Below are 72,089 nucleotides of genomic sequence, written 5' to 3'. Positions count from 1 at the left end.
TGCTTGCATAAAACACAAATGGTTGAAATTAGTATTAAGCCATGAAAACGACAACATCGAGCCTCTAGGACAAATAATGCAAGCAAAGCAGTCCAGATGACCAGCAAAGCTTGTCTACACAGGACACAATCTGAAAGTAAGGGGAGGGGGTTTTGCTACGAATCATTCAAGTAGGGGGTCCCCTGTATGTCACAGTACGTAATTATGACTAGGTCACAGATACAGATTCGTACTTATCTCGATGTTGAATAGGAGGAAAAGAAACATCCTTCTTGCTAAGTCCCAGAGAACACCCAAATTCAGGCGGGAGAGAAAACTAAAGAGGAAAGGTTCACAGAAGTTAGCCCTCATTTGCTTTTGTGTGGACAGCAGATGATGCCCGTTGTGTAGGTCTTGATCTGGAGCGCTATTCTCTTTGTTCTCACAGGAGCTTCAAGGGTGGCTGCCTGAAGTCATCGAGAAAGTCCACCCAGTTGGGTACATGGATAGCCTCTGTGCCCAGCAATTTAAATAGTTTGGGGAGTTGAGCCAGTAAAGAGCAAATGTTCGATCTTCTTTCCTTATGATCACCTAGAAAGGGTATCAGCACTGCAGCCGTAAGTTTCTTTATTTTAAGCACTTACCGACCCCACCCACCGTCGATTTACGTCGGTACTTTGACCGCTAAATACCAGGGTTATTGCAGCAGATAGGTATTTTTCGAAACAGCGGGTGGTCCTCTTTCAGATAAGGGTGGTTCCAGCGGCGGATTCGCTGCGGGATCACCCTTACGTTGTGGCAGAAGAGGTGCCCCCTCCGGACGCTTCCCGGTCGTTTTCCCCGCTAACCGGACCCGTCGGCAGCGGGGAAAACGATCAGATCCGCGCTCCTCACAGACAGGAAGTCATGTGAGGGCAAGATGGTCCCATTCGACTCTATGGTCTTGGAGGACCGGAGTGATGTCAAACGCTGTCTCCTAGCAACCGATTTAAAGAGCCAATTTTTTTTCAGCATTTTTTTTTTCTTTTTTAGTGTAGTTGTGAGGTCTGAGGTCTTTTTTGACCCCAGATCTCACAATAAAGAGGTCCTGTCATCCTTATTTCTATTACAAGGGATGTTTACATTCCTTGTAATAGGAATAAAAATTATAATTTTTTTTTTAAAACTGTGTAAAAATAAAAAATAAGAAAAATAAAAGAAATAGAAAAAAAAAATTAAAGCGCCCTGTCCCCGTTAGCTCGTACGCAGAAGCTAACGCATACGCAAGTCCCGCCCACAAATGTAAACGGTGTTAAAACCACACATGAGGTATAGCCGCAACTGTTCGAGCGAGAGCAATAATTTGAGCCCTAGACCTCCTCTGTAACTCTAAGCTGGTAACCTGTAGAATTTTTCAAAATGTCACCTATGGGGATTTTTAAGTACCAAGGTTTGTCGCCATTCCACGAGCATGCTCAATTTTGAAGCATGACATGGTGGGTATCTATTTACTCGGCGTAACATTATCTTTCAAATTATAGAAAGAAAATTGGGTTATCTTTACTGTTTTCTTATTTTTTAATTAAAAAAAAAAAGTGATTTTTTTCCCCAAAAAAATTGCATTTGGAAGACTGCTGCGCAAATACAGTGTGATAAAAAATATTGCAACGATCTCCATGTTATTCTCTAGGGTCTCTGCTAAAAAAATATATAAATGTTTGGGGGTTCCAAGTAGTTTTCTAGCAAAAAAGACTGATTTTAGCTTGTAAACAAGTGTCAGAAATAGGACCGGTCCTTAAGTGGTTAAATTAATTTAATCTATTTTATTCTATTTAACTTTATTTTAGTTCAGTGAAAGATCTATTAGCTATGATCTATGTACAATAATTGTTATTGGTTTTCACAGCAGTACATTATGGCAGTTTAAGTTATAGGTGCCCGCACACACTTGCATTGGAATAGTACATCAAGGTGCCAAGAGAAAAAAAGCATTATAGTGGCCATAACAACACAATATTGAAGCTGCAGCATCCTCTGCCCAACTAATCAGTGCAGGACAGGATTATAGGGTGATCGACATAGGTATTAGCCAGTGAGGAATGCATCACATGACCAGAACTGGAAATGACGCACCGAGTGGAATGCATCTGCGAGATGCTCTTCTGGTCCAGCTTGCCAGTGTGTGTTCCAGGAGAGGTTGCATCCATTTTGGACAAGGGGGGCCCTTTCCTTGTACAGCAGTTACCCACCAATCGTCCCCAAGGATGCCAGTAGTGGGCATGTTTAAAGTACTAAATACCCTATATCCACAGAGAGCCTATGAAGGTTACTCTATACAATTTCGATTGTGCTGGGCTGATGCTGGTTTAATGCATTGTGGACATTTTAATATTGTGGTCCGGTACACTTCTGAACCATTTATATTTTTTTGTTTATTTGTGAAAAAAGAGAAGTATAGGAATGCAGCATTGGTCTGATCAAACACTGCCGATCGCTCGGTTCTCAGAGCTCCCTGAGCAGAGAGCTGGTGACTGTCAATCATCGGCTCTCTGTTCTGACCCCCGCAATCACTGGAGCACTGGGCTGTGAAGGGGGTTTGTGAACCATTCCATTGTAGATTTTGCTTTATGTTTTGGATCATTGTCTTGTTGGAAGACAAATCTCCGTCCCAGTCTCAGGTCTTTTGCAGACTCCATCAGGTTTTCTTCCAGAATGGTCCTGTATTTGGCTCCATCCATCTTCCCATCAATTTTAACCATCTTCCCTGTCCCTGCTGAAGAAAAGCACGCCCAAACCATGATGCTGCCACCACCATGTTTGACAGTGGGGATGGTGTGTTCAGGGTGATGAGCGGTGTTGCTTTTACGCCAAAGTTTTGCATTGTTGCCAAAAAGTTCGATTTTGGTTTCATCCGACCAGAGCACCTTCTTCCACATGTTTGGTGTCTCCCAGGTGGCTTGTGCCAAACTTTAAACGACACTTTTTAAGGATATCTTAAGAAATGATTCTTCTTTCCACTCTTCCATAAAGGCCAGATTTGTGTATTATACGACTGATTGTTATCCTATGGACAGAGTCTCCCACCTCAGCTGTAGATCTCTGCAGTTCATCCAGAGTGATCATGGGCCTCTTGGCTGCATCTCTGATCAGTCTTCTCCTTGTATGAGCTGAAAGTTTAGAGGGACGGCCAGGTCTTCGTAGATTTGCAGTGGTCTGATACTCCTTCCATTTCAATATTATCGCTTGCACAGTGCTCCTTGGGATGTTTAAAGCTTGGGAAATCTTTTTGTATCCAAATCCGGCTTTAAACTTCTCCACAACAGTATCTCGGACCTGCCTGGTGTGTTCCTTGTTCTTCATGATGCTCTCTGCGCTTTAAACAGACCTCTGAGACTATCACAGTGCAGGTGCATTTATACAGAGACTTGATTACACACAGGTGGATTCTATTTATCATCATTAGTCATTTAGGTCAACATTGGATCATTCAGAGATCCTCACTGAACTTCTGGAGAGAGTTTGCTGCACTGAAAGTAAAAGGGGCTGAATAATTTTGCAAGCCCAATTTTTCAGTTTTTTTATTTGTTAAAAAAGTTTGAAATATCCAATAAATTTCATTCCACTTCATGATTGCGTCCCACTTGTCGATTCTTCAAAAAAAAAAAAAAAAAAAATACAGTTTTATATCTTCATGTTTGAAGCCTGAAATGTGGCAAAAGGTCGAAAAGTTCAAGGGGGCCGAATACTTTCGCAATGCACTGTATGTGGCTCGTGCCTGCGATTGGGATTCTATGCAGTTGTTCTGGCATTTTTGGTCCTATATTTTACTGATGAGCTTGTATATACAGTACAGATTGTGAGTATATCATTTGCTCTATTTTTATTATTAAATGGTGTATAAAGATAATTATACTTTAGGCTAGTGCACTCTTTTTTTTTTTTTTTTAGTTCATTGTATAAGCAGTTCCCCCCTCTCAGATTCTGTCCAACAGTGGACACAACAGCTGTCATCCTCATGTTGAGAAGTCAGGCAAGAGGTGTATCTGGGCCCCACCAGAATATAGCCAACCCTTCCAATATGCTTGTCTCAAGATTTCTTCTTTTATAGAAAAGAGGTAGATGTGACAGAGCACATCCCTGGGATAGGTGGATCTCGAGCTAGGTATGGGGACCCGGTGAACCCTGTCCTATTCTAGCTCAGTCAGGTGGTTTTTCATGGTAAAGTATTGCAAATAGCCTCCACCGTGGTTTTTAAATTAGACCCGAGTGCCTATTGGAATGCCACTATTACACAGATTATTGTGCTGACTGGGATTTTCCAAGTTCTCTCATGACAAACAGAGTGTAGTGTAGCACCGGTCAGAGTTGGTTTGGAAATGGGATAAATCATCCAGATGGGAACTCATCACTTCAGACTGTTCAATTGCTGAAAGCCTGGCTTCCAAGCGTTTTTAGAGTGGATATTTCCTTGTGCAACATCAATTCAATCATTCTGGCCATGGTGTCCAGGCGAGATGAAAGATTGCTGTATGTCTCTACGCTCACGGTCATCTGCCTACGTGAGGGATGGAAACATGAGATGATTCTGAGGAAAAGGGAATTCTGTCCCAGGAATAAAGGGGGAGAGATCAGGGAGCAACCTCCGTCCTACTGCCGGTCTGCATTGTCAGAGGGGCGAGATGTAGTAGAGGCACCCTTTTGTGTGTTTTTCACAGCTCAGGCTTGTCTGAGCACCAGTTTGGACAAGAAGTGGCTTTTTGAAAGTACCACCAAATTTTGGATGTCCCCTCCAGTCGGTTAGGCCTTGATTGTCTCCTGCCCTTGGGCATTTTTCAGTAACGCCCCCCCTGTCCCATGAAGGACTCAATTGGCCCCGCTATGGCGCAGAATTGTGTCTTAGTGTCTGCCTCACGTCATCTTTGGACCAGGGTTCTTTATTTTTAATATAGTACCATAACAAAGCAAGTCAGGTATATGGTAGAGTGTGATAGCAAGTAATGATATACGGTATCTACAGGCTGAAACACTAGTCATAACCCTGCACATAACATGTGCTGCTGGGTAAGTATCAGGCATACCTTCCAACCATCCCATATTTGCCTGGACCGTCTGAGAAATTCAAGCCAATCCCGTTATTCCCTCAAATCTGGGCTGAATCCCACAGCACAGCCCAGTGCCAGCATTTGACACGTTTACTGGGCAGGTGCAAGCTGCATGTCAGTTGTCAAGGCTGAGGCTTGCTCAGCACCTACTCAGCCTACAGAATGGGAGAGGCGATAGGCTAGGTCTACTCCACCTCCTCCCCATATCTCCCCCCCCCCCCCACAACCCCTGGCATGCAGCCAATGGTGTGCCTGTGAGGGGTTGTGTGGATGGGGAATTTCCAAGCACTGCACGTCACTGCCTGGAGTCTCTGGGTGGAAAAACTGAACTCTCTTCCCCCCTCTTTCCATCTAATCCTGCCTTCACATAAAATAGTGATCCTTTCTCCCTTCCATGTATCCTCTCACTATCAGGTCACTACCTAAAATGTCCCTCATTTTCAAGTTCAAAAGTTGGGAGGTAGGAGTATTAGGTAATAACCTAGCTGCCTCTGCAGAAACCTGGCCTGCTTTACAGTTGTGCACATAAGTTTACATACCCTGGCAGAATTTATGATTTCTTGGCAATTTTTCAGAGAATATGAAAAACACAAAACATTTTACACTCATGGTTGGTGTTTGGCTGAAACCATTTATTATTATCAGTCAACTGTTTACTTAAATCATGAGGACAACAGAAACTACCCAAATGACCCTGAGCAAAAGCTTACATATCCCAGGTCTTAACAGTGTATTGCCCACTTTAACATCAATGACAGCTTGAAGTATTTGTGGATGAGGCTCTTTATCTTCTCAGATGGTAAAGCTGCCCATTCTTCCTAGAAAAAAAATCCTTCAGTTCCTATAAATTCTTAGGCTGTCTTGCATGAACTGCACATTTGAGATTCCCCAGAGTGGCTCAATGATATTGAGGTCAGGAGAGGGAGATGGCCACTCCAGAACCTTCACTTTATTCTGAAATGTCCAAGTACATCCCATGCGCAGCTTCCGGGCTGATAAAATACAAATTTTCCTCAAGTATTTTTTTGATAACCTTCTGCATACATCTTGCCATCAATTCTGACCAAACTTCATGTGCGTTTGTAGCTCACACATCCCTAAAACATCAGCGATCCACCATGTGTCACAGTAAGAATGTTGTACCTTTCATTATAAGCCTTGTTGACTCCTCTCCAAATGTAGCATTTATGGTGATGGCCAAAAATCTGGCTTGATTTTACGGTAAGTTCTTAAAAAAAACTTCTCTGAAGTCTATTGACAGACACAGCTGTTATACCATTGGGTTATGCTGCCCCCTACAGAAGTAGTATGAGGCAGGAAAGTTTACCATGCCTACAGGGCCTGTCCCTATAGGCAAAACCCCACACACCCTGCTCCAGTATCATTGCAAGCAGTGAGAAGACACAAACCATCCCCATATCAAAAGGGCAGGTGCTGCATCTGTCAATGGACTTCAGAGAAAAGATTTCACGGTAAGTTCTTACAAAAATCCAGTTCATCATCCATTACCAGACGCTTATACCATTGGGACATGCCGAATCGGTGAAGGCATGAGTGGCGAGAAATCACAAACCATAGTCAACGTAAACTCCAAAGACTAAAAAAAAATAAAAAAAAATAAAAAAAAACTTAGCCAACTGGGGAACATGAAACTCAACCAGGAACAGGAGCTCACCCATGAAAGAAAAATAAAACCCCTAAAGAGAACAGCAGCCTGCAAAACCTTGCGGCCAAAGGATGCATCCGAAGATGCCAAACGCACCTTCAAAGAATATGCCTGAACAACTGTCTGCCTAATCCATCTGGCTATAGTCACAGCCAAACCTTTACAAGATCCCTCTGTAAGGACAAAGCACCGCACAAAAAAAAAAAAAGCACCGGATTTCCTAAAAGACTGACCATCGGTTAAACCCTAATCACCCGAACCACATCCAGAGTGTCCAAAGCACTTTCCTTGGAAAGCTTTGGCTTAGGACAGAATGAAGGCAACACGGTGTCCTAATTTAGATGGAAATCAGACACCACCTTCGTGGCGAAAAAATGGATTAGGTCAGAGTACCACCACTTCACCTAATTTGGTGATCCACAGAGATTGACAGGACAGGGCCACCTATTCAGACAGACACTCTGCGGACAGAAGTAAATGCCACCAGAAAAGCAACCTTCTAGGATAAAGAAAGCAGAGAAATCTCCCCAACATTCTCAAAAAGGAGGCTTTTGAAGAACAGACAAAACCATATTAAGATTCCACAGAGGCAACGGGGATCTCCTCAGGGAGCCAGGGATGACACACCCCTTAAAAGTGCAAATCAAGGCATTAGCATAGCAGCCAACGGACGTTGGAAGTAAATAGCCAAGGCAAACACTTGACCCTTAATAGTGCCCAAGGCCAACCCCCAATCCTCAACCCTTTTTGTAAAAAAAGGGCCCAAAACCCTAGCTATAGAAAACAAACGAGGGTGGCGCTTCAACGATCACACCATGAAACGTACAATTTCCACAGACAAAATCTTCCTAGAAGTCGCCTTCCTGGCCTTCAGCAGGGTAGGAATCACAGCTTCAGAGACTCCCATCTCTCAACACCCACCCTTCAACAGCCAAGCCGTTAAAGCCAGCGACCGTAAGCAGGATGGAAGATCGATCCCTGGGACAGCAGATCGTCCCGCCTCTCAGATGAAGTCTCCACGGAGGATCGGCAACCAAATTTTACTAGGTCTGCGTACCCAAGACTGACAAAGCCAGTCTGGGGCCACCAGAACGACCCGATACTGGCTCCAAGGAGCCAACAAGACACGTCGGCCAGAGGATCCTGAGACCTGGCCACAAACCTCTGGACTTTTTTTTGTTGAGGCGAGCCACAAACAGGTCTACCTCAGGAGTTCCCCACCAGACACACAAGAGATGAAACACCTCCGGGTGAAGGGACCATTCCTTTTAATCCAGCACCTGACTCCTCAGGTAATCCGCTTGTCAATTCTCCACACCCGGAATGTGGACTGCGGAAAGAGCTGGAACATGGTCTTCTGCCCATACCAGAATCTCAGCGACCTACTTGGCCGCCAGGACACTCTTGGTGCACCCTTGATTGATGCAAGCCACAGCCGTGGCATTGTCCGATTGGATCCGTACCAGAGAACCACGTAGCCAATTACGACGTCTGTGGTGACCACCGTCCAAAATAGTGGTAGGAAGGACTTGCCCTGACACAATCGAAGGTTGATACCATCAAACCCAGTGTTCTAATGCCAGTCCGTAATGACAGATCGGTTTACAACAGCAACCGGATTGCTCCCTGCAACTATCGAAGTTTCCAGGGGGGGAAGAAGACTTGCCAAGGCAGAATCTAGAGTCAGCCCCAGATAATTCAACCTCACTGAAGGCGTGAGAGCAGATTTTTTTTTTTTAAAAAATAGCCCACCCGAATTCCTGAAGGGTCTGAACTGTAATTGACAGGTCGCCCAACAGAGCTGAGCGAGAGTCCACTCAAGAGATCATCCAGATATCCCAGGATCGCAATCCCTTTTTGGCACAACGAGGTCAACACCAGGGCCAGTACCTTGGTAAAGACTCTGGGAGTGGAGGCGAGACCAAAGGGTAATGCCACAAATGGAAAATGCTCCTCTGCCATCCCAGAGCGGAGAAATCGTTGGTGTCACCCGTAGATATGGGGGGGGGGGGGGGGATGTGTAGATACACATATGATATCGATGGAAGCCAGAAAATCCCCCTACCACCAACCAAATGGATTCCATTCAACACTTCTGCAACCGCACAAAACAGTTCAGAGCCTTGAAGTCCAGGATTGGACACACCTTGCCATCTCTTGGGCACCGTGAACAGGTTTGAATACTGTACGCTGCGACTCAGGGCGTTCCAGGTAGTCGCGTCCCAGCGAGACATCCACTCGCAGGCTTGTCCCCATCCACAAAGGGGCTCTGTCGTGGCGAGGCCTAGTGCGGGACTATAACCAGTTCACGCTCGTAGGCCAGGCTGGGAGACCTTAAGGATCTAGATTGTCAAGTGCGAAACCTCAGCCAGCTATCGCTTGTAATTCACCAGGAGGATCCCCCTGAAGACTAACTAGCCGAAGTGAGTAAATACAAAATATTCTTTAAGAATAAAAAAAACTTGAGACCAAAGTCCCAGCAGGAAACCTAGGTCCTACTCCTTCACTAGGCAGAAACAAACTGGTATGCTGGAGCAGGGTGTGTGGGGTTATGCCTATAGGGATTGTAAACCTTTTTCCTGCCTAGTAATACTCCTGTAGGGGGGGCAGCATAATCCAATGGTATAAGAGCTGCGTCTGTCAATGGACAATAGAGAAAGCTCAATTTTGGTCTCAAACCTTCTGGCGCAGTCATTTGAAGTTATGAGGCTTGTCTCTGCTGTTTGGCGCATTGTAAACAGGATACTTTGTGGCATTTGCTTAGTAATGGCTTTCTTCTGGCAACTAGATCATGCAGCCCATCTTTCTTCAAGTGACTCCTTATTGTGCATCTTGAAACAGCCACACCACGTTTTCAGAGAGTCCTGTATTTCACTTGAAGATATTTGTAGGTTTTCCTGGCAGTTGTAGCTGACATTTTAGTTGGTCTACCGACCGTGGTTTGGTTTCAACAGAACCCCTCATTTTCTACTTCATTAGAGTTTGAACATTTCTGATTGGCATTCTCAATTCATTGGATATCTTTTTATATCCCTTTCCTGTTTTATACAGTTCAACTACCTTTTCCTGCAGATCCTTTGACAATTCTTTTGCTTTCCCCATGACTAAGAATCCAGAAACATAGAATGTGTTGGCAGATTAAGAACCATTTGGCCCATCTAGTCTGCCCAATATATCTGAATCAATATATCTGAATCCTATGAATAGTCCCTGGCCCTATCTTATATGAAGCATAGCCTTATGCCTATCCCATGCATGCGTAAACTCCTTCACTGTATTTGCAGCTACCACTTCTGCAGGAAGGTTATTCCATGCATCCACTACTCTCTCAGTAAAGTAATACTTCCTCATATTACTTTTAAACCTTTGCCCCTCTAGTTTAAAACTGTGTCCTCTTGTGGTAGTTTTTCTTCTTTTAAATATGCTCTCCTCCTTTACCGAGTTGATTCCCTTTATGTATTTAAAAGTTTCTATCATATCCCCTCTGTCTCTTTCTTCCAAGCTATACATGTTAAGGTCCTTTAACCTTTCCTGGTAAGTTTTTTCCTGCAATCCATGTACTAGTTTAGTAGCTCTTCTCTGAACTCTCTCTAGAGTATCTATATCCTTCTGGAGATATGGCCTCCAGTACTGCGCACAATACTCCAAGTGAGGTCTCACCAGTGTTCTGTACAGCGGCATAAGCACTTCTCTCTTTCTACTGCTTATACCTCTCCCTATACATCCAAGCATTCTGCTGGCATTTCGTGCTGCTCTATTACATTGTCCTCCCACCTTTAAGTCTTCTGAAATAATTACTCCTAAATCCCTTTCCTCAGATACTGAGGTCAGGACTGTGTCAAATATTCTATATTCTGCCCTTGGGTTTTTACGCCCCAGGTGCATTATCTTGCACTTATCCACATTAAATTTCAGTTGCCAGAGTTCTGACCATTCTTCTAGTTTTCCTAAATCCTTTTCCATTTGGCGTTTCCCTCCAGGAACATAAACCCTGTTACATATCTTTGCGTCATCAGCAAAAAGACAAACCTTACCATCGAGGCCCTTTGCAATATCACTTATGAAGATATTAAACAAAATTGGTCCCAGTACAGATCCCTGAGGTACCCCACTGGTAACATGACCTTGTTCTGAATGTTCTCCATTGACTACAACCCTCTTGTCTGTCACTCAGCCACTGCCTAATCCACTCAATATGGGAGTCCATGCTCAATGACTGCAGTTTATTGACAAGTCTTCTATGTGGGACAGTGTTAAAAGCCTTACTAAAATCTAGATATGCAATGTCTACTGCACCTTCACCGTCTATTATTTTAGTCACCCAGTCAAAAAAATCTATAAGATTGGTTTGACATGATCTCCCTGAAGTAAACCCATGTTTTTCATCTTGCAATCCATGGGATTTAAGATGTTCCGCAATCCTATCCTTTAATAGGGTTTCCATTAATTTGCCTACTATTGATGTCAGACTCACTGGTCTATAGTTGCTTGATTCCTCCCTACTACCTTTCTTGTGAATTGGCACGACCTTTGCCAATTTCCAATCTTCCGGGACGACTCCTGTTACTAATGATTGGTTAAATAAATCTGTTAATTGTTTTGCCAGCGCACCACTAAGCTCTTTTAATAATTTTGGGTGTATCTCATCAGGACCCTGTGACTTATTTGTCTTCACTTTAGACAGCAATCTTAGAACGTCTTCCTCTGTAAAGACACATGCATCAAATGATTCATTAGTCATCCTTTCGAGTGGAGGTCCTTTTTCTTCTGTAAAAACTGAACAGAAGTATTCATTAAGGCAGTCGGCTAGCCCTTTATTCTCTTCTACATACCTTCCGTCCTTTGTTTTAATTTAGTTATTCCTTGTTTTAATTTCCTTTTTTCATTTATATATCTGAAGAATGTCTTATCCCCCTTTTTCATAGACTGAGCTAGTTTTTCTTCTGCCTGCGCTTTAGAAGTTCTTATAACTTGCTTGGCCTCTTTCTGCCTAATCTTGTAGATTTCCTTATCTTCATTGCGCTGGGTTTTTTTATAATTACAAAATGCTAGCTTTTTATTTTTAATGATTTGGGCCACTTATGCCGAGTACCACAGTGGTCTCTTCCTTTTACTGACAAGTTTAATGCAATTTTCTGTTGCCTTCAATAATGCACCTTTTTAGTCCCATTTCTCCTGGACTCCATGTAATCCGTTCCAGTCTGATAAGGACTCATTTAGGACTAATTTCATTTTTGAAAAGTCCGTTTTTCTAAAATCCTAAAAAAAACTTTTGTTTTTGTGTGGTGTGACCCTTTCACAGTTCTTATATTAAACCACACTGACTGGTGATCACTAGATCCCAAGGTTTCGCCTACAAGGACATACCGAATCCCCATTTGTGAATACCAAATCCAAAATGGCCTCCCTCCGGGTTGGCTCCTCAACCACTTGTTGCAGAGACAACCCCAGTAGGGAATTTAGAATATCTGTACTCCTAGTAGAACTTGCTATTTTGGTTTTCCAGTTTATATCTGGAAAATTGAAATCTCCCATAATGATAACTTCTCCTTTCATTGTCATTTTAGCCATTTCTTCAACTAGTAGATCTAGCTGATTAACTTGACCAGGTGGTCTATATATCACACCTACACGAGTTACTGCATGATTAGCAGACCGCAACATAACCCAAACTGACTATGTTGGCCTCACCAACTTGTATTAGGTTAGGTTTAATGCCATCTTTCACATACAGGGCCACTCCTCCTTTCTGCCTTCATAAAGAGTACCCTGGTATGGTTATGTCCCAGTCATTTCTTTCATTAAACCATGTCTCCGTAACAGCCACTAAATCTACATTCTCAGATGCCATTATTGACCCAAGTTCATTGATTTTTTTACCTAAACTGCGAGCATTTGTAGACAGGACTCTGAGCTTATCATTTCTTAACCTCTGTGCTTCTGACCTGTTCTGGCATTGTTTCGGGGGGCAATTGGACTCTTGTAATTCCACTCTTTTGCCCCCCCTCTTCCTAGTTTAAATACTCTTATTTCGCAAATTCTTGGAGTTGTTCACTAAGTACATTTGTTCCTTTGAGAGAAAGATGCAAACCATCTTTTTTGTACAGTTCCTTTCTATTCCAAGTAGAGCTATCATGAGAAACAAAGCCAAAATCCTTGCTCTTGACACCATTTACTAAGCCATATGTTGAACTCCTTTATGCGCCTCTGCCTATCATTCTGAACATTATGCACAGGCAGAACTTCAGAAAATGAAATGGTGGATGCAAAATCCTGTACGTCATTACCAAGTGTGATAAAAGATTTTTTCACCTCTGACACTTCATTGCAAGCCAGGTCATTTGTCCCTAGATGGACAAGAACATCCACGTCCCCTTCCTGCTTTGCTTGCTTAACAATATTAATAATAGGTCTTCTATCTCATCTAGCAGTAGCACCAGGGAGACATCTCACAAAACCATTTTCTTTAAGCCCCACACTTATGATTGAATCACCCAGCAACAGCTGCTTCCTTTGAGACTTCACTTTATCTTTTTTGTCCTTGGCTGCAGTCTTGCATACATTAGACCTAGGAGTCGATGGTTTCTCACCCTCTGTGCTTGAGTCCATATCCATGTTGTCCTTACATTCTGAGAGTGATGCAAATGAATTTTGGAGAACCACCGACTGTGGGACATGTCTTCTATCCACCACTCTAAGTCTTCCAGAACCTACAGTAACCCATCTGCCATTTCTGGGGGTCCTCTGTGGCAGTGGCATTGCAGCAGTCCCAGCTGTAGTTTAACAGATAATTTAAATATCTCTGATTTCAAAAATGCAATTTCCTTCTGCAGTAAGGAGAATTGTCTACAGATCTGACAGCATCCGAATCTCCAAAGAGTGGAACATGAAATAAATGCACAACAATTCCTGCACTGATCCAAGTCTGCCATTTTAAAGAGGAAAAAAAAAAAAAAAAAAAAAAAAAAGAAAATTTGTAAATTTAAGTCAAACAAATCTTACCTTTTTTTTTTTCTTTTTTCCACCTTCCAGCCTACCTCCTGACTATCTCCTGCAATATCTCTTCACTGTACTTAAAAATGTTGTACTTGCAGCTAATGAATTAGGCCAACTAATGAGCATGAGCACTGGATGAAAGATGCAAAGGTCTGTCAGCAGTCCAGAAACTCATTGACCTTCTATATACACACTAATTACAAGCAAACAGATCACAGGTGAGGATGGTCACCTTTCATTAGCCATTCAAACCCTTTGTGTCAAACTTGTGTGTGCATGTTATCAGGCCAAAATAACAGGGGTATGTAAACTTTTGATCAGGGTAATTTGGGCAGTCTGTTGTCATTAGGACTTAAAAAAAAGCATAAACAGTTCATTGATAAGGTCTTCAGCCAAACCCTAACCACGAGTGAACGATATTCTTGGAAAAGTGAGGCATTGTCATGTACCAGGAGAAACCCAGAACCCACGGGACCAGTGTAGTGTTTGCCAATTAGGTATTGGGATGAAATCCTTGGACTCATTGTCAGTCAGCCTGTAGATTTGGATTTAACCACTTGCCGAACAGCATATTGTAATATGGTGGGCCCTCTGTAATTCCTGGGTGGACATATGACAATTCTCCCATTTGCACATCTCATGCATGCCTTGTGAACAATGGCTTGTCATCCATAGCCACGATGTACCATTTTATCTGATTAGTCTGTGATCACATGGTACAGGGCCAATTACAGCTACTTACTGGCATCAGTGTCCCTGACCACCACTACACCAGTCACATTATATTGCTCCATTGACAGTTATATGGGGGGGGTTTCTTCCATACAGAGGCTTTCGTCTAGCCATGCTGCCATAAGGCTTAGAGATTGGAAGAGGGCTGTAGTGATGGTTGTTCTTCTGGCACTATGTCCCATCTCCACACGTGAGATCTGAAGTGCAGTCAGAGTGACCATCGAGTTCTGTCACCTCTTACTCCAACTGCTCAGTTTGGCCGGTAGACCTGCTTTTGGAATAGTTTTAATTTGCCTCTCCTGCCCATAGCCAGTGAGGGGAAATGCATACCTCCTCCCCTCTAAATTCACATACTGTTTAGTGGCAGTTCAGCACAGCTCAAATTTTTAGTGTGGGACATCCTTCATGCTGTGCCACATCACCATCCGGTGCAGCATAACGTGAAGGAGTATTCATGCAGTGCACCTGTCAGTAGCCAATGAGGGAAGTGGGAAATTGAGCCAGCAGTTGCATGTAATGAGGGGCAGGGATATCAGAGTCACTTTACCAATTGCTATGCACCTGTCCTGGCTGCTAAAGCAGTGCTTCGTGCCACAGATTTTCTTCATGTTAAAAAAGTAAATGAATGAAACTTCAATGAATGACTACTGTCAGTGAATATGGGGGGTGCATTATGAAGGGGAAGGGTTTGTCGGGAGGACGCTGGTGCAGGAAATGCACCTTTGCCTGTGTAGACAGATGCTGACCCACCATGGGAGGAAGGGGGTCAGCATCAAAAGGCTGCAACTAACCAACAGACCTCCCCCAATTAGCATTATAAAAAAAAAAAAAAAAAAAAAAAAAAAAAAAAAAACTTACATCTGCTGCACATGTACCAAAAGTGTTACCAGTTTGTCTAACTGAACTCTAATAAGCACAAAGAGTGTTAAGGTCTGCAGCTGTTTTATTTACAAGTTTACACTGAACAAAGAAAGAAAACTGACGTTCAAGCCTGGTTAAAGTAAAGAATATTGTAACAATATGTATCATTTGAGTGATTACATTATAAACAAACTACACTGAAAAATTAATGCCTGTAAAAGTATTGGCCATAATATTAGGAAATATGGATATACAAATTGAAAGTGTGTGATTGAAGAGCTGAAGAATTAGTCAGATTCCTGAATAATCTGAATGGATAATAAAAAAAAAAAAAAAATGCGGCTGTGACCATCCCTATCCTGAAAATCAGTGTAACCCTTCCGAACCCAGAAGAGGACAAAAAGGCGCTGCTAGCATTACCAAACCTCCTGGGAGAGAAATCGTTACATGAAAAGCCTAGTTTTTAAGTAGAACAGGCAGTTTGCTTATTCAAGTAGAATATATTCCCAGTGTCCGCAGCTTGTGTAGTGGAATTACATTACGGAGCAGGAAGACTTCCCTTGTGAACATCCACCATCAATTTTTTCTGCTTCTAAAATTATTCTTTTAAAAACATCAACAGCAGTCTGGAGGAGAAAAAAGAAAAAAATACATTTATGAACAAGTCAGCCATGCCATAAAAAAAAAAAAAAAATAAAAAAAGACACAATGTTTTGGACATTCCTAGACATTTACAAAAACTGGTGTGCAAAATCTGGTGCAGTTCTGCATAGAAACCAATCAGCTTGAGACCCACTCCCCCTACTTTAGGGCTTTGGATTAAGGAAATTAATAATGTCATCCCCTTTCATAAACGTCTATATAAACACAGGGGGTGCCCTCAAAAGTTTAATAAGATTTGGGACAAATGGGTGCACTGTCCTGATACGGTTCAGTAGTGTTATGAGTAACTGCCCCTTGCTGACCGTCTTCAATAATCAAAATTGCCTGCTTGAGTGTTGGGCCGAATGAGTAACTGACTGTTACCCCTTCTTACTGTGTCTGTACTGTTCCTAAGCGTTAATCACTGAGTATTTTTATTTTTGGATTTCTGTATATTATGAACATGGTCAAAGTTTCAATGCAGGGTTTATTTTTGTATTGTACCAAATGTTTCAATAAACCTCACTGTTTAAAAAAAAAAAAAAAAAAAAAAAAAGAAACCAATCAGCTTTCAGCTTTTTTTGTCAACGCTTATCTGAACAAGCTGAAGTTAGAAGCAGATTTGCTACCATGCACAGCTGCACTAGAATTGCATTCTCCAGGTTTAGTAAATCAACCCCATGGCCAGCAGTAATAGAGTTTTCTCCTTGTCCAACCTGGTTTATTTATTTTTAGGTTTAAATCAAATGAATTGAACATACATGTTACACAGCAATAATCTACATGTCCTGCAGTGTAGCAGTTTGCGAAAGGATAAACCACGTACATACAAGTATCTGACATGTGGTATTCGCGGTATACAAGACATATTACAATTTTAAAAAAAAGTGGAAGAAAACCCTCCCAATTGGTTTTACCATGTGACCCATATTTTTTTCCCCATAGATCAGTTTGTTTGGGGATTTTGCTGTTAAAATGTGGTAGGAGGGCTGGACAGTAGGTCTTCCACTGGACCCACATGTAGGTTACAGCCCAGAATAGTAACTAGTATAAACTCAAACCCATAGCCTGCAAGCTTTAGGGCATGTCCACATGCCTTCCAGCCTACAAGTACAGAACCAAAAAAAAGGTACCCATAGCGATGCCTGTCATATTTGGGAAAGCACAAGTTACCAATGGAAAAGGACTTTTACAGGTTCAGTCTTAAGGTCAGCTTTTAACCAATCTTATACAAAAAACTAACCTGATTCTCTTTAGCAGAAGATTCCAAGAAAGCAGCATTCCATGATTCTGCTAAGGCTTTGCCTTCTTCATAACTGATCACCCTGCAAAACAAGTCATGTTTGACAGACTTAATCTTTACTGAAAATATGGGTTTCATAAACACCAATATTAGGACATTACAAATTAAAAAAACTACCATTGTTTCATGCTCCATGGCCTCAGCTTTCAGCAGAAAAAAAAAAAAAATATGGGGGGGGGGGGGGGGGTGCTTAATCTGAAGCTATTCATTTTAAGGTCAAATTTTTTGTTTAACCTTCAAGTCCTTGTCTAGAACCCTAGAGAACTATATTAATCAATGCGGCCAAGGCTGGGTTTTCCAAGCTAATCGGTCTTACTCCCATTAGATGATCCCCTACTGCTCTCCCACAATGTTGCACGGGACCTGAAAAGAGTCACATCCTTTAGATATCTTGGGGTGACAGTCACCGCTGACCCCATGGATAACAAATGATTAACTACCCTACATCATAAGGACCGGGGGGGGGGGGGGGGGGCGAACACAGGCATAGCATTTCTTTTAACTTTATCACCAGAATGTATTAAAAGTATTTTCTGGAATTGCAGGAAGAGTTCACCCTAACCAGGACTAATTTCCATTAATATCTTCAGCTGAGACAAGCTCAGGCTTGCTTCCCTTCCTTAATACTAGTAAGACATGTAATGATTGAAGGGGATGTCAAGTGTTAACAGAAAGGGAATGATTTCTACAGTGTACTCAGCATTGACCTCTTGTATCCATGAACCTGACAAATTACTCTCTAGAAAGTGGGAACAGGACTTGGGCAATATTGGACACACACGTAATCTGTTTGCAGTCCATTCCTTCCAGTTTGGTCTCACCCCCCTCAAATGTTCACAACTGTTTATATTGCACAGATCTTATATCCCAGTGCTGTTATTTAACTGAGGGGGGGGGGGGGGGGAAGTCGGACAAGTTTTACAAATGCGAACATTTTTTTAAGACCTTACCGTAAAAAAAAAAAAAAAAAAAAAAAAAAAAAAAAAAAAAAAAAAATTTCCTAGTCCTGACACAGACACTTCATAATTTCCTCACAAATGGGTAATGTGCCCTATACAGGAGTAAGACTAGGCAGTGAAACACCTAGGGAAAAAAAAAAAAAAAAAAAACTTCGATACACTTTTAGGGGCTGTCCCTTCAGGCATTACCCCAGACCCATCATGCTTTCTAATCAAATTCGTAGCAAGCAGTGGAAAAAAAAAAAAAACACTAAACCCCAAAATAGAGGGGCAGGGGCTGCATCGGTCAGAGGACTCAGAAAATGATTTTACGGTAAGTTCTTACAAAAATTCTATTTTCTCTTACATCCTCTTACAGTCGCAGCCCCTTCATAGTTTCCTCACAAATGGGATGTCCCAAAGCAGTGTAGGCATGAGGGGTGGGAAGAAAAAAACGCAACCAAAACAGTAACAATCCATCCAAGGCCAGAAAAAAATAAAAAAATAAAAAACTTTTCACCCCACGAAAAGAACACCATGTCTCTTCAGCAAACCGTAGCCTGCAAAACTCTGTGGCCAAAGGAAGCATTCGAGGATGCCATAACATCTTGTAGAATTTTTTTAAAAGTGTGCACAGACGACCAGGTCGCCGCTTAACACACCTGAGCCACCGAAGCCTGATGGCGAAAAGCCCAAGAGGCACTCATAGCTCTAGTAGAAAGTGCCCTCACAGGGAAACGAGGCACCTGACCCTTTAGTGAAGAGGTCTGAATAGTCTGTCTGATCCATGTGGAAATTGTTGCAGCAGATGCAGCTGAACCCTTACAAGGTCCCTCAGAAGGGCAAACAGGGAATCAGACGTCCGAAATAAACCCCGATTGCCCGAACCACACCCAGTGAATGCAGAGCAAATTCCTTGGGATGCTTGGGCTTCGTACAAAGCGAAGGCAAAACAATGTCTTCATTAAGGTGGAAGGGAAGAAAAGTTTAGTTGGGTCTTATGCCTCGTACACACGTACCAATCGTCGGCCGAACGATCGGCAGTCTTTTGTCCGCGGGCTGTCTTGTCTGTTGAAAAGTGCAAAAGACTGCACACGAATTTTGTCGGCCAACAACAGCCGACTGCAGAAGTGATGTCATGTGATGGTTAACTTTCCTTGTCTTTCTTTTCTGAGCATGCCCAGTCTTGCAAATCTGCTGTCTGTCGGCCGAAATCTGTACTGACTGGCGAACAATCGGCCGTTCTGGTGTCTGCATACAAAAATTTTAATGCTTGCACGACAGATTCTGTTCGGCCGAAAGTGCGCTGTCGGCAGCATCATACTAACAAGCCTACAATCAGCCGATCGGTCGTCGGCCGAATCTTTTCGGCCGACAATCTGCACGTGTGTACGGGGCATTAGAACAACCTTGTCCCTATGAATGACCAGATAAGACGAACAGCAAGACAGACCTGCTGACACCATGCGAGCAGAGGTGATAGCCACCAGAAAGGCAACCTTCTGGGACAGTAAAGGCGAGAGATTTCTCTAATATTCTCAAAGAGGTCATTGCAGAACGGGCAAAACCATATTCAGATCCCACGGCGGCGAAGGGGATTTCCTTGGAGGAGCCAGATGACGGACCCCCTGAATAAAGATGCGAATCAGGGAATTAGTCACCACGGGATGTTGAAAGTAAATGGCCAAGGCAGACACCAGACCTTTAAAATCGAACCCAAAGCCAAACGTTGCTCCACCCCTTTCTGCAAGACCCTTGCCACCGAAAAGGAGCGAGGATGCAACCCTTGCGACTCACCAGGCAATGTACGCCTTCCAGGTACGATGGTAAAGCTTCCTGAAGGTAGCCTTCCAAGCCCTCAGCAAGGTAGGAATCACAGCATTATAGAGACCTATCGCAACACCTGGCCTTCAACAGCCATGCCGTTAAAGCCAGAGGGGGGGGGCAGAAAATCTCCTTGATTTAAAGACGCCACCACTGACCGGACAGATTCTATCCAAAACTTCTGCACCCGTACAAAGCAGTTCAGTGACTTGGGGTCCAGAAATGGATGCACCTTGCCCTCCTTCTTGGGCACCGTGAACAGATTTGAGTAAAAACCTTGAAACCTGTCCCGCTGAGGAACCGGGACAATAACTCCCTGTGCAAGAAGATCTTGCACTGCCCCCTCGAGATCCGTTAAACGATCCAGAGACGGAGATTTGATGGAAAGAACTTGTCTGCTGGGAGAGACCGAAATTCGATCTTGTACTCTGTATGAATCAGTTTGTGAACCCATTTGTCTTGAATCAGACATCCAGGGTTCCCGAAAGTAACGCAGACAACCTCCCACCCCTGAACCTGGTGAGGGTGTCCCTTCATGCGGAGGAAGACTTGGCTGCAGCACCAGACTGACCGGCTTTGGGCTTACCAGACAAAGCCTTCTTGTTTCAGCGGTAGGCTTTAAACGGTTTACCTTTTTCTTGCGCCCCTGGGGTATGAAAAGGCCCCCGTTGAGCCAAAGAGGGGCCCCACTTACCGCAGGGTGCCTTACCCTTTGCAGACTGGGGTAGAAGAGTACTCTTAACCCCTGTGAGACCCTTGATCAGTTCATCCAAGGAGTCACCAAAAAGGCATTTCCCCCAAAAGGGGAGATCAGACACGGTCTTAGAAGCTTGGTCCGCCGAACAGCTATTCCGCCATACCATGTGGTGAAAGGCAAACCCCCACTGCAACCAGGGGAGCCTTGTCCAGAACCACATCACACAGACACACCATGACCTGGGCCATTTGATCCGTGAGCTTAATGAGAGTTGGAAGAACCGACTCAGCCAGCAAGTTGCTCTTAAGCACCGTAATCCATTCCGCAACCGTCTGAGAAACCATCACAGAGGTACACAGGCTTGAGGAGCGAGCCCCCCACCAAGTGCAAGTGGCAGGAAAGAGATTCCATGCGCCTATCCACCAGGTCCTTAAACACTGGAGAGTCTTCCACAGAAAGCACCGTGGATTTATTCAACCGGGAAACAGTGTGGTCCACCTTAGGGGGACACTGCCCAGCGATTGGAAACCGAGTCTGCAAATGGGTAACAGCACTAAAAACGCTTAGGCACCGCCAGCACGCGTTTAATGCGCTGCCATTGCTCATTCACACTCATGAAACTCCTCGTGGTAAGGAAAATAACACGACTTCTGGGCTTTGCGGGAGCCGAAGACAAATGATTTCCTGACTGTGGGCTCATCATCAATATTTAACCACTTGCACCCTGCTCACCGTACATTTACTGCAGCACTCTGCCGCTGCTGGGCAAAGCGACGTAGCCCTAAGTCGCTCGCTCAGGAGACTGTAGGGGGCGAGCGCTTGCTGCCAGCGCGCTCCAGCTTGTTCCCTGGGGAGCCAGCGCGTGTGACCGGTGGCTCCGATGGCCGCTGGCCACTCGCGATCTCCTGCAGCAGAGAGAGAAGGACAGACTGCTGATGTAAACACAGCCGTCTGTCATTCTCCCTGAAGTGATCACAGAGGCTATGTGATCCTGCTATATAGGATTGCATGCCTTTTTAATTCACAAGCCATGCCCCCTGACAGAATCACGCCCCTAGGGACACATTTAACCCCTTGATCATGAGTATAGTTAACCTTCCCTGCCAGTGTCATTTTTACAGAGCATATTTTTAGCACCGATTACTTCAAGGTCACTGGTACCCCCAAAATGGTCTAAAATTTCAGTTAGGGGTCTGATCTGTCCGCTGCAATGTTGCAGTAACACAAAAAAAAAAAAAAAAAACCCCACAATAAAAATGACAAATCTTTCCCGTAGTTAGTAAAGTAAAAAAAAAAACAACTTTTGCGCAAACCAATCTAAATATGCTTATTGCGATTTTTTTTACTAAAAATATGCAGCAGAAAATAAATTGGGCCTAAAATGTTAAAAAAATTTTGTTTTACTTTTTTGAGAATTTCATACAAGTGAAAAATATTGTATGTTTTTCCAAAATGGTCACTCTGGTTTATACCGCAAAAACTAAAAAGCGCACAGGTGATCAAATGCCAACAAAAGAAAGCTCTGTTTGTGGGAAAAAAAAGCACGTCAATTTTGTTTGGGTACAGCATCGCACAACCACGCAATTGTTCGTTAAGTCACACAGTGCCGAATCGCAAACTACAGCCTGGTCATTGAGCAGCCGAATCCTCAAATCCTAAAATGGTTAAAGTGTCCCTGACAGAGCGAACTAGTGCTTGCACCAAAGTGCGGTCCCGCGCTGCAGCGGAGGACTCCTTCTCACCGTCCGACTGAGGACAGAGATCCCTCAGGGAGAGCAGCGTCCGTGGCAATTACATCGGGCTCTGAATTAGAAGACAGAGGGCATCAGCCGTTTTTGAACAGTAACTTGTGACATGACAAGATCTACTTTGGATGCCATAGTTTCAATGGCTGCAGACAGACGCTAGGGGAGGCGATCCAGAAGTCCCAGATGCACACACAAGATCAGTGGGGAAAACTATCACTCTGGGACCATGTTGGTAATTAGACAAAAATAGGTATACAGGCCCTTTAAATCCGCACCGCTAAACCGCGCTACCGCTGGAGTCCCCTTTAGCTAGCAGATAAACTGATAGGAGCTAAATGGGTCTGAAGAATGCCCAAAAGGACTGAAGACTCTCCCCCCCCTCCCCCCCCACTGTGCCAGAACCGGATCAGCAACCGCTCTCCACGCTGTCTGCAGCAAGTGAAAACTTCTGGGAGGAAGTGACCAAATATCACTAGAGGCGGAACTCCCCTGAGCCACAATAAAATGGTGCCATAGGAAAGTATACACAGGGGGGCGTTGAATCACTCACCATACCATAGGGCTCTGCCCCGAGACAGCTTGCCTCCCACCCGGAGTGGGGGTGCTGCCAGCCAAGAGGGGTACACTGCAACTCAGGGCATTCCAGGTTAATGCATCCTGGCGAAAGTGCTGTTTGAAGGCTTGTTTCCATCCTTCAGGGCACAGTCGTGGCGAGGCCTGGGCAGACCCCAACCTGCTCACGCTCATTGGCCAGGCTGGGAGACCATAAGGATCTAGATTATCCAGTGTGAAACCCCAGCTCGGCTGTCGCTTGTAGTGCGCCAGGAAGATTCCCCTGACACTAGCTAGCAATAGTAAGAAAATTAAACAAACATTTCTCAAAGAAAATACAAAATGAGACCCGAGTCCCAGCAGGGAAACCAAGGTCTTACTCCTAACACTAGGCAGCAAGAAACTGATTAAGTAAGCACGATGTGTCTGGGGTAATGTCTAAAGGGACAGCCCCTAAGGGTGAGTCTAGTGAAAAGTTTTTCTATGATTTTCACTGCCTAGTCTTACTCATGTAGAGGGCGCATTACCCATTTGAGGAAACTGAAGTGGCTGCGTCTGTCAGAGGACGCAAGAGAAAGCAGGAGAGCAATCTTATTCACCTACTGTGATGTCCAAAACTTTATTATAGGTATTGGAAGGGGTTTACAGATACTCTCTACGGTAGGAACACTTAAGATATGGATGGATCCGCTTATTTGTATTCTGGGAGCAATCAAAGAATACCCAGTGCCATCTTATACTACAGTTGTCAGGCTACTGTATATAGCAAAACTAAACTGTGGCCATCTTCTAATGCTCCCACAGTTCAGTGGAGCGATCAGAATTACACCCTTTTAGTGCGAGAAAAAGTAGCGTATTAACAGACGTGCATTTAAATTTTTTATATGGCAAGCCTGGCTTAAATTTCCAGGACTCGCACCTCCTAAATGGTGCTAGACTGACTACTACAGATGTAGACTATAACACCGTTTAATTACTCTACGAGCTCACTGGAAGATTCCTAAAATGTATTACTTAATTTAATTGAGTTGTCTCAAATTTAGAGAATTTGGGTATGCAAACTTGGGATTAGAGCTTAGAGACTGGGACCGTTTTCCCCTTTAGTTTAAGTCCCCTCCCCCCTTTCTTTACCGTCTATGGTTTGCAAAGAAAAAAAAAAGAAGGATACAGCCCTGGGACTTTTAATGAGGTGTACACGAATGGTCAATTATAATGGTGTAGATATAGTAGCAAATGAAGTAGTATTAAGTAGATAAACACATGTGCAAATGCATGTGCCAATACAGATATTACAGTACATGATAAAGGACATGATGGTTGGTATACATGCTTGTGTATAGCAGTAATAACATCTTTCTAAATGCATCTTTCTAACTTGACGAGTTTCATGAGTCAATAGCTCACTCTTCAGGAGTAGATGCATACAAGTATATCTAAAAAATACATATCAGTTTTTAATTGTATGAAACATAATGGCCAATAAAGAATGGAAACTAGTGGAGAGCCCTATGTGGGGAAAACCTATACTTACAAATTGGCTGAGCCAGTGTACAAGAGGACAATACAAACATCTGGTGGCGACCAAGTAGTCTAGTTTCCATTCTTTATTGGCCATTATTTTTCATACAATTAAAAACCGATATGTATTTTTTAGAAATCCTTGTACGCATCTACTCCTGAAGAGTGAGTGATTGACTCACGAAACACGTCAAGTTAGAAAGATGCATCCAGTTCACCACTGAAGGTTATTACTGCTATGTGCAAGCATGTATACCAACCATCATGTCCTTTATCATGTACTGCAATTAGGTCTGTATTCGCACATGCATTTGCATACATGTTGATATCTTTTATACAAAATTTGCTACTATATCTACCCTATTATAATTGACCATTTGGGTACACCTCATTTTAAGTCCCAGGGCTATATCCTTTTTTCTTTGCATGTTTAGGGATGGAGGGGTTTGTTCTTTGAAATTCTGCCGAATGACATTAAGCCACTATACAGATTGTTATTGTTTTATAGCACTAAGTGCACTTTATTGAATGTTGATTATCCAATTATTTTGTGACCACTATAGCATATCTTTTGTAGTCTCCTGTTGGTACACCTGTATCTTTGTCATAAGATATTACTTTGTATAATATGGTGTAAAAAAATCTTGATAAAAAATAAAATATATATATATTTTTTTTTAAAGGTTAAAGTATTTTTGTTCTATGCTTCCTAAAGATCTAGAACCAAAAATCCAAGTTCAATACAATCCAAAAAAAGTATACGCGATTAAGAACTTTGAAAGGCAAAGCAATAGTCCTATTTACACCAGCTCTGGCCCCATGATCGCTTATAACCTAGAGCCAAGAGAAAGATCCACTACTTCTATAGAGGCGCATGCAACACTTCTACCCACATGACAGGACTGGTGCTTGGCAATCTTTAGCTTTGAATAAGCTATGACCAAGAATGTAAAGGATCATAGAAAGGGCTTCTTCCCTTACTTGCAGGGAACTCAGAAGAAAAAGCATTGGCCATTCAGAAGTATAAAAAGCTGTGTTGAACATAACCAAATGCATTTGATGTTGTATTTTGCTACTTTTCAGTGTAAATAAAGACAGCACATGTATCAACGAACAAAATGTTCAGATGGCCATCTTGCATTTCTAAATAAGTATACATGAAGGCTGCCTTCTTTAAAATTATGAAATAAGATGTCTTGATGGGTGGTTGTCAAGTCCGTAGGAATAAATGCTCCTAGCTTGCCAAATTTGTGCAGAACCCTCTAGTTAAACTCTGCGTTACATGTGGGGGTTAACTAAAAAAAAAATCCAAAAGGGGCAGGGCAATGTCAGCACAGAAAAACAGCGAGTACAACTGCAGAAGTTAAAACTCTGTACAAGCTCCTTCAAGGGGAGGGGGGTATGATCCCACACCTATTTGACCACAAGAAATTGCAAGGACACTGTGGCCAGCAGTACTCCGTAGTAATTTGACAGCTGTACTAGAGGTTACCTCTATGATTAACAACTCTCCAAAAGGTCAAGTTAAATCTGAAAAAGGAAAGCTGTGCTGGTAGACAGACGGTAGATTTCCATACACATTATCCCAAGAACCACACAAGGACCCAAGTGATTAGCAGACAAAAGCTGTAACATACCTTTCCATGTGCAAATCTTTCTTATTTCCAACCAACATTATTGGTACCCTGCAAGAGAAAGGTCTGTCAGTAATCTACAGAGGTTCACCAAAAATGCAGAAGAGAACAAGAAACTGCACTTACTGGACTTTCCCAACCATGTCCAACAACTTCTCATGGATTACTTTAATCACTTCAAAACTATTAAAAAAAAAAAAGAAAAAAAAAATACATTAGACTGCAAAAAGTTATTTTCTTGACAAACCACAAACCCAACTGCAACCCTTTCCCCTTAACTTTCTAACATCAAAACTTGTAGTACAACAAAGCCCCAGTTGGCAATTCTTCATGGAGGCCAACATTCTGTGAATGCTAGTTGCCCAGCTGTTCTGTTGGCCCACTGGCTTTGGGGATGGTAGGCAAACCTAAGTCAATTGACATCTTTAAGACAGGTTTCTGTTTCTCTTACTACAATGCAGAGTCAAGGTTCCACTTCCATTCGTTTGGGAAAGGCAATTATTCTAGGCAACGCCAATAGAAACCCAAGGGACTTCTGATGTTGCCATTAAGCTGGCATATTTGATAGTAAAAAAAAAAAAAAAAAAAAAAGCTTTGTGTTAAATGCGTCAATAACTTATTGGTAGCAGTGTGATCTACATAGTCTTCGATCACAAATTTTGGATATTATTTCTATGCAATAGGGGCTAGTATAGTGACAGCTTCCTTTCCCCATATACTGTACATCATAGTTCAGCAGTGGGTTATATGTATGGTATGCAGTATGCACAAGTGCAATCTTTAAATGGTTTTTGTTTTACATCTACTGAAAACTGATAGTATCCACAATGTTGATTTGTTGTCAGCTTAGTTGCAAGTATCTTCGGCTCGGTTACATCTAGGCGTCCTGGATCGCGGTTGAAATCTGCGCAATTCTGCCTGCGATCCCAAGTCTATGCAAATCGCGAGACACGCTTGTGATCCCAGTTACTTCCAATGGGTGACAATCGCAGCAAAAAAAATCACGCAGCGATTGGGGTGCCGACAATGCTCAACTGTAAACACCCAACTTTTCAGGCTCCCATTTCACCCACCTCCGCAGCACTGATTATGTAGAGGGTGTTTATTCCATCAGTACAATTTTTAGTACAAAGTTTAACTATGCATGTATCAGGTATAAGCTCCCTTGCTGAGCTATAATGTTCTGTAACCCCTTCACTGCACAGAAATGGAAAACAAAAATATGGAGCGTTAATGGTTCTAAAATGTAAAATAGTTGCACCTAGGGAAAAAACATTGGGGTAAAGTGTTGGCCAGCACTACAGAGGATTTGGGGGTACTCATTTCAGATGACTGCAAAAATGAGCACACTGTGACCAGACAGTGGAAAAATTGAATAGAATTCTAGGATGCATCACTAGAGGTATCAGCAGGAGGAAGGAGGTTCTGATTCCCCTATAAGGATCTTTAGCAAGACCCTATTCGGAATACTGTGTCCCAATTCTGGAGATCTCATTACAAAAAGATAAGACAGAACGAGTTCAGAGACTGGTAATAAAAATAGTGAAAGGACTGGGGGATAAGACATATTGAGAGCAAACTATATACAGTCTTGAGGAAAGAATGGAAAAGGGGGGTTGAAACCTTAAGTACATCAAGGGAATGGTATAAGGTATAGGAGGGCAGTTTCTCAATATGAAACCAAAATCAAGAACACAGGGACATGACGTCAAACTGGAGGAAACTTCCAAACTAAAAACTTAGAAAGTATTTTACTGAAAGGGTAGTTGATGCTTGGAATAAACTTCCAGCAGAGGGAGTGTCAACAGTAAGTCGCTTCAAACATGACTATAGCACGGTTTGTCCCAAGCAAGTTTTTTTTTTGAGTTTTTTTTTTTTTTTTTTAAACACCCCTCACACCACCAGGCAGACTCGATGGACTACTCAGTCTTTTGGCTGTCATTTTGACATTTCTAGAATTACCCAGTTAACCTTTTTTGCCTAAAGGGAAGGTTAAAAAAAAAAAAAAAAAAAATCTAAATGCCCAAGAACAAATTTTGCAAGTTTGACGTTAGTATACCATCTTAGTGTATACAGGTGGATTATACCTTGTTTTTTTTCCAGGAAAATGTGTGCTCTTAGTGGTAAAATGGTAACAAACCCTTCTGATTTTGTTTTTAATATTAAAGAAAAACTGGCCCAAAATAGTAAAAATTAACAATCTAGCTGCATTATTCTTGCCATCATAATTTACCACCAAAGAACCCAAAATAAATTCTCTTGCTCCTGACAAACACAGCGGTACCACATGTGTGCATGTTAGCTTGTATTCATAGTACAGCCTAGAAACAATGGTGGTGTGCATTTTACTTTAAATTGCCTAAAACAGACAAAAAAAAAAAAACCTGGATTTGGGTCTTACCACAAATCCTTTTCTCCAATGTTTGTTGACAGACAGCTCCTCATCTTCTTGAATATGTGGGTTATGCTGCCCCCTACAGAAGTAGGACATAAGGCAGGAAAGAACTTTACTCTGCCTATGGGGCAGTCCCAGGGGGTGCACACCCACTCTGCTATAGGTACTCCGTTTTGTTACAGTGTCAAGAAAAACCCAACTCCATAGAGGGGTGGATGCTGTGTCTGTCAATGAACATCAGAGAAATTTTACGGTAAGTCAAAAATCCCATTCTCATTGACGGACACAGCTCCTCATCTTCTTGACTACGTGCGACGTCCCAAAGCAGTGTCAAAACATGAGGGATGGAACAAAAAATACTTTCCAAGGCTAAACCTAGCCAACCAGGTAACATGGAGCACAGCCATAAAACTGGAGCTCATCTGAAAAAAAAAAAAAAAAAAAAAAAAGTAACACTCTCAAAGAGGACCAAGTTCTCTAAACAGCAGCCTGCAAAATCTTGCGACCGTAGGAAGCACTAGCAATTGCAAACACATCCACCTTCTAAAACTTTGTGAACGTGTGCACAGACGACCAGGTGGCCGCCTTGCAAACCTGCATTACTGATGCCTGACAGAAGGCCCAGGAAGCACTAACCACCCTAACAGGGAGAGGAGGAACCTGATCCTTAAATGGAATAAGCCTGAATCTCTGTCTGATCCATCTGGAAGCAGAAGCAGCCAACCTTTCAGCCAACCTTTTGAGGTCAATCCTTGACAAATAGCAAGTCTGACTTCTAAAAGACTCTGTAGCTGCCAGGTACACCCCAATTGCCTGAACCACATCCAGGGAATGCAAGGCAATTTCCTTAGGATGCTGAGGCCTGGGATACAGGGAAGGCAACATGATGTCTTCAAATGAAAAATCAGAGGCGACCTTTGGAAGGAATGACCGACACGGACGAAGAATCATCCCTGTGAACCACCAGGTAAGGCAGACAGGACAGCACCACCAGCTCCAGACACCCTGCGTGCAGAATAGCCCCCAAAAAGGCCACCTTCTGAATCATAAGAAGGGGAACTTCCCGAATTTTCTCAAAAAGGAGACTTCGGGAGAACCAAAGAAATTGTGATCCTACGGCAGCACTGGAGGAGCCAAGTGTCGAACTCCCTGTATGAAAGGTACGTACCAAGGTATGTGTGGCCAATGGAAGTTGAAAGAAAACCGCCAAGACCGAAAACCTGGCCCTTGATGGTACTCAAGGCCAGGTGCTGCTCAATCCCCTGTTGGAGGGGAGCCAAGATCCAAGCCACCGGAACAAAGGCGAACCCCAAGAGACTCACAACAAGCAATGCAAGTCTTCCAAGTGCAATGGTAAATCTTCCTAAAGGTAGGATTCTAACCTGTAAGAGCGTAGGAATCAGATTCAGACAACCCTCTATCCATCAGCACCTGGCTTTCATTAGCCAAGCCTTTAAAGCCAGGATGGAAGATTGGCCCATGGGACAGAAGATCTTCCCTGAGAGAAGTCTCCAAGGAGCATCGGCGACCAGCCATACTAGATCGGCATACAAGACCGGCTAGGCCAGTCTGGAGCCACTAGAATGTCTGGAAGCTCTTCTGCCTCAATCCTGCGCAGGTGTCTCGGTAGAAGTTTGAGGGGAAAGGAGTTAATCAGACCATACTGACTCCAAGGAGTCACTAAGGTATCTGTGGCATCGGCAAGAGGATCCCAAGTCCGTGCCACAGACCTCTGTACTTTTCTGTTGACAAGAAGCCAACAGATCCATCTTGGGAGTATACCACTGGAGACAACTGATGAAACCCCTCCTTATGAAGTGACCATTCCCCCTGGTCCAACACCTGTCGACTGAGGTAATCCGCTTGCCAATTTTCCACTACTGGAATGTGCACAGCAGAGGGCTGGAACAAAATGTTCTGCCCACCTCAGAATACTGGCTACTTCCCGAACCACTTCTTGTGCCCCCTTGGTGATTGACATAAGCCACATCCATGGCATTGTACGATTGAATGCGTACCAGACACCCCTGAAGACGAATAGTCAAATGATCCAGGAGCTCAAAAAATGATCATAACAGGAAGGGGGCCCTGGCAGACGCCCCCACCTGGCCCAGCCCCCTCCCAAAGTTTAAACGTCCGGTCGCCGGAAGCACACTCCTCACCCACTGTCATCACCAGCTCAACACCTAGACAGACCTGAAAAAGGTATGTCGAACCCTATTGGGGGGGGGGGGGGGGGGGGTGAAATGCCTGTAGAAGATCACCGAGAAAGGGGGGGCACTGTCAGGGAAGGAGGGGAGCCCAGGGGTCCAACCATGCCAGGGAGAGGCCCATTTCCCACCCCAAAAGCCTCCAGGGGTAGAGGGGGGACAGGCACTCACCACACCAGGATGGGCACCGCTCCAGATAGACCACCGCTCCATCGTAATGTGGGTGCCGTCGGCCAGGAGTAACGCTGTGACTCTGGCTGAAGCCAGGTCATATGCGCCCTCGCGAGACGTTTAACCCAGCAGGCCGGCCCCCTGTTCAGAGGAGCTATGTTGCGGCTGACATAGCGCAGAGCTGCGGTTTGCACGCACTCACTGGCCAGACTGGGGGGACCCTCTGGATCTAGATCTAGTCCAGCAATTGATTGCAGATTCAACAGGAACAAAATGAGGGGGGGGGGGGGGGGGGGGGAAGAAAAAAAAAAAAAAAAAAAGAAAAAACACACCCCAGGATCGGAGGTCCCAGCAAGGAACTAGGTCCTTCAGGGCTTGACAAATTGGCTTTGAATCTAGGAGCCAGGTTCCCCCCCCCTTTTCTGGCTGTTAGGCTTCAAACTTCCCACCCACACATCCAGGGCCATCTTGGCAGCATCATGGGACCCTGAGCAAAGTAATGCACTGGAGCCCCCCTATAAGCCTGCCATAATGTATGCACCTTCTCCCAAGAATTACAACCCACTACTACTGAACGCAATGCAACCCATTCAAATAAAGGGTCAGAGCTGTAGCATTTCCAGTAACCTATATAGCCTGCACACTGCCTCTTAATTGTCACTGAAAATAAATCTGTGTGGATTGCTTTTCAGAGGAGTGGCAGTCTTTAACCAGAGGGGGCATTAATGCAATTGTCAAGGGGAGAGGTGGTGTTTAAACTCACCAATTTTCCAGCCTCTAGTGTGCATGTACTCCAATTTGTCACCTATCCTGCACACCTTAACACATACAGAAAGCACGTGTATGTGCACATGTGTCTGCATGCATCAGTGGGTGGAGTATAGAAGGGGGCTGATGGAGGAGGCACAGCAGAGATTGGATAGATCATAAGGAGGCAGGGCAAAATAAATGGCCACCTCAACAAACTACACTGTCACTCTGGATAGAGGCGTGTACTTTATAATTTGTCAGTCTAAATGTAGTCAGGATGGACAATAAAATCCAGACTGATCTATAATCAGAAATTACACTTTTCTTTATAGGTTAGAAGGCAGCATAAGCCATACAGTCCTAGGTAGCTATGAAGGGTTAACCAGATATACAAGCAGGCACAAATGCCATTCAGACCAGAAGCAAAAGCCTGCAGATGTTAAGCTATAAAGAGTTAATCGTTTAACCATTTAGGTAAGCAGCACTTAATGGAGCAGGGTAGATAAGCACAGTCCTCCCCTAGCATCCAAGGAGAGGGTTAATTGCCAAAGAGTCTGTTGCAGATAACAGCAGTGTAGGAGAAACAAAACTGTAGCACAGATAAGCTGCATGAGGTTTGCAAGGAGAGACAGATTGTAAGGATCTGCATCTTACCCTCACCTCCTCCAGGATATATGTAGCTACTGCATTTCTGTCTGTGCTCTCTGCTGAAGCCCCAAGCCGGTCCTGGTGGCTCCATGTGCACCTGGGATCACAACACAGGAGAGGGTAGGAGGAGAAGCTGACCAGCTCTGTCTCCTCTACCGTCTGTGTAGAGGGGGAAGGGAACCATTAGCGCATGCTCTGGGCTGCATAAAAGTCTCTACAGCCTGCAACCCCCGGCAGTGAATGGGCTGACAAGCCCATGCACCAGAACGCAATTTCTAATCGCCATAGCGCCTGGGGGTCGAGGTCCTTACACCCGACTAGGCAGAAAAAAAAAAAAACCTGAATACCTATAGCAGAGTGGGAGTATACACCCCCCCGGGACTGCCCCATAGGCATAGTCAAGTTCTTTCCTGCCTACTGTCCAAATCCTGTAGGGGGCAGCATAACCCAGATGAGGAGCTGTGTTGTCAATGAACGAAAGGAAAAAAAAAAAAAAAAAAAAAATTTAATTCTAACCAAAATATGCTGACCATGAAATTCAACCCCAACACTAACCCTGGCAAACCTTGATTGCCTGACACCCCCCCCCCCCCCCGTTTACATTTCACCCTCTGCAAGAAGATACTATGCAGCTCTTCATTCAGGAGAGGAAATAAACATGGGAGCAGGCTTAGTGACTGATCACTATAAAAACAAGAGGCGATCAGGTGACCCAGAAGCACAGTACTGGGTCCTGATCGTTAATGAGACTCGGGCGCTCGTCGAGCCTGCTCCCAGCACGAAGAGAGATACACATACGCCACTCCTTTGCAATTTTGAATACGTGCAAAAAAAAAAAAAAAACGCAAGTCAATTCATGCAATATTGGGAAACAAACTCACCTTTTAATAGAGGTGACTGAATATACAAGTATATATCCATTAATATCTATGGAGTAAGTCTGAGGAAATATTGAAAATTCATCCTATAAAAGAAAATTAGTCACAAATTAGACAAGACAACGTTCTTCTGTTGCCATTGGAATTTTATCATAGTAGGCACAGTTAAAATTCTTTGAACTGGACAGATATTGGCTACTGCAGATACCTCCACGCAAACAAATAATCTCAACTTGCTTACTGGGCAGCTTACGTGTACACATAGTACTGTATCCCATGCATGCTCAATATTAAGTACATTTCCAGCCTTAACCAACTAGTCTTAAATCCTAATCTGCCAAGACCTGTAAAAATAAATAAAGCGCTAAACAAAAGCCTATGGGTTATGTCTCAGCTCACAGGTATTCTAGGCCATTTTATAGCACTTCCTCCCTGCTACTACCATAACCTACCACCAAAGAAACAAGCCAAAATAAAATCTGTTCCCGATGATCGCAGCGATACCGTGTGTGTGTGTGTGTGTGTGTGTGTGTGTGTGTGTGTGTACACATAGCAAGGCTAAGGAAAAAAAAAAAAATCCTGCCCAGGATCATGACCTTTGACCCCGATACCAAGCTACAGCTAACATTGAGCTAAGCATTTTCCTGTTACGACACTTTTGGTGAGTGGAAGAGCCAATGTTTCTCTCACCCATTCAGAAGGGGAAAAAAAAAAAAAAAAAAAAAAAACACCAAACAGGTGGGTTACATAGGGACTGATCACCGATAGCCAATCAAAAGGTTTCCTGGCAACCAGGTGACCCAGAACCAGGCGTCCCAGTAGTATAGGACCGAGGCATCCTGGCATCTGTGCTGAGTGCACTCTGTGGAACACTTCCAGCACAGATACACATATGCAGCCCCACAAAGAAAAGCCCAGTTCTGTAGGGACAGCATAAAATGGGTTCAGTACCAGACTGCCTAAAAACCGTTTATATAAAATAAGCCACTACAGCCATAGTGGTGGAACTACATGATCAGAAACGTGCATAGAAATATCGAAAAATCTAGTACTCACTTGTCCAGCAGTATCGACTAGCTGAAGGTGATACTCTTGTCCATTTATAGATATCAGTTTTGTAAATGCTAAAAAAAAAAAAAAAGTTAATAACCGTGAAAACAGATACTTTCCTTAAAAGATGAATTTGTGCTATGGTTACTGTATAAAAAGCAAACAGCTATGCTGTATTACTGCCGCCAAATATGTTAGGTTTAATATAGGAGAAAGTCAAAAATCACCACAAATAATCAATAGACACATGACTACAGTGGTTACAACTTACAAGATAGTCATTCCGCATCTGAGGGAAACGGATCAAACGTTATGGAAGGACCTCCTACAACCTGCAATATGGTGCTAGGAACTGACCCTTGCAAATCTGATGCAGTTCAAAACTCCTCCACTTCGTATGTCATGTGTATGACATGCAGATCAAACCGGCTTTATGGAGTCGGTTCACATATATGCAGTGCATCGCTTATTTCGCTGCAAATTTAAAGAGCCCTGTGCCGTTTTATAAGCACTGCGGTTTTTCAGGCTCATTGCCTGCCTTCACATCCAAATCAGATTTTAAACAAATTAAAAAAAAAAAAAAACCCACAGTCACTGTCCTGACACTGGCAGGGAAGGTGTTACCGTGGGGAGGCTTTGACTTGAAGACGACCAGTCCCTGTTTCTGCCAAGCATCTCCATCTTCCAACTCACAGAATGGCGGTCTGCCTTGTTTATATAGGCAGACCGCCATTCTGCCTCTGAGTGATCGGCGGTCCCGGCAGACATCACATCCACCAGCCCCGCCCATGACAGCAGAAGGGAGTCGCCGTTAGTGCGCGCACCCCAGACCCACTGCAGAAAAAATCACATACAGGTACGTAGTTTTGTGCAGGAGGACCGCCCTGCTGTAGTAGGTCTGCGCGGGGTGATCGTTAAAGGTAAGTTCCAGACAACAGGTGAAGTCAGTTATTGAGCTACTAATGGCATCAAGACTGCAGCTACATTAAAATAAACTTCACTTAACTACCTGGCACTGAGCCAGATTTCATAACCACCGACAAGCGATCAACGGTCATGTGATCTCTCAATTCCTGGTCTCACCAGCAGATGTGGGACAGCTGCAGCATCACATCGATGCTGCAATAAAGAGGCAATGGATTTCCCTTTATAAATCCATACTTTTAACATTATAAATGTACTTACTGTTTTCTATAGTCGGGTCATAGGAATCCACAAACTGACCTTCGACAAATTGAATTGTTAATGAAGATTTACCTGAGGAAGAAAAAAAAAAAAAAAAAAAAAAAAAAATAAGAAATCGCAGTGCAGAGGGCAATCCATAGGGCAATCCATAAGACCATCACACATCACAAGCTAGCGACCACTATTTGTAACTATGCACAATTATTGACGATCAATATCAAACTGCTGAGAGAACTCCTACTAAACACATAACTGAAGAGATGTAAATATTCACACAAGAGTAAAAAGGAATGAGCTTTAAGACAGGGAGAGGTGCCATATGCTGAACTGTGCATATGCAGAATTTGACACTGCCCAAAAGGTTAGAGGAGGCTCTGCAGCATTAATGCCACTAGATCAGTCAGATAATTAATGCTAGGTCAAGAAACTTCATAACAGCAGACAGCTTTATTAAGCAGATGTCACCACTTAACACTGTAGAATACATACAAGTGCACTGAAGGGGGGGGGGGGGGGGGGAGTGAAAACGTAAATGCATGGCCTGACACACAAGGTGTATGTAGTGTAGTTACTCCCACAAAATGCCAAAAATGGTCAGTTCACACCACATGCAGTCCAGTGTGTTTTTTCCTGCATCAAAAACACATGGAAAGTAGGTTAGAGGTTTCAAATGGCATAGTTCACACTAGGGATAGACCGATATGGTTTTTTCAGGGCCGATACCGATTTTTTTTATGTACAAAATAAGTATGAAAAAAATTAGACAAATTTTGACACAAATCTGGCACTGAATGTAAATTTTTGTTTAATGCTTAATGGCTGGCACAGGGCCTGTGGCTGTGCGTGGCTGGCACCGGGCTGCTGTGTATGGCTGTGATACACTCCCGCGAGACTAGTCCTGACTCCAGACGATGCTGTCCAAGGCGAGGGAGGCAGCCTAAGAAGGCAGAATGACATCACAAAAATAACCGGCCAGTTCCAGGGCCGATACCGATATAGCAGGGTCTATATCCAGTTCACACCAGTGATTGCAGTTCCAGAAAAACATGCTGGATTTTTTTCCTGGACTGTACTGGAACGCTGTGACACGCATTAAAAAAAAAAAAAAAAAAATGCGTGCAATGGACTGCAGCAAGAGACGCGCATCAGACTGCGTTTCTATGGTGTAAACTGGCCCTGATGAAATATCCCATCTCCAACACAGGCAAGGACTAGTACAATGATGGAAAGCCTTGGCACCACAGATGTTTTGGACTTACATTTCCCCTGATGCTCACCTCTGCAGTATAGTTAAGCATCATGGGAAATTTCGTTCCAAAACATCTGGGGTGCTAAGGTTGGCCATCACTGGACTAGTAGCTCAACACCACGGCAGGTTTTCCAATTAGGCCTCCAAGTGGACTATTTAGATTGAACGAATTCAATTCAATAGTGAACATTTTACCTAAATCCGTTAGTGCAGACCTCCAAAGAGGGTAGATTGGCTTGGATCCACCAACCAGGTACCCAGTACCCCCCTTTGAACACAGATCAGGATAAAAAGGGGCCAAAGAGATTAGCTATGCCCACTCACAGAGGATTACATGTAAACAGGTGCTGTCATGACATGAGAAAGGAAAGCTGGTAAACGGCAAGTCTGACAGGACACATTTACACTGACAATTAGAGCACAGATCAATCCGACCCCTTCAGAGAAGAAAAATTACTGGTTTGCAAAATTTGAGGGGGGGGGGGGGGGGGGAGGGGGAAGAGATTGAGACTGAAGATCTTCTGAGAGGACATTTCCAAGGGACATCTGCTACCAGCCTTACCAGGCGAGGCCGGTTTGGTGCCTCTAGAATGACTGGAATCCCTTCTACCTCAATACTACATAGCAGTCTCAACAGAAGTTGTATTGGACAGAAAATTGGATTCTTGTCTTAGCGTAAAATTTCCGAGTTCAGTGACAGACGCAGTCTCTGATCTTCATATCAGTAGGGTTAAACTGTCGCCTACAGGAGTAGGACACTGCAGAAAAAAAAAAAAAAAAAAAAAAATGTATACCCTCTCTCCCAGCTATAGGATGGTCAGTTTTTTTTTTTTTGATACAAAAAACACCCCAACTCCATTATAGGGGTGGGTACTGCATCAGTCAGTAAATTGACTCAGAAAATGATTTTACGGTAAGGCAAAAAAAAATGGTTTTTTGTAAGATCTTACCGTAAAATCCTTTTCTCTTAGCTCATTGACAGACGTAGTCCTCTTTGATTCATATTAATTGGGTTATACTGCCCTCTACAGGAGTAGGACTAGGCAGAAGGAAAAACGTTCTGGCTCCACCTTAGGGGCAGTCCCAGAGGGTATATCCCCTCTCTCTCTGCTACAGGATGTCAGTTATGTCACAAAGCAGTGTCAGAATTTAACCCAACTCAACAGTAGAGGGGCGGGTACTACGTCTGTCAATGAGCTAAGAGAAAAGGATTTTACGGTAAGATCTTACAAAAATCCATTTTTCTCTGTCGCTCATTGACAGACGTAGTCCTCTTTGATTCATATCAATTGGGACGTCCAAAAGCAGTGCCACAAATGAGGGGTGGGATTGACGAAAATCAAATCCAATCTAGAAGGCCCAACCGGTGCCAACTAGAAGTTCAAAGGCTCATCAGACTAAAGGGATGAGACTCAAATAAAAATCCAACTGAAAAAAACCCTCGAGGTAGACCGCCGGTCTCCTCAAATTGCGGCCTGCAAAACCTTGCGGCCAAAAGAGGCATCCGACGATGCCATCACATCAATTTTATAGAACTTTGCAAAGGTATGCACTGACGACCAAGTAGCCGCCTTGCAAACCTGAAGGACTGACGCCTGATGGCGAAAGGCCCATGACGCACTAAGCGCCCGAGTGGAGTGCGCTGTAACAGGGAACGGGGGCTCCCGACCCTTAATAGAATAAGCCTGTACCACCGTCTGTCTGATCCATTTGGAAATAGTCGCGGCAGATGCAGGCAACCCCTTTTTGGGGCCATCCGGGATCACAAAAAGTGAATCCGTCTTGCGAAACGAGTGTCGTTTTCAAGTATACCCTGATCGCCCGCACAACATCCAAGGAGTGTAAAGCAAACTCCCGATGATGGCTGGGCTTAGGACACAGGGAAGGTAATACAATATCCTCAGATGAAATTCTGAAACCTCTTTTGGTAGGAAGGATGGATTCCTCCTGACTAGACAGAAAAAAAATGACATCCTGTAGCAGAGAGAGAGGGGATATACCCTCTGGGACTGCCCCTAAGGTGGAGCCAGAACGTTTTTCCTTCTGCCTAGTCCTACTCCTGTAGGAGGGCAGCATAACCCAATTGATATGAATCAAAGAGGACTACGTCTGTCAATGAGCGACAGAAATCCAATTTTCTCTATCGTTCACTGACGAACACCATCTTTAATCTTCATATCAGTAGGGATGTCCCAAAGCAGTGCCATTAAAAAAAATAAAAAAAATAAAAATGAGGGGTGGGAACACAGCAGAAAAAAATTCCAAGGCTAAACCATAGCCAACCAGGCATCAGAACAAGAGGAGACCCACCTGAAAAAAAAAAAAAAAAAAAAAAAAAAAAAAAAAAACACACATTAACCACCCATGAGGGAAACTGAAAAATCCCTTAAAAAACAGCCTGCAAAATTTTGCAGCCTAGAGGCATCAGCACATGCCAGCACATCCACCTTGTAAAGCTTTTAAAAATATGAACAGACGACCAAGTAGCCAGCCGCCTTGCAAACCTGAAGCAGATGCCTGATGGCGAAAAGCCCAGGAAGCACTAAGCGCCCGAGCAGAATGCACCTTAACAGGGAAAGGTGGAACCTGACCCTTAACTGAATAAGCCTGCAAAACTGTCTGATCCACTTGGAAATGTTGCAGCAGATGCAGGCAGCCCTTCTAGGACCATCCGTGAGAGCAAAGCGCAAATCTACCTTTCGAAAAGACTCAGTCGCCAAGTACATTCTGAGCGCCCGAAATACATCCAAAGTATGTAATGCAATTTCCTTAGGATGTTTAGGCTTAGGACAGAGGGTAAGCGAAGTGAAAACCACCTCCGGAAGGACGGATCCAGACGAAGCACCACTTTATCCCCTGTGAACCACCAGATAGGGAGGACAGGACAAAGCTGCCAGTTCCGAAACACTGCGCACAGAAGTAGTACTAGCCACCAAGAAGGCCACCTTCTGGGATAGGTTAAGCAGAGGAATCTCCCAAACATTTTCAAAGGGAGGATTCTGGAAAACAGACAGCACCAAATAAGGTCCCAAGGTGCCAGTAGAGGTCACACCAAAAGGCGCTAAGTGTCGCACCCCCTGGATAAAGCTACGCACCAGGGAATGGGCGGCCAGTGGCCTTTGGAAGAAAATTGCAAAGGCCGAAACCTGACCCTTGATAGTACTCAAGGCTAACTATTGATCAACTCCCAGTTGAAGGAAAGCCAGGATCCAAGCCACCAAGTGCAAGGGGGAACCCCAAGAGACTCACACCACGCATTATACGACTTCCATGTACGATGATAGATCTTCCTAGAAGTCGCTTTAGGCAGGGTAGGAATCACTGAAGCAGACAAACCCATGTCCTTCAACAGCCAAGCTGGCAAAGCCAGTGACTAAACCAGGATTGAAGATTGGCCTTTGAGACAGATCCTCCCGAGAGGAAGTCTCCAAGGAGCGTCAGCGACTAGCCTGACCAGGTCAGCGTACCAAGCTCGGCGAGGCCAGTCCAGAGCCACAAGACGACTGGAATTTAGGGCTGCAACTAACGATTATTCTCATAATCGAAACAAAAATCGGCCAACTAATCGGATAATAACCTTACAAAAAAATTGTGGTGTGCAATTTAGTTAATATGTAAAGTTTAAATGATCAACTATACAAGTTAAAGCAGAGTTCCAGCCATTTACTCACCTGTCCAACGGTCCAGCGATGCGGCCGCCGGAAGCCTCGATCCTCTCCCTCGGCATCACTGCTGTGGGCACCCGGCTGTTACAGTTTGCGGCTTCACAGCCGGGTACCCACTGCGCATGCGCGAGTCGCGCTGCGCGCCGTGATTGGCCGGCAATCTTCTGGGACCTCTGACATGTCCCAGAAGATTGCAGGGAGGGAGGGGGAGAGGAGAACTTCCGCTCAGGGCGCCGCGGCGCTCCGAGCGGAAGTGGGAGCGGGTACCTGTTAAAACTAGGTACCCGCTCCCCCCCCCAAAAAATGACATGCCAAATGTGGCATGTCGGGGGGTCAGGACTCCCTAAAGCGGAAGTTCCACTTTTGGGTGGAACTCCGCTTTAAGGAGCAAAATCTCTAATCCACTCTGAGAACAAACAGAAGAATTTTCAGTACAGACAGTGACTGGTTTTGGTTCAGAAATTAACGTATATACTCGAGTATAAGCCGAGTTTTTCAGCATGCTGAAAAAGCCCCCCTCTGCTTATACTCGAGTCACGGTCTCACTTACTTACCTTTTCCCCGGTCAGTGCACATGCGCGGCCGCTGCTCGGGAAAGCCCATACACGTGTGGCTATTCCCGGCCCGACAGCGCATGCGTAGTGACTTGTTGGAGCCAGGCGGCACCATTTTTAAATGTAAAGCGGAAAGGTGAGATTCCTGTACCATGCCCGCAGCAATGCATCTCTTGTACCATCAGTGCCATGCCTTTACCATCTCCTGTACCATGCCTACAGCCCCTGTTTTGGGTCTCGTGGTGGTCCAGTAGCTGCTGCATTTCCCACCCTAGGCTTATACTCATCAATATATTTTCCCATATTTTTTTGTGGTAAAATTAGGTGCCTCGGCTTATCGGGTTGGCTTATACGGTACATTCATTTTAAAACAGAATGAAAAAAGCAATTGAAATTTATAAATGACATCCTTTCAGCGAATGTACAAAGATTTTTCGTATGACTATTCTGTGAAAATCTATCCATGTATGGCCAGCATGAGGCTCGGTTCACCCCTGTGCAGTTTGCTTTTTGCAGTGCTTTATGCTGTGCGTTTTGCACACGCAATTTTGCATTATTTTTTTATTGCATAATTCTTATTTTTTGCATTATTTATTTTTATTTTTTTTTGGCCAATTTGCTGTTAGGCAGATTAACAAAAAACATAAAAAACAAATGTTATAGTTACCAGCTCTGTGCAATAGTTTTGCACAGAGCGGCTCTGATTCTCCTCCTCTGGGGTCCCCCACTCCTTCAGAATGCCCCAATAGCAAGCTGCAAAGTATAGTATAGCATGGTAAAGAAACTTCTGCCTTTAGGGCCACTCACTTCCTGCCCAGAACTAAAATGTCCCATGAGGCATTGCTCCTCACACATTCACAAGTTCTCAGGCACTTAGTGACATGTATGGAGGGTGTACTAAGCTATGTGTGCTACACTGCATTTCTAGATATGTAAACAAATAATGCATTTTGTATGCAGGCCAACTAATTGGCTGACCAACTAATTGATTATAAAAATAGTTGTCAAAACATTTTCATAATCGATTAGTTGTTTCGGCCCTACTGGAATCCCTTCCGCCGTGATCCTGCAAAGAAGTATTGGCAGCAATTTGAGAGGAGGAAAGTCAGACATCAGCTGATACTGATCCCACAGGGCAACCAGCACGTCTGACGTCTGCCAGAGGGTCCTGAGAGCGGGCCACAAGCCTTTGCACTTTCCTGTTGATCCAAGATGCCAACAGAACTACATCTGGAGTGCCCCAACGAAAGGCATTACAACTGCTGGAACACCTCCGGCTGGAGAGACCATTCCCCTCGATCCAAGGCCTGTCGACGAGGAAATCCGCCTGCCAATTTTCCACTCCTAGAATGTAAACAGCAGAGAGCTGAAACAAAGCGTTCCGCCCATCGGAGGATGCTGGCCACTTCCAAGGCCGCAAGGACACAAGCCACGGCTGTAGCATTGTCCGACTGAATATGCACTGGACAGCCCCGAAGGTACTCGGTCCAGTAGACTAGGCAAAGCCTGATTGCCCTCAGCTCCAGTAGGGAAAAAAAAAAAAAAAAAAAAAGACTAACCCGGATTCTTCCAGGGACCAGACTCCTTAAGCAGAAAACCTGCCGAGAACCCCTCTCCACCCAGACTGGTCAATTGTCACCACGGATGCCAATCTATAGGAGGGAAGGATTTCCCTTGTTTGAGCATCAGGGACCAAAGCCACCAGATCAGGAACTCCCTGGTCATCTGGCTCAACTGGATCTGATTGTCCAGGGAATTTGGATAGTTCCATTTGAGAAGGATTTCCTTCTGGAGGATTCTCATGTGGAATTGAGCGAAGGGGACAGCCTCGAAGCATGACACCATCAGTCTCAGAACTCTCATACCAGGTCAGAAGGGACGACCAATTGCTGGACAGCAACAGCTGAATCGCAGTCTGTAGTTTTTCCGTAGGAAGAAACACCCTGGCTGTGGACAAGTCTACTCCAAAGTCAGGCACAGGTAGTACATCTCAGCAATTAGGAGAAATGTGGTGGAGGAGGAAAGTGGTTATTTAAACATATATTTTGTTGGCACCTCCCCTCAAAAGCAAAAATTGTATGTAGGGGGTATGGGCCTATGCTGGTCTGCACACCAAAGGAGTACAGTCCAAAGCATTAACCCTAGGGGTTTAAGTGTGCCACGAATACCAATATGAAAGAAAAATATTTCCACACTTCCAGAAGGTATAAAAATGAAAAAGATATATAAGTTTATTCAAAGTTCATTTACATAGTTTAGGGATATATGGAATTGGGTAGACAATACAAAAATTACATATGACAATATTATATTTCAAAGGACCAAGAAAAAAAAAAAAAAAAAAAAAAAAAAAAAAAAACAAAAACAAAGAGAGTGGTACAAAAAGATCATTAATTTTTAGGAGCTTTACAAAGTGGAGAAGAAAGCTGGAACTACGCGAGGCATCAAAAAAATAATCATTAATATGGGAGCCTCTCTCTTTCTATCCAGGCCATATTAATGATTATTTTTTTGATGCCTCTTTTATGCTGAGAGACATAAATAACAAATCAAAAGACTCCATTCCATCCAATTAGGGTAAGTGTTTTTCTTAAACAATCTTATCCCTTATCTATAACATTGGCATCTATCTTTATTAGCACTACACACACTCCCACTTATATTCCCTTTTCCTTCCCTTCTTATCACATGTGGTTCCTATGCTAATTATTAAGTTATTTACAAATACTAATTATCGTTCTCTGGCTCTTGTTACTTTATTCACTATTTATAACATTTATATTTTCACCTTATAACTCGATTGGGAAAACAATCAAAATCACATTATTTTTCAAGGCACAATCCTCTTTATAATTACACTTTGTGTTAATCACTGAATTTTTTATAACCCTGGCAACATTATCTCCTTATTTATAGGTCCCAATATATACAAAATCTTTTTCCATCCCTATTCTTTCCAATCTCCCCCTTCCCTTCTTCCTATTATGTGACCATACGGAAAAGACATATACTCAGTCAATTGACCAGATATATATATCCAGTAAAAAACAACGTTAAAACAAGATCCTAGGTAAGCTTTTTTTGCCATTTGTATAATACTGGTTTTCCTTATATATTTGCCAATCACTTCCCTTCATGTCTGGCCCTTTCCCAAACATACCCTGGACTTCCTATCCAGGGATTGCTTGGGGTGTTGGCCTAAACGCCCCCCCTCAAGCTTCTCTGATGGATTACTTGATATACCCCCCCTCCCCTCCTTTTTTTTTTTTTTTTTTTTTTTTCCTTCCTTGTCTTGTTTTTTCATTTTATATAATTGAATATCAGATAAGATAATATCCGCTAAGTCATTCCTAGTTTTAAAATCTAAGGAATATACAATAAATATATATTCATCTAATACTGGCTAAAATGAATTAATTTGTGTTTTTAAATGAACATTCAATACCTGAATATTTATGAATATCTAATATTAAACAATATTGGTAAATAACCAAACCCTTTTTAAATTTTGGGTAATCATGTATGTCTTGATTAGATGTGTTGTATATGAGTATGTATTTCTATTATAAAATGATATATATATTATTTATTTCATAGAAGTACCTATATCCTTAACCTGCTGGAGCCTGAAGAAGCATATTTTGCGAAACGCGTAGTTCCAGCTTTCTTCTCCACTTTGTAAAGCTCCTAAAAATTAATGATCTTTTTGTACCACTCTCTTTGTTTTTGTTTTTTTTTTTTTGTTTTTTCTTGGTCCTTTGAAATATAATATTGTCATATGTAATTTTTGTATTGTCTACCCAATTCCATATATCCCTAAACTATGTAAATGAACTTTGAATAAACTTATATATCTTTTTCATTTTTATACCTTCTGGAAGTGTGGAAATATTTTTATCTTTCATATTGGTATTCGTGGCACACTTAAACCCCTAGGGTTAATGCTTTGGACTGTACTCCTTTGGTGTGCAGACCAGCATAGGCCCATACCCCCTACATACAATTTTTACATCTCAGCAATTACTACATTTAGCACTTTACAGCATTTGTATAGCCCGTTTAACCTCTTGCATTCAATTGTTCAACATGAATTGTGAAGTTTGCGTAAGCGCTGTTAATATTTATTTTCCGACTAGTGTCCTAATCCTGTAGCAGCATTTACATACATATTAGTTTTGGAAAGCGTTAAGAAATCCCAAAGCACTATGCCTGCTCTTTACAAGCATTCAGCAATAATTACTGAGAATATAAACAAATGAAAGCGCTCCTTGTACTGTTCTGCAACCACATCACAACATGAGATGTTAGAGCACCTGTGTGTACCCTTAGGAAGAGATATTGCATTGGTGTGTTATGACAGCTGCAATCAAGCATACCGTCATTGCTGCTTAACAAGTTTAGACATTTGTAAACACCTTGGGTACTTTATGAAGAGCTTTTCTGACAGACAATGAGTTAAGCAGTGTAGTGCTTAGTAGGCCAAATTTAAGTAACTAAAAAAAGTCAAATGTATTTTTTTTAGTTTTGAAATAAATGGCAAGGGATGGTAGTAAATGGATCTGTACAGCCCAAACATTGGATGCAACTTGACATGAACCTGGAGAAACCGTCACATCATTCAGGGCAAAGCACCAGTCTGCATATAGCTCCTATTCCCCCAAAATCATCCGTTATTCCAATCCACTACAATCTTTTCTGAGAAATCCAGCCTTTTATCCGGCTTGGGAATTGCCAAATTCATTTCGGGCATGGTCTAGGTCAGGCCTGTCAAGGCTATTTAATCTGGTCTCTAGCTCTTCCATCTTAAGTTTTCCTGAACTTTGTGAATCACATCATTCACCACATTCAGAACTTTTTCGATATCTCCAAATTAAAAATTTTCTACCCCATTTATAACAAATGGTACCATTCTGAATCAGCTCTCTTAATTTGAGCGTATCTGTATCAACAACCCACACTCCAGAGGTCTAATTTCTAGCCTATATTCTCAATTGCTTAACAATCCAGACGTAGATACACCAAACTATGTCAGGAAATGGGAAACAGACCTTGGCCGTACACTTAACCAATCAGAATGGTCTGGAATCTGGTCTGTAACGAAATCTTCAAATTATATTATCGCAATTGAATCATAAAAGGTTCTTTCACGATGGTACCAGCTAGAATCGCCAAGTTCACACCAAACTATCCAGGCTCTTGTTTTAGATGTTGTACGGAAATAGGTACACATGTTCATATATGGTGGAATTGCTCAATTGCTACAGTTTTTTGGAAAGAAATATTCTCTCTAGCATCTAAAATGTTTGAAATAGATATTACTCCAGATCCGGTGATTGCCATTTTAAATTTAAAACCTGCATGCCTGACACGAAAACAATTCAAATTATTCCTTCAGCTTCTTAATGCCGCTAAACAAACCATAGCCAAAGCTTGGAAGACTACAACTTGTAATCTTGTAGAAGTTAAACATAGGATGAATAATGCATTATTACATGCAAAAATGGAAGCCATGGATTGCGATAAATTTAGTAACCTTGGATTAAACATGGCCTATCACCGGGTTTTGAGGAACAGGTTCTGAATGCTTGGTAGTTAAGACTTATATTTACTTTGCATTAACTTTTGTGGTACAAGTTCCATTCACGATGCCCTCTCCTTTACCCTACTGACTTCATCCTTTTCCCTTTTTTTTTTCTTTTTCCCCCACAGCCATGTTCTGAATACCTTCTCAAAATCCTAATATCTCAGAATATCATATTATTAATTCTACCTTTTTCTTTTGTTCCTTCCTTTTGTGCAAACTTTACAGTATACAGTATAACATTGATAATACTTCTGTAACAATAACAGTATTTCTACTTCTGTTTTGTAACTTGCTTTATGGCTGTTTTATAAAACTCAATAAAAGTATTGAACAAGAAAATCATCCGTTATCCAGCCTGTTCCTCTGCCATCTCACCACACTGCCTTGAAGGAGTTTGTGACCTTCCCCATGTGATAGCAGCTAAGCACCAGTCTCTAACGATTCCATGTGGGAGTGGGTACAATGACATACCCCTGTGTATAAGTTTTGATACAAGTCATCGCGAGAGGCTAAAACAGAGGGATGTTACAATGGGAACGTAGTTGGGCAAGTTAAGGCTCCATGCACACAGGGCGTCATAAAAACGTGCTCCAAAAGCTGTTTACATAACGCCGGGAAACAGCAGCTGTAAAAACGTGCTCTTAGTAGCTTTTTCTACTAGCGTTATTGCACGTTTGGCCACAGTAGCTGTTAGCGTTTTTTCTGCCTCCATTCAAAATCAATGGTTCCCTACGGGAGCCTATTGATTTGAATGGAAGTCACACCGCAGGTCGAATCAGGGTGATCCGACTTGCGGTGCGACCTGCGCTGTGAGAATCTTAAGGGGGAACTCCACGCCAAAATGGGGAAAAAACGGCGTGGGGTTCCCCCCCAGGTTCCAAAGCAGGCCCTTTGGGTCTGGTATGGAATTTGAGGGTAGCCCCGCGCCGAAAAAACGGCGTGGGGTCCCCCCCAAAATCCATACCAAACCCTTATCCGAGCATGCAGTCCGGCATGCCAGGAAAGGGGAGGGGACGAGCGAGCGGCCCCACCCCCCCCGGATCATACCAGGCCACGCGCCCTCAACATGGGGGTGTGTGGGTGCTTTGGGGCAGGGGGGGCTCTGCACCCCGCACCTCAAAGCACCTTGCCCCCATGTTGATGAGGACAAGGGCCTCATCCCCACAACCCTGGCCGGTGGTTGTGGGGTCTGCGGGCAGGGGGCTCATCAGAATCTGGAAGCCCCCTTTAACAAGGGGGCCCCCCCAGATCCCGGACCCCCTCCCTATGTGAATGGGTATGGGGTACACTGTAACCCTACTCATTCACCCCATAAAATGCAGTGTATGGAAATAACGACAGGAGACGTTTTGGAAAATTTATTAAAAATCTTCATCCGGCTCTTGTCCTCTCCGAGGGTCTTCTGCTCTTTTGCTGTCCGCCCTTCTGGTCTTCTCCTCTCCGGGGGTCTTCTGCTGTCTTCTGCTCTTTTGCTGTCCGCCCTTCTTGTCTTCTCCTCTCCGGGGGTCTTCTGCTGTCTTCTCTCCGAGGGTCTTCTGCTGTCTTCTCCTCTCCGAGGGTCTTCTGCTGTCCGCCCTTCTGCTGTCCAATCTTCTTGTCTTCTCCTCTCCGGTCTTCTGCTCTTTTGCTGTCGGCTGTCCTTCCTCCGGTCCTCCTCTGACGTCTCCAGCGATTATGCCGGCCTCTGGTCTCTGCAGCTTATTATATAGCCATTAGGGGCGTGGCCGCCAGATGACGTCATCGGGAGACCACGCCCCTAATGGCTATATAATAAGCTGCAGAGACCAGCATAATCGCTGGAGACGTCGTCGGAGGAGGACCGGAGGAAGAAGGACAGCCGACAGCAAAAGAGCAGAAGACCGGAGAGGAGAAGACAAGAAGATTGGACAGCAGAAGGGCAGACAGCAGAAGACCCTCGGAGAGGAGAAGACAGCAGAAGACCCCCGGAGAGGAGAAGACAAGAAGGGCGGACAGCAAAAGAGCAGAAGACCCTTGGAGAGAAGATAGCTGAAGACCCCCGGAGAGGAGAAGACCAGAAGGGCGGACAGCAAAAGAGCAGAAGACCCTTGGAGAGGACAAGAGCCGGATGAAGATTTTTAATAAATTTTCCAAAACGTCTCCTGTCGTTATTTCCATACTAGGGATGCACCGAAATTTCGGCCACCGAAATTATCGGCCGAAAATGAGCCTCTCTCATTTCGGCCGATAATGGGTTAACAGTGCCGAAAATAAAAATGGCCGCCGTGGGGAAGGAGGAGGGCGCAGCGCAGGGCAGGTTTCAAAAGTCCCGCCTCTGGCCGGCCGTCCGCCTCTTAATAATGTCCCTACTACTCTGTGCATTATGAATGGACATACTAGGCGGGGGGCGGGGCGAGCGGCCGCTATAGAGAGAACTATTGAGATCCTTTACTGTCAGCTCCTCACGTCTATGTATGAATGAGAACTGAACTGAGCTGACACCGGGCGGGGGGGCGGGCGGAGCGGCCGCTATTAGCTGTGACTATGTGAGAGTTTCACTTCCCTGACAGGCACGTATCTCCGCTGACAAGGAAGAGAAGCTCTCACATAGTCACAGCTAATAGCGGCCGCTCCGCCCGCCCCCCCGCCCGGTGTCAGCTCAGTTCAGTTCTCATTCATACATAGACGTGAGGAGCTGACAGTGAAGGATCACAATAGTTCTCTCTATAGCGGCCGCTCGCCCCGCCCCCCGCCTAGTATGTCCATTCATAATGCACAGAGTAGTAGGGACATCATTGAGAGGCGGTGCCGCCGGCCAGAGGCGGGACTTTTGAATGCAGGAGAGGACACCCGAGGAGGAGGACGCTGAGGCAGTGGGGGAGGGGGGAGGGGAGCTGAGGCAGCTTACCAATGCTATTAGTATTATGAGGCATGAGGGGTTAATGTATTGTCACTGCTGGTCACTCATCTATTAGTGACTGACCAGTGGCAGTTAATTAACCCCTTTTGTGCTGCATTAGTGCAACCAGTGTCAGTGTTAATTAACACTGGTTGCACTAATGCAGCACAAAGGGGTTAATTACCTGCCACTGGTCAGTCACTAATAGATGAGTGACCAGCAGTGACTATACATTAACCCCTCATGCCTCATAATACAAATACCATTGGTAATTAAATTAACCTCTTGCCAACCCATCACAGTACATATACTGTGACAGGGTGGCAGCGACAGGTGTAGGTGTACGTCGCTGCCTGTTTTTGGTTTATGTCCCTGTTCTATCCATTTCAAATTTTTTTTGGGGAAAAAGTCATTTTCGGTTTCGGTTTCGGTTTTCGGCCAAGGGCATCCTGCATTTTCGGTTTCGGTTTCGGCCCAAAATTTTCATTTCGGTGCATCCCTATTCCATACACTGCATTTTATGGGGTGAATGAGTAGAAGAGCAGAAGACCGGAGAGGAGAAGACAAGAAGATTGGACAGCAGAAGACCCTCGGAGAGGAGAAGACAGCAGAAGACCCCCGGAGAGGAGAAGACAGCAGAAGACCCCCGGAGAGGAGAAGACAGCAGAAGACCCCCGGAGAGGAGAAGACAGCAGAAGACCCCCGGAGAGGAGAAGACAGCAGAAGACCCCCGGAGAGGAGAAGACAAGAAGACCCCCGGAGAGGAGAAGACAAGAAGACCCCCGGAGAGGAGAAGACAAGAAGGGCGGACAGCAAAAGAGCAGAAGACCCTCGGAGAGGAAAAGAGCCGGATGAAGATTAATAAATTTTCCAAAACGTCTCCTGTCGTTATTTCCATACACTGCATTTTATGGGGTGAATGAGTAGGGTTACAGTGTACCCCATACCCATTCACATAGGGAGGGGGTCCGGGATCTGGGGGAGCCCCCTTGTTAAAGGGGGCTTCCAGATTCCGATGAGCCCCCTGCCCGCAGACCCCCACAACCACCGGCCAGGGTTGTGGGGATGAGGCCCTTGTCCTCATCAACATGGGGGCAAGGTGCTTTGAGGTGCGGGGTGCAGAGCCCCCCCTGCCCCAAAGCACCCACACACCCCCATGTTGAGGGCGTGTGGCCTGGTATGATCCAGGGGGGGTGGGGCCGCTCGCTCGTCCCCTCCCCTTTCCTGGCATGCCGGATTGCATGCTCGGATAAGGGTTTGGTATGGATTTTGGGGGGGACCCCACGCCGTTTTTTCGGCGCGGGGCTACCCTCAAATTCCATACCAGACCCGAAGGGCCTGGATTGGAACCTGGGGGGGAACCCCACGCCGTTTTTTTCCCCCATTTTGGCGTGGAGTTCCCCCTCAAGATTCTCACAGTGCAGGTCGCACCGCAAGTCGGATCACCCTGATCCGACCTGCGGTGTGACTTCCATTCAAATCAATAGGCTCCCATAGGGAACCATTGATTTTGAATGGAAGAAAAAAAAACGTATAACGTGGCTTAACGCACGTTAAGCAACGTTATGGAGCCTTTAGCAGCGTCAGACGTTTTTTGCAGCTTGACGCTGGAGCTCCTGAACCCACAGTTCCTGGGTTTTTTTTGGAGCTGTAAAACGCCTATGCCACTTGGAGCTCCTAAAAGCTCTATGTGTGCATGAGGCCATAGAATAAAATGGATGGGCGTTCTGCAGCTGCAAAAAAAAAAAAAAAAAAAAAAAAGTCTGACGCTGCTAACAGCAGCTGTAAAAACGTCCAGTGTGCATGAGGCCTAAAGCTTGTAGGGAGCCAAGGGTTGTCAACAGTGCCTTGAAAAATATTCATACCCCTTGAAATTTTCTACATTTTTGTCATGTTACCAAAAAAGTAAAATGTATTTTATTGGGGGTTTTTTTGCGATAGACTAACACAAAGTAGCACATAATTGTGAAGTAGAAAGGAAAATGATAAATGCTTCTCAAATATTTTTACTAATTATCTGAAAAGTGTGGCGTGCATTTGTATTTAGCCCCCTTTATGCCAACTCCTCCAGAGTTGCCACAGGCCTCTTGGCTGCTTCTCCGATGAATACTCTCCTTGCCCAGCCTGTCAGTTTAGGTGGACGCCCATGTCTTGGTAGGTTTGCAGTTGTGCCATAGCCTTTACATTTTTTGGATGATGGATTGACCAGTGCTCCATGAGATGTTCAAAGCAAAGCTTAGGATTTTATTTTAAATAACCTAACACTGCTTTAAACTTCTCCCAACTTTATCCTTGACCTGTCTGGCGTGTTCCTTGGCCTTCATGTTGTCCATTAAAGTTCTCCAACAAACCTGAGGGCTTCACAGAACAGCTGTATTTCTACTGAGCATAAATCACACAGGTGGTCTCCATTTACCAATTGGTCCTACTAGATTTTGGTTAGGGGTATAAGAGTAAAGGGAGCTGAATACAAATGCACGCCACATGTTTTAGATATTTGAAAACCCATTTATCATTTTCGTCCTACTTCACAATTATGTGCCACTGTGTCGGTCTATTGCAACCAAAAACGTGAAAGTATTTCATGCAAAAAAAAAAAAAAAAAGTGGAAAATTGCAAGGTGTATCAAGACTGTCAAGGCACTGTATGGTATATTCAATTTTGTACAACATGAGTGCCTGTAATGAATTTAAGGTATACTGGGGGTGTTGGACCCCACCCCCTTCTCTCGAAATACAGAGCTGTCATTTCTGCAACACCAGCATTACATGTTTGTTTTAACCACTTGAAGACCAGACCTTTGACACTGCTTACGTGATAACAATCGGTGTTTTTGCTAGAAACTTAGTGTTACGCTCAGCGCTCCGGGCCCCCTGCTGGCCTCGGAGCGCTCACAGCGTGTGTCTCCAGGCGGCGCTCCTGCGTCTCGGCGTGTGCGTCCCCGCTCTCTAGGGCGCACACGCACCGGGACTCTAATGCCCCATACACACGTGCAGATTATCTGCAGACTTACCTTTTCTATGTAGTGCAAGGGCCTGCCGGATTGCATACAAATTGAAAGTGTTTAGGTTTAGGTTTGACCTCATATTATATGGTTTTGGTAAGTCTGCAGACAAAAGTTTGCAGATAATCTGCACGTGTGTATGGGGCATTAGATCTAAAGGACCAGTGCACAGGTGATTGGTGCCTGGTCCAAACTGGTTATTAAGGGTTAAGGTTTGTGAAAGGCAGTGCTGACTTAATTAGGCTTCACCTGTGCACTGCTCATTAATACCTTCTCCTCACACAGCTTCCTGCCGGATCTTTGTGCCTTGTGCCTCTGTGAAAGCGTTCCCTTCTGTGTTTGTTTGCTTTGCCTGTTGCCAAATCCTTGCTACTGACATCTCTCCTTTGAACCTCTGCCCTGACCTCTGCTACGTCCCGACTACGCTCTTGCCTACTCCCTGTGTACCACGCCATATCAGCTGCCAGAGAGATCGAGTTACTAGGGGACACGACCTGGCAGTTACCGCCGCAGCAAATCCATCCCGCCTTGCGGTGGGGTCTGGTGAAGACCAGTAACTGCTTAGAACCGGTCCTCTAGTACAACCCGCGCCATCGCCTCTCTGGTCCAGAGGATCCACTACCAGTCCTGCCGGTTCGTGACACTTAGAACACACACACACAAAAAAAAGAAAAAAAAAAAAAATTGGTTGATGTTGGAATTTTTTGCCACAGTATTTTCACATTAGCACTCATGAAAGGAGTAGAAATTTCCCAAATGAAACCTGACAAAAGTATCAACCCTGACAGGACACGAAGTACAAGATACCCAACAGAGGTGTTACAACTCTTCCCTTACAGTTGCATTCAGACAAAGTACAGGCATCTCTACCTTATGTTCCTTGTTCCAGTCTAACAGCCTCAGGCACTAAAAGACACATGATGCATGCATAGTCCCATTTCAAGGAGTGGTCTGACCCTTTGGTATAGATAATATGGACAAAAGAAAGTACCAGAAATCAAAAAAACTGAAGCTCTACCTATGAAACAGATCACTTTCTTCATTTGAAACATTAGACCGAACAGGTTGCTATGGGCAATTGCATCAGATTTCCCAGCTTCACCTTTTTATTAATTGATCCCTTTGTATCCACATGTGCCTAAAGGTTAGACAGATTGAATTTAGAGGGTTTTTTTTTCCACTTCCAAGTAGACCCAATTATCAGAGCAACGGAGGGTGTAAATAAATCTAACCTTTCCTGTTTAAATGCTGTTTGTAGCACATGGCAGAAACCGTGCTTGACGGAAGGCTGGAAAGAAGATTTTAGGCAACCATGCGCCCTTAACATAAGAAATCCTAAAAATATGTGAAAACCTCAGCGGCAGTCTGGTGTTTTTTTTTTGTCAAAGGGGAGGGCACCAAAGCAGAAAGTTACAGTGTGCTTTGTAGTCTAGTGGATTCTAACTTGTTAGAAATATCCAGGATGAACTACTGATGTGGGAAGCGTCAGCATTGTAAATTTACAAATGCCCATGACCAGCACGCTCACTACTGTGTCACAGCAATGTTTCCAGACTGCAATCAGCATTGTGAACTGAAATGTCATCAGCTGCCTTCATGTTAATTTTACATTGAAATAATGCTTCCTGAAGTTTCATGAGCTGTTCCCACAACTTGTTTTATACCAGAGTAATTTACCATGATTTCCTACTGACCTGGGTATTTATCAAGAATGTACAGTCCAACACACTAAAGTAAAGTCTGTAATACCAACAAAGGCAATGGAAACAACTGCCTACTGAATACCTAGAGGCAGCATAGTAATCCCAGACAACACAGAATACACTACAAGGACATCTGTCCTACAATCAGGAAGTGACATTCAGGCTAAGGAAAGATAGCAAAATAAACCCTACTGAAGCCATTTGGGGTCCTTTCACACCATACTGCTTTAAAAAAAATAATAAAAAAAATGTACCGGTTTTATTTTTTTTTATTAAAAGTGTCTCTCTCCCCCCCCCCCCCCCATAAAAATAAGAGGTTAAACTGCCCTCAGACAGAAGTTCATTACTTTGATCTAAAAGAACAAAATGATACCCTGTAAAGCAGTGTTTATAGTCATCTAGCAGCCTTAATATTGATAAACATTTGCTGAGGCTTTTTTGTGAGTGAGCAGAGAAAAAGTCTGTAAGAAGGAAATGCAGTTTTAAAGATCATTGGGGGGGGGGGGGGGGGGGGTGAATCAAGATCTCGATTTTATGATCATGCAGCTCTACCCTCAATGCAACACATTAAAAATACACGTGTAAATCTGGCCAATACACAGTTTGAATCTACACCGGGTTCAGCAGGAACTGACTGCGGTTCCAACCGATCAACTTTGGTACAACCAGCCCATCGGATTTGTTTCAGATTAAATCGCAGGTGGCTGATAAGGCCCCTAGAGATAATGGGGACTGCTTCCCCAGCGTCGGGAGAACGCAATGTCCAATTCCCCCATTAGCAATGCCTGTGTCGATAAGGGGAATCATGAGAATTTTTCCTGCAACCACAGCATGGTACACGATTACATAACATAGCCCATGTCAGTTACAGGCAAAGGGATGTGTGGTCATTTGCTGTACGGAGCAGTACCAAGAAGCTGAACTAATTGCTACAAAAAGTGGAAAGCAAGAAAAGCACCAATGTTGTTGTGGGTCAAGTTCCTTCTCTCCCCCTATAATGATTAGGCCATGGTCGGGAAAGTAATTGCTGACACAATACAAGGGGGAAAAAAAAAAAAAAAAAAAAAAAAAAAAAATTTTGGTCTTGCCTTAAAATCTCTCTCTGAGGTTCACTGACGGACACAGCTCTATGTCTTCTAGACCCTTGGACTAATGCTGCCCTCTTCAGCAGTAGGACTAGGCGGAAACAATTTTGGCTATGCCCCTGAAGCAGTCCCAGGGGGGTATACCATTACTTCCTGCTAAAGGGCTTCAGTTTATGACAAGCAGTGTCAGAAGACTACATAACCCAACAGAGGGGCGGGTGCTGTGTCCATCTGTGAACCTCAAAGAAAAGGATTTCCTTCACAGCTACATGTCTTCTAGATCATTGGGATGTCCCATAGCAGTATCATGAGGGGTGAGAAGACACAGCAATACATACATTTTTCAACAAGGCTAAACATGGCCAACTGAGTAAAAACAGGAGCTCATTAGAGGAGGACCCTGACCCTTATTAGAATAGGCCTGCACCACCGTCTGCCTGATCCATCTGAAAATGGTCACAGTAGATGCAGCCTGCCCCTTACAAGGTCCATCCATAAGAACAAACAAAGAATTGGATTTCCAAAGCAACTCAGTCGCAGCCAACTACACCCAAAAATCGCCCTGACCACACCCAAGGAACAAAAAGCAATTTCTTTAGATGTTTCAGCTTAGAACACAAGGACAGTAACACAATATCTTCCATTCAAATGAAACCCGAGACCACCTTAGGAAGGAATGCCTGACAGGGTCGCAACACCACTTTGTCCCTGTGACCCACAGGACAACTTAGCCAATGCCAACACTCTACGTGCAGAAGTAATAGAAACTAAAAAGGCCACCTGCGACAGAGTGAGTCCACAAAAGGAGGCTTTTGAAGCACCAACCGTACCAAATTGAGATCCCCCCAGAGGAGCCATATGGCAAACTCCCTGCACAAAAGTGTGATCCAAGGACTTTGCAGCCAACCGCCTTTGGAAAAATATGGCTAAGGCAGAAATCTGGCCCTTGATGGTGCGCCCAGAGGCAAACGTTGGTCTACATCTAGTTTTAAAAACTCCAACAGGCGAGACACAAAAGAACAGGGAGAAACCCCTGGGACTCACACCAAGTAATGTACGCCTTCCAAACTATGATAACTTTTCTGGAAGTAGATTTCCTAGCTTTTAACAAATTAGGAATCACCGACTCCCGACTGCCCTCCGACCTTCAGCACCTGGCTTTCAATAGCCAAGCCGTTAAAAGCAGGATGGAAGGTTGGTTCACAAGACAGAAGATCTTCCCTGAGAGGAAGTTTCCAAGCGATGTCTGCTACCAGTGAGGTCAGTCTGGTGCCACCAGAATGACTGGAATCCCTCCTACCTTGATTCTGCATAGCAGTCTCAACAGAAGTTGAATTGGACGACAATACTGACCCCAAGGGGCCACCAAGGCGTCTGTGGCATCGGCCAGAGGATCCCGAGGCATTAACACGAACCTCTGCACCTTGCAGTTGAGACGGGAGGCCAACATCAGGGGTCCCCCACCGAAGGCACAGATGAAAAACCCCTCCGGGTGAAGAGATCATTCTCCCTGATCCAACATCAGCCGACTGAGATAGTACGCTTGCCAATTCTCTACCCCAGAGAATGGGCACAGCAGAGAGGGCCTGAACATATAGTTCTGCCCACCTCAAGATACCAGCTACTTCTCGGGCCACCAGGGCACTCTTTGCACATCCCTGAAAACGATCTGTCCACTGAGACGGACAAAGCCTGAATTCGGCAGACCCAACTCCTCTCAAGTCCAAACACCTTGGGTCGAGTACACTCCCAAGACACCTCCCCACCCAGACAGACTGGTGCCTGTGCTAATCACTGTCCAATACAGGGGGAAGAAAAGATTTTTCCCCAGCTGAAGCGCCAGGGAGCGGAGCCATCATATCAGAGATTCCCCTGTACCCTGACTCAACAGGATCAGATCGTTCAACAGCAGATCCTTGTTCCATTTGGCCAGAATCTTTGCAGATGTCTGGTATGGAACTGAGCAAATGGAACTGCCTCGAAGGTGGAAACCATCAGACCCAGCACTTGCATGCAAGTCCTGAGTGACGACAGAAGGTTGAACAGGAACCAAATCGCATCCTGCAGCTTCAGTAGTTTAACCTGTGGAAAAAACACCCGGCCCAATGCAGAATCCAGCAGAGACCCAAGTAGTCCAGCTTGGTGTATGGAGTCAAAGCCGATTTCTAAAGATTTTGCACAGTAATGTTCAAGTCGGCTACTACAGCCAAAGAAGACTATGCACGCAGAAGCAGATCGCCCGGAGGCAAGGAGAGAAACGCGATCTTGTAACCGAACCAACTCGTGAACCCATTTCTCCTGAATAAACCAGGTCCACGGTTCTGGAAAAAGGCAGACGTCACCCAAATCCCAGATGCAGGTGAGGGCGCCCCATCAGGCTGGGGAAGGCTTGTCTTTGGAGCCCGTAGTGCCCTCTTTCAACCTACCATTCCAGGGTCTCTTGGAGCCTCCTGCAAAGTTACTGGTGGATCTCAAACCCTTTTCCTGCAATCCAGATAGACAAAAGGGCAGTATGTGAGCTGAGAAAAAAGGACCACGTTTACGACAAGGTTCCTTCCTTACCATTAGCAACCTGCAGAAGTATTGTACTCTTACCTCCCGTAAGGCCCTTAATGATCTCTTCCATAGAGGCATCGAACAAACAGTCACCTACATAAAAAGGTAGATCAGTCAGCACCTTTTTAGAAGACTTGTCGGCCAGCCAGTACTTCAACCAAATCAGGCGGCAAAGAACACCGCTGTCAGATTGGATCCACATCCAAAGATGCATTACAAATGTACTATAACCCCTGGATCAACTGATCCCCCAGCTCAGGAGGGTGTTGACCCCCTTCCAGATCCTGGCGTAAACTTTTAGCCCATTCCGTTAAGGTCTGGGATACCAAGGTGAAAGCAAACACCAGCCTCAACACTGAACCTGCCACAGGGAAAAGGTAATGACCAGAGCCTCAGTTCTCTTTTCCACCGGCAAAAGTGTGGCCTTATTTAATCTGGAAACCTGAGAGTCCCATCTGACAGTGGGACAGTTAGTTTCTTCAGGAGAGACTCCTCAAAAGGGATATCTCCTAGAGAAATGCTTAGGTATTCCAATCACACGTTTCACGGAACCCCATTGACTAGTAACAATCTCGTCAAATTAGGGCAGGAAAGGTGAACACCTTTGTCACCTTGGAAGATTTGCAGGTGCCAAACTGCACAAGAATCACCGACTCAGCATCAGCCGAGTCCTCCAAGCTTTAAGGTTTCCCACACTGACACAATCAAAGCCTCCACCAGCGCCTTTTCATGCTCGGCTGCAGAGGAGGATTAGTCATCACTGTTAGAGCACTCAGGGTGCGTGGACGCAGACCCAGTAGGCTGACTAGTCTGCGACAGCCAAATCCACCTCAGAATCCGAGGCGGCAGAGGATACAGGTGAAGGCGAGGGGAGGGGGTACGCTTCTTGCTAGGCCGCCTTTGCAGGGCCACATCAACCTTAGATATTAGTGACTACAGGGCCGCCGTCATGGCCGCCAGGGGAGACAGACCCGGAGGGTCCCGCAGCTTCAAGGAGTGTCAGATGGTGATACACGCTCCAGAGGCTCTATGGTTAATCGGAATCAGCCCCCCCCCCCCCCCCCCCCACACTTTCCATTTTCAAGCTGATCACATCAGGGCATGAAAGTTTGTCCATCCCAGCATGGCCGCTTTTCTTTGCATTCTACATGGAGCAGACCCAGAACAGGTATGCAACTCCAACTTTACTTGCTGTGTGCTTGCCCTTTTTAATCAATTCGATATAGGAGCCAAACATTCTCCCCCCCCCCTTCCCCCAGGACTGTGGGTAACTTGACGACTAAGGGGTTATGGGTGCAGAAGATCCAAAGCACATAAGAGAAGTTAAGGTCCACCTTAATATTTTTTTTTTCATGCGTCATACAGGTTTCTTAAGTCCTCATTTTATTAATACGGGTCATGTTAAAAGAGTTGTTAAGTCAGTTTTTTTTTTTTAATCTTCATGCATTCTATACATCAAGAAAAAAAAAAAAAAAAAAAAAAACGCTGTGTGCAGCAGCCACCCCAGCACCCCCTGCTGCTTACCAGAGCCCCATCTGTCCAGCGATGTCCACAAGTCCCTTGGCCGTCCAGGACTCTTCCTCTTAATTGACTGAGACACAGCGCCAACAGCTCCCACGGCTGTCAAAGTCAGTTAGCCAATCAGGAGAGAGGGGAGGGGCCAAACCGCAGATCCTTGTCTGAATGGACACAGAGCTGCAGCTCGTCTACCCCCATAGAAATCTGCTTGTGTGCTGTGGTGGGCGCAATCAACTGGAGGCAGAGGCCAGGAGCAGCAATGAGGGACCGGAGAAGAGGAACATCCAGGCTGCTCTGTGCAAAGCCAACTGCACAGAGGTTAAGTACAACATTTTAAAGTGTTTGGTATAACACCTTACAATCTATATCCTGATCTATAGCCCTGATAAGGGATTGGTTTGTTTTTTCCAGCCCTTAAAACATGTTGACCATCCATTACTGTCTAGATGTTCTTCAGAGTTGAGCTCAGGCATGTGATGGATCGCTAAGAAGTGGTCAGTGTACTGGCCCATTATTTGCAGTTGAGCCATTCCCACCCTCATTAACACTTTGGCTGAAGATGGATCACCCACCTGGGTATGGAATGGGATTAAATAAAACACTCTGAAGATGTTAGTTTAGTGCTACTACAGAGATTTGATTTGGCTGACCTATGTTGGTGGCAGGCTGCTGAGCCTACTAGGTTAAAGAAAGGACTTTTGAAGATTGGGGCCAGTGACTCGCTTCTACCTTCTCTCATCCTAATAACACCAAGTATTAAATTTGGAGGATCAGCATCACTCTCAGGCACCAAGCATTATTAGAATGGTAGGTCCCTTCCACAAGGGGCAGGCTCTGTTGGAGTCCACCAGCTTAGTGGGTTATCTATCCACCGATCCCTGCTGAGCAGGTGGATGGCTGGTCCGTGTCTGCTCCACTTATGCAGAGCAGACACGGCCCAGTCTATGGGCGGTGGGATGTAAATGGACTGCCTGCGTTTCACCCAACTGCAAGACAGATGCAGAAGTGATCCCAATTTATCTGTTTAGCAGATAAGATCGGATGTCAGCAGGTGACAGACATGTGGCCATTGACACCCACCACTCCATAGAGGAGACTGCAGATCCGACAATCCACTAGTGTAAAAGAGGCCTTAGGTCAAGTTGACGATTGCTAAAAATAGTAATTCCAACAGTAGCGCTAACCGATGCGCCTACAGCGCTGTGTTTGATGTGTTTAAAGTGGTCCCAAAGGCAAAGCAACTTTTACCTCAAAAGGAGAAGTAAGCCAAAGTCTTTTGAGCCCCAATTCTCTTGTGATCACAGGAGAGCAGTTCTCCACTCCTCGACCCAGGCTCTGGCGAGATCCTGACTTAAGGTCTTGAAGATCCACCCAGATTCCTGAGCAGCAGCTGGCTGAGCCTTTCAGCACATTGCTGAGAACCTGAGCCAGCCGCTCCCACCCCTTCCACAGTCTTCTCATTGAAGACCGAGACCTGGTGATCAGTTCTTGGCATTAGAGGTGGTGCGGGAGAGATGCTGCATCCACCTAGGTGATGTGTAGGTTTTTATATTCCTGCACTTCTCTTAAAAGGGATTGTAAAAAAAAAAAAAAAAAAAAGCTGCAATTAATCCCGCACTCTGTCCATTCCCGCACTCTGTCCATTTTGTCCATTTGCGGTAGCTAACAGTCCATATCACACACACACCTGGAATGAGCTCAAAGGTAACAGGTGCTGCAGCGACCACCAGCTGGATACTGGAGCATGCACGACACAAGGAAAATATTCACCAGCACAACAAATCTTCAACGAAGACCAATCTTTTTTGAAGAAATATCACTTAACAAGTTTCAGGGCCCCTTCAGGTATCTCAAAAATTTTGCACCTCTGATGTAAGCTATCTTCACTTAGAAAAAAGGACAGACTAAAGCCACGTACACACGCAACAAATTTCCGCCGACCGGTTGAATTTTCCCGTATGACAAAATTCTACTTCAGAAGTGATGTCATGTGTTGGATTGCTTTCTTTGTGTTCTTTCATCTCTGAGCATGCCTAGTCTTGCTCATAAGATTTTTTTCCCCATCGAAATCTGTAGTAATGAGACGAAAATCGGACGTGTTTTGACAGAGGACAAAAATTTTAATGCCTGCACACGAGGATTTTGTCAGCCGAAAAGTCGGAGTTGGCTGTCGAAAGCACCAACCACTAACAAGCCGAAAAGCGTCAGATCGGTCGAATGAAATTTCCCTTCTGAATTTCTTCTCGTGTGAACTGGGCTTTAGTGGAGGATCCGTGGAGTGCTGGAGACCATTTACATTGAGTCTGCAGTAGCTCTCTCCTGTCATAGGCAGGTTCCTGCTGCTGTCAAAACTTCAGTGAGCAGGACGGAGACATGCTTAAGTCTATAGATGCACACAACCCAGCTTGGGAGCAAGCCCACAGGTATGCCCCCCATAAAAAGTGAGTGGCACACCAAGGGGAGCAGCAGCAGACCCCAAGAGAGGAGATCAGGGACGCTCTGCACTCAATACCATTGCATACTTCTCTTACCAGGTAAGCATAACAGGTTTGATACTCTACCAAAAAAATAAAATGTAAGCTCTACAACAGCTTTAAAGCAGAGTTCTACCCATTTTGGTGTTTACTAAAAGTCAGCAGCTACAATAAGTGTAGCTGTTGACTTTTAATACTCACCTGTAACACAGCCCAGCCATGCGGCCGGCGGGAGCCTCGGTTCTCTCCCTCTTCTTCATACGGTACCGGCATATCTAGTGTGGGCACCCGGCTTCACAACCGCATGCACAAATCGCACTGTGCATCCTGAGTGGACAGGCAATCTTCTGGGACCTGACGTGCCCCCAGAAGATTGCAGGGAGGGGGGGGGAACTTCCAAACGAGCCGCCCAGGAGGCCCGAGCGGAAGTGGGAGCGGGTACCTGTCAAATCTAGAAACCTGCTCCTATATATATATATATATATAAAAGACATGCCTAATGTGGCATGTCAGGGGGTCAGGAGACCTTAAAGTGGAAGTTCCACTTTTTTTGGGGGGGGGACCTCCACTTTAAGGAGTGTTAAAGCCACCTTGGACGCCCCAAGTGATTTTGTTCCCTACCTCACTGACACTCCGACACTGATATTTTGACTTATTCTTGACAAGCGTGCCATAAAGGCTAAAGGTGGGTTGCCACAGACTTATATGGAAGCATTGACAAACATTAAAGAGTAACTTCACTTCCTGGGGGGGTAAAAAATAGCAAAGAAATAATATAGTGTATACAATTGCGACGAGTCCTATTGTGATAGAAAAAAAAAAAAGACCCTTCCTTTTCAATCTGCAGCTCTGTAATTTTCTGAAAATGCAATATGGCTATCTGGAGGTGTTCTTTACACCCAATTTGTACTGAACACCCCCCAGAAACATTTCCTGCTTGAGCGATTGGCTCACTGATTTTTCCCAGAAGTCTGCCTAAGATAAAGTCAGATTTTAGGCATCCCCTGCAACAAAAGTGTAATTTTTGGTGAGATACTCCCAATAGGAAATCATGGCTAAAGGCATACAGGCCGAGCAGCTTTTGGGTCCTTTCACACCTGTCCGTTCTACGGACAGACTCCCGTTGTGCTCAGCAGGGGATCAATCCACCGATCTCCCGCTGAGCAGGCGGATAACAGCTCTGTCTCCGCTCTGTGTGCAGAGACGGAGCCGTCAGATCCCTGCAGTCCTCTATGGGGGAATCGGATGAGAACGGACTGCCTGTCTTATCCGATCCGCCAGACGGATGGAAAATAGGGTTTCCGTGTGTCCGGATTTGACAGACAGGATTGAATGACAGCGGACATGTCTCCGCTGATCCATAGGGATGCATGGGGCATCCAATCAGGTCCACCAGAAAAACTGACAGGCGAATCTGATTGGACCGTATGTGTGAAAGGGGCCATTCTCAGAGCCCTGCAGGTGCACAGCTGGTTGATAGGAAACCACTCCCATTAGACTCACTTTTCCATGTGGATTTCTTCAGAAAAAAAAAGTAAGAATCTGCAAAAAGTTTGTTAAAAACCTTGTAATTTACATAGATCACCCAGATGGGAAGGATTTTTTTTTTTCCTCAACAAAACTGGATTTACGCTTTAAGGCCCCTTTCACACATGGGAGTCCGTCCTCAGACTCCGTTTATCTCAGCGAGGAACGATCCGCCGATCCCATGAGGAGCAGGCGGATGGCAGCTCTGTGCAGAGACAGCTGTCAGGTCCCGCTCTTCTCTATGGGGGAATCGGATGAGAACGGACCGCCTGTCCGTTCTCATCCGATCTGCTGGACAGATGGAAAATAGGGTTTCCATCCGTCCAGATTTGACAGACCGGATGTCAGCAGAAATGTCTCTGCTGACATCTGATGCCCAATAGAGAACGTTCAGATCCGCCTGAGAAACCGACAGGCAGATCTGAACAGTGCGCAAATGTGAAAGGGACCTAAAGGGCCGTACACACTTGAGGAAAATCGGACAAAATACCGTATTTTTCACCATATAAGACGCACTTTTTCTTCCCCAAAACTGGGGGGGGAAAAGTTGGTGCGTCTTATACGACAAATACACATTTTGCCTGCTGACGTCGCAATGGGGGCGGTGCTGGTGCGTGCGTCAGTCACGCACTGTCACCGCCCGATCTCCTTCCCGCCGGACCGATCGGAAGACCGAGAGAGTCACTGTCAAAGAAGACAGAAGAGGACGAGAGGAGCAGCGCCGTGGACGGTTCCCGGAATCCCACCGCCGTCAGAAGAAGACGAGAGGAGAGGAGCAGCACCGTGGACATCTCGCAGGCAGCCCAGGAGAGCAGGCAAGTGATTGAAGCCGACCTGCGCCATGCCTGTACCATCACCTGCGCCTTGCCTGTACCATCACCTGCGCCTTGCCTGTACCATCACCTGCGCCTTGCCTGTACCATCACCTGTTGATATAAAATATTTTACTGCAGTATTTGGTTCAGAATCTTTTTATCTAGATTTTCCTCCGATTTTTCTCTCTCTTGCTCAGCGTTCATAACCGTTTTTAGTTGACAGTGCATAAATGTTTACAAAAAATTTCTCGTCCGATTTTTTTTTTTTTTTTTTTGCCACATTTGTTCCTAGACTTCCGGGTTGTCAGCAACTTCAGATCATGCGCGGTCTTTCGTATCCGATTTCACGGATGTACTGCATACACATTAAACGAAAATCAGTCATCTGGGGACGGACGAAAAAAAATTTGGGGTTTGTCCCTCCGTTTTTTTTCCGTTGAAAATGTCGGCATCGGCTGCTGAAAGTTGTGTACACACTAGGCGAAAATCATACGATTTTACCTCGGACGGGAATTTTCTACTAGTGTGTACCCTGCTTAAGACTGCAGTCACACCTGAGCATCGGGTTTTTGGAGCGTCTATGTACAGTGTTTTTAAAGCATGATTGAGCTTAGGCAATTTTTAATTAGTCATTAGAGAATATCATCTGCCATTTGCTGCGGTGTCTTTCATGTGCTTTAATTTCATTTTTTCCTCCCCCTTTTATAATTTAATTATTGCATTTGAGCAGAACACAGAAACACATTATTTAAGCGTTTTAATACAAGAGAAAAGAAAAATAGGGAAAACCTCACACCCTACAACTTTCCTGCTCTTCAGGTGTAGTGGAGACATGAACCATCACCATTGAGAATTATTGATTTCTCTGTCCCAGCATTTTAGAACTTGAAGCTACAAAACGCTGCGGTGTGAATTGGGCCATTTTTGGCGCATAGTAACGCAAGCGCCGGCTTTCATCACTTTGACAGCGCTGTCCATCATTGCAGGCTGCTTTACTAGGCATTCAGGGGTGGCAGAAATCACACCTCTACAGCGGATTCTACCCCCAATGTGGGATGAAATGAGGGGGTGTAGCGATGAAATGAGGGGGTGTAGCGATGAAATGAGGGGGGGTAGTGATGAAATGAGGGGGGGTAGTGATGAAATGAGGGGGGGTAGTGATGAAATGAGGGGGGGTAGTGATGAAATGAGGGGTGTAGTGATGAAATGAGGGGGTGTAGTGATGAAATGAGGGGGTGTAGTGATGAAATGAGGGGGTGTAGTGATGCCAGGACACCATCCTCCGGGTGGCACAGTGGAAGCATGTATCCAGTGAAAGGCTTTGGCTTCTCCAGCCATATGGCTGCCATGTCCAGCTAGGAGAGTATGACAGCCCTGGCCACACACATCCCTGAGCCCCTCACCCTCCACCTAGATGTCTCCTCCAACATCGCGTGCCAAAAATGGCGGCCACCCCCTGAGGTGGGGGGGCAACAGGTCCTCCTCACAGGCGGCCGTACTCACCCACGGATCGGTATCCGAGGACGGCGATCTTCCGCGACTTGGACTGCGGCATCCTTGGCGCCTCCACTGTGGTTGTCGTTGTTCAAAGCCGGGGGAGCCGCATTCACCGTCACACTGAGGGGAACAGGAGCGGGCGGGCGCAGAACACTCGCACTAAACTTCACAAGCACTGAACCGACCGCGCTCACACCTACGGCCTGGCTCGCTCCTGCGCGTCACTGGACGTAAGGCGTCAGCTCGGCTTTATATCCCGCCTTCTCTCCTGGTCGGCACGGATTTGTTTTTATTATTCTGCCCGCCCTCCCGGCTGTACGGAACCTCACAAAACTCGCTGCGTCATCCCCAGCCTCACACAGCGGCGGGGAGGGTCCTCATTGGACGGTTCTTGTGGCAAGGGGAGGGGCGGCTGGCAGATCGATGCTTTTCATTGGTGGAAGGCGGGGCTTTGCTGGCAGCACGGAGGAGGAGAGAAGGACGTCGCTGTCACGCAGCATGTTGTTCTATAAACGATAGAGGGGAACAGTGTGGTCAAATATAGAGAAAATGCGGTCTTTCCTGTGTGGGTGGGGGCAGACATGTTTCCGAAGACTAAAACACTTCCAGATAGCTGAAATCACTATAATGGCCGTAGTGTAGAGATGCAACTTGTATCTGAAGACGTCCTCTGGTGTTTAGAATTGCCTGCTCTAGTGATGGCTACTTTTTATTCTGTGCATTTCCTCTATAGGAATGTCCTCTTCTCTCTGTCTGTCTCTGGAACAAAGGATAAAGCAGAGATATCGCTGTTCCCACACACAGACCAATCATTGTATAGCAAGGAAGGAACTGAGTTTTGTTTTTTTATTTAAAGCGGAGATCCACTCAAAAGTGGGACTCCGCTGATCTGCTTCACCCCCCCCCCCCCCCCTCCGGTGCCCCATTTGGCACCTTTCAGGGGGGAGGGGGGGCACGGGTACCGGCGGTGCTGTCCCTCAGAAGTTTGGCCCCATCCCTTTTCCCTACCGCGTTCCGTACGCAGTAGGGAACCAGCAGTGAAGCCGGAAGGCTTCACTGCTGGTTCCCTTTACTTTGGATGGCGGCGGCACCCGAGAGCTGATACGTAAATCGATACTTATCAATAAATCGTAAATCGCGCTAACATCGCAGGCTCCCTGGACAGGTAAGTTAGAGTATTTAAAAGTCAGCAGCTAAAGTATTTGTAGCTGCTGACTTTTAATTGTTTTTAACCGCTTAAGCTCCGGAAGATTTTACCCCCTTCCTGACCAGGGCCTATTTTGCGATTTGGCACTGCGTGACTTTAACGGACAATTGCGCAGTCGTACGACGCTGTACCTAAACAAATTTGACGTCCTTTTTTTCCCCACAAACAGCTTTCTTTTGGTGGTATTTGATCAACTGTGCGATTTTTTGGTCATGCGCTATAAACAAAAAAAGAGCAACAATTTTGCAAAAATAACAATATTTTTCACATTTTTTTATATGAAATTCCTCCCAAAAAAATTGTAAAAATCAAAATTTTTTAACATTTTTGGCCAATTTGTTTTCTGCTACATATGTTTGGTAAAAAAAAATCACAATAAGCGTATTTTGATTGGTTTGCGCAAAAGTTATTGCGTTTACTAACAAAGGGAAAGATTTTTGTCATTTTTGTTGTTTTTTTTTTAACGAGTAATGGAATCTGCGATTTTTTTTTGCGGGACTGCGACATTGCGGCGGACAGATTGGACCCTTAACTGACATTTTTGACACTTTTGGGGGTACCAGTGGCATTACTACAGTAATCAGTGCTATACATATGCACTGTTACTGTAAAAATGACACTGGCAGGGAAGGGGTTAACTTTATTGGGGAAGGAGGGGTTAAGTGTGTCTCTAGGGGCGTGTTTCTAACTGTGCAGGGATGTGGCTTTACATGTAACAGCAGAGATCTACGGTCCTACATAGCAGGACCGTTAGATCTCTGCTGTTACACAGGGAAGAATGACAGGCGGCTTTGTTTACATTAGCCGCCTGCCTTTCTCCCTTCACAGCGGACGATCGCGAGTGACCGGCGGACATCGGGTCCGCCGGTCACACGCGCGGACTTGTTAGGGAACGGGGCGGGAGCGCGCCTCCGGCGGCGCGCGCCCGCCCGCTATTGGCTCACAGGCTAGTGACGTACCCATACGTCACTTTGCCTGGCCGGGGCTGACCTCCGCAGTATATGTACTTGCGGCGGTCGGCAAGTGGTTAAGGGGGGTGGAACTAAGCTTTAATTTAAAGAGGTTGTAACCCCTTGGGGGGGGGGGGGGCTGTAAGACAAAGGCATATTGAGCTAATATGCATCGCATACTTGCTCATTATGAAATACCTTACAATGAAGATGTCTCAGCACGCCGGCACACCGCTGAGACGGCTGACATCTTCCCCGGTCTTTCTTCCAGGTTCATGGGCTCCAGTGGCGTGAGCAGCTGAAGCCGCCATGACGTCACTCCCGCACCTGTATGCGGCACATGCTTTGAAGGTTCGGCACGGTAAGCCAGACCTTCAAAACGCATGTGCAGATAATGTCATCGGCTGCATGCACTCTGAATATCTCCTAAACTGTGCATGTATAGGAGATATTCACAGTATCTTACAGGTAAAGGCTTGTACACACTATAAGAACATCGGGTGAACAAAGAAGTTTCGTAGTGTGTAAAGAACTTTCTGCAGATGATTCAGAATTTTCATCAAGGGACAACGCTAAAATTTTTGTTGTACGGGAAAAAACTAACGATTTTTGTTTAATCAGTACTGTTTTTGTATGATTTTTGTGCAAGAAAAATCAAAAAAGAAAGACTGCGCATGATCAGAAACAATAAACAACAAAAAAAGCCTTTGTCATATGAGAATTTTCGCACGAATGTTCATAAGAAAATTCTTTCATCGGTTCCAATTTGCTGTGAAACAACGAGGAAAATCGGACAATCGTACGCCCGATTTTCTTATAGTGTGTACCCCACTTAAGCCTTATTATAGACAATGGGGAAAAGGCCCCCAAGGGAATCTTTAGCAGCAATATTGAATGTGGCTATAAATGTATAAGAAATATAAATGATCTTTATTGAAAACATTTTTTTTTTTAAAAGATTTAATGTATTAATACATTAAATCTTTTCCAAAAAAAAATGTTTTTTTTCAATAAAGGTCATATATATTTTTATACATTTATAGCCACATTCATTATTGCTGCTAAAAAAAACACTGGGGGCCTTTTCTCCATTTTCTCTCTCATGACTTATTGGGGGTGTGCAGCCTCTCCACTATATGTGTTGTTTTTGTTAGCCTTATTATAGACTTACCTGTAGGTACAAGTAAAAGAGAGAGTTTACTTCCTAGTAGTAGTTTACAATCACACTGGATGACACAAGAAGTAGTACATGCACTATGTTTCAAAAATGAACTGAATTGCATTGTGCTGCGGTAACATGCGACCTGATGAAGGCAAACACACACAATCTGCATTTGGGGTGTCATTAGGTATATATTTTTGGAGCACTGCCTCCTAGAGGACTGCTGGGAATTACACTTTCTGGATTCCCCTGGGTTACCCTTAGCAACTGACAGCAGATAAACAGCATTGAAAGTTCTTGGCTCAGTCAATAATCAATCCAGGGAATGTTGGTTTTTTGTATTTTATTTAGAACTTGGATAGGAGAAGGGATGAGTGGGATACTATAACTAGTAACTATGCACAATTCTGAGGACAACTGATTGTAGAATGCTGCAAGGCTGCTGCTTCACCTTGCCACTGAAGAGAAGATAAGGTTACTGTTCCCGCTTGAATACTCTCTTCAGGGTTAATAACTTGGCACCCCCTTTACTCTCACTGCCTGTGTGCTGACACCCATCTGCTGACTCTAGCCACTGGAGTGGTCCCCTTCCTGGGCAGACCCCTTGGCAAGCTTCCCTGAACTCATGGACACTGTTTTTCCAGAGTTGCTCTGCCTTCACCTCCACAGTCAGCTTACACTGGACCTCTGGGTTCAGCCACACTTTTTGGTTCACCAGGCCGACTGCCTATGACCACCTTCACAGCTGCAGAAGAGGAGACAGCCGTCACCCTCCTTCTGGAACTTGGCTTCCCGCCCAAAGACCCCCTGTCACATGTGCCCTTGGCTTTTATAGCCTATCCCAGGACTCACCACTGTTTGTGCCAACCCACTGGGACAGCCACAAAAGCCTGTGTGTCACTGGCTAGGTTTCCTCCACTGTCCAACAGGCTCCCCTATTGGACGCAGTGGGGACACTCCCTCAGCCCAGATGAATCACACCCTGGACACATGCAACAGCCTAACTATGAATCCTGCTCCCTGATAAGCAGAAGCGCCACAAAGTTTTACCTGTCACCCTCCTGATAAGCAGGCACAATAAAATACACTACCTATTTAGCACCTACCTAGGAGGGTGCTACATATTGATCACACACACAGTGCATTTTGAACTCAGTGCCAGAAATGCGTCAGAAAGTGGGTTTTTACCCCACTGCATTTGGTGTGAATGAGCCTATTTATTTATTTTAGGTAAACTTGTATAGCGTCATTAGTTTACGCAGCGCTTTACATATATATTAAACATTTACATCAGTCTCTGCGCTCAAGGAGCTTGCAATCTAAGGTCTCTAACTCACATTCATACAGTATCTCACAATAGTGAGTACACCCCTCACATTTTTGTAAATATTTTATTATATCTTTTCCCGTGACAACACTGAAGAAATGACACTTTGCTGTAGTAGTGAGTGTACAGCTTGTATAACAGTGTAAATCTGCTGTCCCCTCAAAATAACTCAACACACAGCCATTAATGTCTAAACCGCTGGTAACAAAAGTGAGTACACCCCTAAGTGACAATGTCAAAATTGGCCATTTTCCCTCCCCAGTGTCATGTGACTCGTTAGTGTTACAAGGCCTTAGGTGTGAATGGGGAGCAGGTGTGTTAAATTTGGTGTTATCGCTCTCACTCTCTCTTACTGGTCACTGGAAGTTCAACATGGCACCTCATGGCAAAGAACTCTCTGAGGATCTGAAAAAAAAGAATTGTTGCTCTACATAAAGATGGCCTAGGGCTATAAGAAGATTGCCAAGACCCTGAACTGAACATACAGCAGTTTACCAGGTCAGGTTCCACTCAGAAAAGGCCTCGCCATGGTCGACCAAAGTAGTTGAGTGCACGCGCTTAGCATCATATCCATAGGTTGTCTTCGGGAATTAAAGTGTAACTATGGCCAAAATTAAAAGTGACACATAAAATAGCCTGTCAGTAGTATTAGCAGCAGTCTTTGGCCCCTTTCACACCAGTGGACCGATCGGGTCCACCTGTCTGTTTTTAAGGCAGACCCGATCAGAACACCTATTGTTCTCTATGGGGCGGCAGATGTCAGCTGTCACCCACCAGCATCCGATCCGGTCAGCTAAAAACAGTCGGATGGGGATATGTTCCCTATCCATCTGGCAGATTGCATCAGATGACAATGGGATAGAAAGGGAAAGGCAATCCGTTTCCATCTGACCACCCCATAGAGAACAGCAGGCCGTGTCCGTGTCCACTAGTGGAGTGGACAGGGACATATCATCTGCCTGCTCAGCGGGGATTAGTGGAAAGATCCCCTGCTGAGCAGGCAGATCCACTTTGACGGATTCCGCACCATCTGAAAGGGGCCTTTGATTTTGAGTCCCTTCTATAATCAGCTGATCCAGCCAGTAAGACTGCTGTGTTTCAACTTCATAAAGGTGCTGGTTAAAGTGTAGGGATGATCAAACTTTTTAAAAGTTTGGTTCGACCAGAACACCCAAATTTCCCGAAAGTTCAGTTCGGATTCCAGAACCCTATTGAAATCAATGGGACCCGAACTTCTGGAATCAAAAAACACCATTTTAAAGCCCTAAAACCCAATAAATGCCCCTAAAAAGTGCCTAAGGTTCTGGGTCATGCCCCAGGGACTATGAATCAGGCAAAAAAAAAGTTCTTAAAAATTGTCGTTTTTGATAGATAGCAAATTATTGAAAAAATTATTGAAAAAAAAAAAAAAAAGAGATTTCTTTGGATTTAGTGTCTGGGGGGTCTAAAAAGTATATCTGTGAAGTTATAGCTCTGTAGCATGTCCAGAACCAGAAAAAAAAAAACAGATTATTTTTCTTAGAATTTCAGTCAGTAGCACAGGGATGGTGTTACCCTCCTTTCACACCTGGGTGTTTTTGTTTCAGGCGTTTTTTGGGCGTTTTTTTTAAACTTCTGTATAGGGGTATATATATATATATATATATATATATATATATATATATATATATATATATATATATATACTGTATGTGTATGTATGTGTGTGTATGTATGTATATATATATATATATATATATATGTGTATGTGTGTCACTACACTACGGTCACCCTGACATGGCAGAGTCAGTTCACCCTAAACTACACTACGGTCACCTTGACATGGCAGAGTTCGGTCACCCTGACATGGCAGAGTCAGTACACCCTAAACTACACTACGGTCACCCTGATAATGGCA

General features: G+C 44.6%; 1 protein-coding gene across 1 annotated transcript; it reads right to left on the bottom strand.

Annotated features, from left to right (window-relative positions):
- Positions 1-15,379: 15,379 nt before the first annotated feature.
- Positions 15,380-65,935, bottom strand: LOC309556991 (GTP-binding protein Rheb). Its single transcript, XM_082259580.1, has 8 exons — positions 65,553-65,935; positions 35,459-35,530; positions 34,280-34,347; positions 33,227-33,309; positions 26,298-26,354; positions 26,175-26,222; positions 17,201-17,282; positions 15,380-15,941 (listed from the first exon to the last, which is right to left on the bottom strand). The coding sequence occupies exons 1-8, from the start codon at positions 65,602-65,604 to the stop codon at positions 15,849-15,851; spliced, it is 555 nt and encodes a 184-aa protein (XP_082115706.1). The 5' UTR covers positions 65,605-65,935; the 3' UTR covers positions 15,380-15,848.
- Positions 65,936-72,089: the final 6,154 nt, after the last annotated feature.

The sequence above is a fragment of the Pelophylax lessonae genome (assembly GCF_965119305.1).
Source record: "Pelophylax lessonae genome assembly, chromosome: 5".
NCBI lineage: Eukaryota > Metazoa > Chordata > Amphibia > Anura > Ranidae > Pelophylax > Pelophylax lessonae.
This window is presented reverse-complemented; position numbering and strand designations above follow the sequence as displayed.

Coding starts and splice junctions, on each gene's coding strand:
- LOC309556991 (XM_082259580.1), bottom strand. CDS start 65,604: ATGCCGCAGTCCAAGTCGCGGAAGATCGCCGTCCTCGGATACCGATCC. Junction 34,348..35,458: donor TGACCCGACTATAGAAAACA/GTAAGTACATTT, acceptor TTTTTTTTTTAG/CATTTACAAAACTGATATCT. Junction 26,355..33,226: donor TCAGTCACCTCTATTAAAAG/GTGAGTTTGTTT, acceptor TTTTTTTAATAG/TTTTGAAGTGATTAAAGTAA.